A 72089-nucleotide genomic window follows, 5' to 3' on the forward strand; every position below is an offset into this window, starting at 1 on the left:
CTCTGTCCGGAGTTCGACAGTACTACCCAGCTCATTCGGGTAGGGGGACGACTTCGCCATAGTGAACTTTTGGACCCAGACGCGATACATCCCATCGTACTTGACCCCAAGCATGCGATTACCAAGTGGATTATCAAGGACTACGACGAGAAACTGTGTCATGCAGGACCAGAGCGAGTGTTTGCTGAAATCAGACGAAAGTATTGGATACTGAGAGGAAGAGAGGCCGTTAAACGATATCAGCGAGGTTGTACTGGGTGTCGCACTTGGCGAGGGACTCCAAACATCCCCAGGATGGCTGATTTACCTCCTGCAAGATTACGTATCCACAAACCAGCATTTTACTCTACAGGAGTAGATTGTTTCGGGCCATACTTCGTTAAAGTAGGACGCAGGAGGGAACGACGCTGGGGGATCATCTTCAAATGCATGACGACTCGTGCAGTCCACATTGATCTTCTCTGCAGTCTGGACACGGATTCTTATCTGATGGCATTAAGACGTTTCATTGCGCGTCGAGGAAAACCATTCGAAATATTGTCCGATCAAGGAACGAACTTTAAAGGAGGGGTGCGTGAGCTGGAGGAAACATTTATGACCCTTCAACCTGAAATTAAGGCACAGTTGGCCAAGCAGCAAATTAAATTTGTATTCAATCCGCCCAGCGCACCTCATTTCGGAGGTTGTTGGGAGAGGGAAATCCGATCTCTCAAGCAGGCCTTGCAAGTAACATTGGGTGCTCAAACAGTGTCAGAAGAGGTTCTGCGTACAGTTCTGGTTGAGGTGGAAGGGATTCTGAACTCCAAACCTTTAGGTTATACCTCATCGGATGTAGCTGATCCCGACCCTGTGACACCCAACATCCTCCTCATGGGGAGGCGAGATGTGTCATTACCGCAAGTTCAATATGATGAGTCAGACATGTTGGGAAGGAAAAGATGGAGACATAGTCAAATACTGGCGGATCACTTCTGGAAACATTTCTTGAGGTATTACCTACCTAACCTTCAGGTACGGCAGAAGTGGCAAAAGGAGACGACGAATATTCAGATTGGAGTTCCGGTGATGATCGTGGATCCACAGCTACCTCGGGCCCTTTGGCCTATTGGAAGGATTTCCCAGACTATTTCTGGTGCGGACGATAGAATTCGAACGGTAGAAGTGAAGGTTGGAGATCGGACCTACCTGCGACCAGTGGCTCGAGTAATCAGTCTTGCTGCCTTCAACTAACTAAATTGAATGGCTTGGGCCCACATCACCGGTGTAGCTGCTGGGGATAGCATAGCGACTGGGGCTACATCTATCTTCCGAGGTATCTCCTGCCGTACAGCCAAACCAAGTCAATAATATTGAGGGAGCATTGATCGCCAAATAGCTTGGATTGTGAGCATACACAGATCGTCAGCAGACTAATGGAGAGAGATTAACATCTTTGAGAGCCTCCCTTGCTGGATAACTACCAGGCCTGGCCTGTTAGAACCTAGCCGAAAGAAAGGACAATTGTCTGAGTCTTCTGGATGCGGTATAGATTTCAACGTGAAATCTGGGGTGGCTGTAACGAAGACTCTGACTAGGACGTTGGGCTATATGATATATGACATGTTTAGTATGACAATCCCTATATTTGGGCCCGAGCCGACCTAGTGCTGATATCGATAGATATGGTAGAACCATATATGGATAGAACCATATATGGATAGATCTAACTGGCTTAGTCATCGTGACAAGCCTGGTCGGAGAATATATACAGGGTCGGCTTCAGGGAGAAGGCAGAAGTCAAAGCATCCTGGTTTAAGTTCTAACCGGACACCACTGCGGGGGTCCTAACCTAAGTAATCAGCAATACAGCCTTGAGCTATTTTATAAGCAGTATTGGAAATTGTACTCCAGTAAAGTACAACTGAAGTCACTTTACTTTCCACCACTGCATACCATCCAGCTCTGGTTATTTACAAAAGGAGTAATAGTGGTTAATAGGCTACAGGCAAAAGCAGGATGTCAGTTGTACAGTAGTTGATCACTGGCTTATAGTGCCCTCTAGTGGTCTCTGGCACGTCACACTGTGACCATGCTCACTTATTTTTCTTGAGTCTCATGCATTTTGAGAAACATTTTTAATTGACTTCCATTTTTGTCATTAGCAGGACAGTGAGAGAACAGTGAAGAAGCATTTATTCGTAACTATTCTGTCGGCAGTTTGAAACAGGCACGCAATTAATTATGTAAACGAGAAATATAAAACAAAAGTTTGAACCACTTTATTTCTTCATGTGTAAATTGAGTTTCAATGGACAGATATGCACTGCCACTGAGACATATACTTCATCACAAGTTAATGTACATTATCGTAAACTCTTAACATGTTTAATATGTTGTATACTATCATGTTTCGAAATAGCCTGCAGTATGTACAGGCTAAGTATAAGCAAATATTAATTTCAGGAATCTGTTCTCTAAAACATTACTTTCGCACGTCAGTCATGCAGATTATCGATATGTTCAGAGAGTGTCCTTTTGCCAACTTGATCGAAGTTCAGCAGCTATTGCAGCAGTAGACGTACATTAAAACCGGGAGGGAAAGCATCCGTGTCATTTTAGATTTTAACCACTTTAACCTTCATTTTATACTTGAATATATAATTGTTTACACTACAGCAATGTTTTTTTTTTTTTACTAAAATCTTTGCTTCTGGGGGTCCCTGGAGCAAAACAAGACAGTGTTTGTTGAGCTTAAGGCTGCACTGTAATGAGCTGAGACTGAGCGTACCATAATTATAGAGCCTTCTTTACAAACAGAATAGTGTAGTGTAGACTCAGTGAAGGAAAATCCACTCTACCAAAGTCCCTCACAATGGCATTGATGGCCGGGGGAAGAAAAAAAAAGAGAAACAATGAGTAAACACGATACTAACTGACAATAATAAAATGTCAGAACATGGTGGAAGTATACTGCCGATAAGGTATCTCGACAACTCTAATCTGTTTACAAAAAAGTACAATGTGTCAAAGTCCTTGACATATAGTAAGTTAAACATAGTTTGCGTGATTAGATGTTGTGACTGTATTGTACAGAGAAAGCATTGACGTATAGGCTGTGTGGAAATGGCTGAGTACCCATACAGACTTCCATAACATGTTTTCTTTTTCCTTTCTTGTGTCTTAGCACCCATTGTTCGCACAAGTCTTTCCCATCATTTCCATTGACAAGAAACAACACGTCACACTGCTGGAGAATGTGTTTGCAGGAGCTCTAAGTGCCGTCGGTGCACTTGGCACCATGCAGCCAGTAATCTGTGGCCTTGTGACACAGAAATCTTCCTACAGTGATCCAGATTACTAGAAGAGGTTTTTAGTGCCAACCAACCAGGAACACACAACATGTTCTGTCCCCGTCAGTTACCAGTGACCACATTCACTGCACAAAGAATGTTGCTATTATAATCCCAACATTACGCAAGGCTTGTTTTTGGAAAACTGGTTTTTGGCAAAACAAACTTATGTTGCCTTCTGCTTTAACTCTGGAATGTTGGGCATGTCATTAGGCTGATAGTTCAGAAACATAAAAAAGGCAATCTACAAGCTTAGTCAGCTTGCCCCCCCCCCCCCCCTGTTACTTTGCAGATTTAGATGATTATTACAAAACGCACATTAACTGCTGAGCTTGTAGATCTGTCATTTTCCATTGCCATTGTTAGATTGTTAGTATCTTGATGCCAATACTTTTGAACCTTTACTCAAGTACATTTTGAATAGCCAGACTTTTACTTGTAACAGAGTATTTCTACATTCTAGTATTGATACCTTTAATTAAGTACAAAACAATTGTACTTCATTGTACTTCCTTCACTGCACTACACTAACAATCTGCACTACACTACACTTCTAATCTAGAGGACATGATCACATCTACGCTTTGCACCGTCATGCCTACATTTTAGGTTATGGTCTAACGAGACACCGGTGGCTCCCACTTGTGACTGACACTAGGAGGCATTCATTGTTTGGGACTGGATAGTTTTGACTTGAGTAAGCTTAACCGTGAAGAGCAATGTTGATGTTTTCGACAACAGACATCACTTGTGCCATGCATGCCATAACACTTGACCTCAAATCTCATCCACCATGTAATGCTAGTAGTGCATCAACACCCCCAAACCTTTTAAAAGTATTGGCTAGATGTGATTTTGCATAGGTTAGTGGTTCCTCATCATTTCAGGCCCCCGGCCCCCCAAAAATAATAATTTTTGTACACCCTGACAAGCACTTGGAATTGTAGGAGTTGAGATGTTAAATAATAGTTTGACTCGGTTCCACAGATACATATTGTGAAAATCTATAATCGACCTACAAGCGATGCGAGGCGTTGTGAGCTTGTAGATCGGCTATTTTCACAATTATTCTTATATTATTTGACAATTTGGCCAATGTCTCACCAGTTTTTATAGTATAGTACTTATTAGATTGCTTTTGATGCAGTAATGGTCTTTTTGCTATTTTTAGTAGTATTAAAAAGGACTTAAAAGTCCTTGAATTGTCACTTCACAGTCATCTGGGAACCCCTCTCCCCCCAAAACAAATCATGTGGGGACCCCACTCTGTGGTCTCGACCCACAGGTTAAGAACCACTGCGTGCATACAGGTAACTTGACGGTTCCGCTGAGCAGCCTCCGTGACGTCGTTTACGGCTCTTACCCGAAAAAGTTTGACTTGGGCCTACTAGATTTCAACGAGCCCCTACGGGTCGCCCTGAAGTCCTCCGCGTCGTGGAACGACACGCTGTGGACGATCTTCGACGTGCGGTCCCTGAGCCTCTGCAGCTTGGGTCTCATCTTGTCGCTCAGAGACGATTTCCTCCGGACGGGTTTGCTGCGCCTCTGTCCGTCCGTCTCCCCGTTTTCTGTGCCGTCGTGGCCGTCGTGGCCATCGCCGTCGTTGCGGTGGTTGTGGTGGTGCAGGAGTCTCAGGGGGTTCAGGTGTGGGTGGAGAACGTTGGAGAGCCTCCGGCGGGCCCCGGCGGCGGGCGCTCCGTTGGCCGCGTCGCGTTCCCCGCCGGTGGCAGACGCTCCGGCGATGTCTTGTAGGTCTATCGTGGCGTTGTTGTCGGTGAGATACTGACAGGCTTTCTTCCCACTGTAGGCAAGGCAAGGCAAGGCCATTTTATTTGTACAGCACATTTCAACAACACAGCAATTCAATGTGCTTTACACGGAACACATCAGGCACACGGAAACAATTATAAAATGGCTGTAGGATGTATAAGACAAAATAAGTAAAAATGAATAGATACAGTTACAGTGCAGAAGAGAAAAGAGAAGAAACATAACCTGATCAAAGACAGCAGCAAACGGAAAGCTCTTTAGTTGTGTTCTGTTTTAAAAGAAATAAGAGTGGAAGCAGACCTGCAGTTTTTTCCAGATATGCGGTGCATAAAAACGAAATGCTGCTTCCGCATAGCTTTTTTTGTTTGTTTTAGGGACAGAGAGAGCAGACCTTTCCCAGATGACCCGAGAGGTCTGGATGGTTCATGATATTGTACAAGATCAGAAGTGTATTTTGGCCTTAAACCATTCAAAGCGTATGCTGCGTTCACACGGGCAGATGCAAAGATACACAGTCTACCATTCATTGTCAATGGAAGCCAGCGACATGACGATGCAAAGACGCAATGATGCATATACAGTAGCTGCTCCAAAAGCTACAAAGCTACAAATTGAAGCTGAGCTGGTGGGTTCAACTTCCAGATTCAAAGCTGGAATGCTGCAATGAGTGCAGCCGTGTGAGCAGATTTTACAAAAGCGACAACACCGCAAATTATGCTGTGATCTTTGCGTCTGCCCATGTGAACACAGCATTAGTTGAAATAATTTATTTGACACACAGGGAGCCAGAAACCACACCAAAGGTTCGAGACGGGACGAGGCGGTTTTAGCGTTCGTCCCAGCGGTGTGACATGTCCTGTTGCACGTCGACCCAAGTGATTCAACTGGTTCAATTCAATGGCCCAAACCACACAGATGGGTCACCATGCATCTACTCGCACCCGTTTGGTTGCAAGGAGTTGCATGGCGACCCTTTTGGTGTGATTTGGGCTTTAGGATGAAGGGACCCTGACCTGTAGTCCCTGACCTCCACGTCGGCGCCGTAGGCTCCCACCAGCAGCTTGAGCACGTCCGCGTGGCCGTGCATGGCGGCCAGGTGCAGCGGCGTGTACCCGCCGGCGCCCGAGCGCACGTCCACGTCGATGGGCACCGCGTGCTGCCTGGCGAAGTTGACGACGAGCGCCAGCAGCTCGGCACGGCCGTGCTTCGCAGCCCAGTGGAGGCACGTGAAGCCCGTCACAAAGTCCCTCCTCAGCAGCAGGCCGGGCTCGTCGGCCAGCAGGTCCTGCAGGCCGGCCCACTCCCCGTCGGACGCACACATCATCCAGGCGTGCTCCAAGGGGTCCAGGGCCACGGGCGCCCGGTCCTCGTCCCCGGCCATGGAGGAGGACGCCAGGGATGAGGAGTCCCCGTCGCTCCTCCACGAGTCCTTATTGCACCTTAATTAGACATAGTAAGCAGTGGTGTAAAGTAAGTATACTCCAATTTCCAATACTTTTGCTTCTACTCCACTACATCTCAGAGGCAAACATTTATTTGAAAACTTTAGTTACTGATTATTATTACAAAGCATACATTACCCACTTCAGCCCTATATTTCAGCCAAAATATAGCCGATCTACAAGCTCACAATGCGTCGCATCTGATATTTTGTAAAGATTTGTATACACTTTGAACTTGTGGGACATTCTGCATAATGAGTACTTTTATTCTTTTGGTACTTTAAGTACATTTTGAAACCAATACTTAGGTATAAGTAATTTTTTATTACCATACTTTTACTTGTAATGGAGTAGTTCTACAGTACATTGCAGTATTGATACTTTTACTTAAGTAACAAATGTGAGTATTTTTTCCACAGCTGCAGGACTACAGAACTAAATACCTCAATATTGATATTGCGATATAATATATAATATATTATTATAGAAGATAATGCACAGAGATCATATCTCTGTAACTTTAGTTTAGATAATGTATTTAAACAATATTATCAATTATTATTTATATTTGGCTATTTTTTACATTTTGGACAACTTTTGCTTGCAGTATAAGTGTATAAAAGACCCAGACCATTGAGACCGTATCAAGTCTCACTCACAATAAATAATTGATACCCAGCCCTATACCTTGACCATGCAGGGGTCATAATGTGTCTGTAGCAAAGACTTGGTCTTGTCTGTGGCAAATTCTTAGATTTTTCTTTTTTACACACCATTATGATCTTATTTTGATCATAAGGCCCAATTACTGAATGAGTCTCCATGGCTTTCTTCAGAATATGTACGACACTAATTGACTGTGACATCACACTGACATATTAGGAGTCCAACTAGTAGGCTTACTAGTGGTTCTTAAAGCAAGAACGCCAGCACGACTCCAATGTCTTAAGTTCTCTGAACAGTCTTACCGGGTGCGCGGTCGAGGAAAGTTAACTTTACAAGAAATTCTCTAAGGAGAGAATACCAGCACTCACGGACATGTCATTTGGTTTAAGGCACTTTTTATTATTTTATATTCGCACAGTATGCTGCAGAGCAGACAGCACAACGTACGCGTTTCGGTGTTTACTAGTGGTTCTAAAATGTTCTATTTGCAATTAGGACCCCCTTAACTCTTATGGTTCCATGTGAACACTGTAAAGACATGTTATGGTTATGGTTCTTTGTGTTTCTGGTAATATTATTGTCCACTCATTTGGCAAAAATGGAAAATTCGACAAAAATGTCCACCACAAGCCAACCATGGCGATGACCCCTGACCTTGACAGGTGAGAGGAGTTCCTGTGCGCCATGCTACGGCGCACCTGCGGCGAGTTGTTCATCATGAGCTCGATGAAGTTCTGGCGGCTGCCTCTGGGCGTGGTGGCGTTGTCGTCGCTGCCCGACAGACTGCCACGACGGGAGTGGGACTCATCGTCATCGTCCGATGGGTGACCGGACTGCAGGCTGTGCTGTGATCCCGTGGAGTTCCGGCGACGGGACGAGCCCTGTGGTACACCGTGTAGTGATTAATATAGGTCAATTAGTGATTAATTAACATTAAATTAATATTAATGAAATTAGATATATCACCAGTTGATACAGATCAGTTTCATAAACTCTGAAGGATTTTGAATTCTTGACTGAGGCAGGGTCATAGATCATCCAGCAATATACAAAAGACAAGATTCATTTCAAATCAAGGAAGTTTATTTACTAAAATACATATGCCATAATACAGCCGTACAAGATGTAATTTCTGCTGTGGTCCCTGATTAGAACTTTAGGTGCTAAATAAGGTATACTAATTTGTTGTGAGCTCATACACAGAAAGAGATAGAAAGAGATGAAGAGGTGCAAGGAAAGAAAAGACAGAGGCAGTATAGTTCAAACTAAGAGCCCTGTCAATACGTTGATGAAGACCGGTCTAATACCGTTCTATTGCCGTTACACATCATATAATAAGAACAGACCAGTTTGGACAGGGGTCAAACTTCTCTAGTAGCGTTCTGGGCTGTTCTTTGTCTTTCTCGTCTTTGTCGTCTGTTGAAACAACTTTTCTTCACACTACACTCCTTGAATGCGACATACTAGCGTCATGTCCAGGGGGTGTACTTGTACATCAAGCTGCCTCACGCTACAGAAACAGGAGATAGGCTCCTGCCCTATGGGCCTCATGGCTCGGCAAGGCTACTTACTTACACTCCTTGAATATGTAAATAGATCTGTTTGGGGCATTTGACCTCTGGGGTCTGGGCCCCGGGGTCAACTTCTCCTCTATTCTTGGCAATTGCTTGTAGAGTTGTTTTCATGCATCAGAAAAATAGTCAAAATAGTTTGGATCAGAGAATGGGTTGATCATAATATTCAATTTATAATAAGTTAACATTTACTCGAGTAGGCCTACTGTCACACCATATCACACCAAACAGGTATGCTCAGGGTATTAGGAAGTAGGAACGTTCCAAATTTAAAAAAAGCTGTAGCCTATTTTGTCCAAAATGTAAAAAAATATATTTGAAAGATGGTCTTAAAGGACAACTTTAGTTTTTTTCAACCAAGGTTCATGTTTTAGGTTGTTATGAGAGAAAGTTAAAGATGAGTGTTATTTTTTTTTCATTTGCTGCTTTCTTTCGTTTTAGGGATTTTAGCTGTTTTTGACAGGGGGGCGGGGGCATTCGAGCATGGGGCTAATTATGCATTTTTTTACAAAATATTATGGCCATTTATTTTTTTATTATTTACTATAGTCCTAATAAACCCCAGGAAATTACATCTGGCCACAAAAAAATCACAGGATCTACTGAATGAGAAGGTAGCCTACTGGGGGGAAGCCACACTGTGTGTCATAGGCTCAATGTCAGTTTGACACATTCAGTAGATCTCGTGATCTTTTGTGGCCAGATGAAATTTCCTGAGGTTTATTAGGACTATAGTAAATAATTAAAAAAGAAATCGCTATAAAATGTTGTAAAAAAATACATATTTAGCCCCATGCTCGAATGCCCCCGCCCCCCTGTCAAAAACAGCTAAAATCCCTAAAACGAAAGAAAGCAGCAAATGAAAAATAAATAACACTCATCTTTTACTTTCTCTAAACAACCTAAAACATGAACCTTGGTTGAAAAAAACTAAACTTGTCCTTTAAGTAAAGTACAGTATACATGATTAGAACATGTATAAACATTTGACAATGAAGGTCTAATATTTCTAATTACTACAAACTGATCTAAAATCCATTTTGGGACATATAAACAATAAGTTGAAGGACAAATACATATAATACATTTTGGACAAAAAAGCCAATTTTACATAAGGTGGCCATGCAGACTAGTTGTCCCTATAGTGCCCACATATCCTTTATCCAATCAATCAATCAATCAATCAATCAATCATTGTATTGTATTGTTTGTGATATGGATCTTCTTGTGTCTGAAATAAAGATTGATTGATTCAATCTGCACCTGGCTTGCTGATAACAAACTATCTTTACACCTGGGAAAAACTGAATCCATTCTCTTTGGCTCTAATAGTAATCTCAGCAAGGCAAATGGCTTCTTGGTTAGAGTGGGTGACAATGTTATCACACGTAAAGATGAAATTACCTACCTAGGTTCCATCCTGGAGGCTAATCTTTCCGGTGATAAAATGGCCACCAACGTAATCAAAAAGGTCAACCATAGAACAAGATTCCTTTACAGGATCTCCTCACTGGTCAACAAAAACACCTTGAAGACCTTAACAGGAGCCCTTGTACAGGGTTTATTTGACTATGCATGCACCTCCTGGTACCACAGCACCTCAAAGGCCCTTAAAACCAGGCTCCAGACTTCCCAAAACAAACTGGTCAGGCTCCTACTTGACCTAGCCCCCCGAACCCACCTCACCCCTGCCCACTTCGACAGGCTGGAATGGCTTAGGGTCGACGACAGAGTACAGCATCTTGAAATGGGTCTGGTCCACAAGATTCGATACACCACCAAGATACCCATGTACCTGTCTAGATACTTCCTTAATGTTAACGAAGTCCACACCCACAACACCAGAGGGAGTGCAACGAACCATGTACAACCCAGATTCGGCACAAACAAGGGACTAAATTCTTTTCGCTCCTATGCCACCAAAATGTGGAACGCCCTACCAACTGTCATTAAGACATGCGAATCCCTTGACTCTTTCAAAACCGCTCTCAAAGGGCACCTACGGACGGCTGCAATTCGAAACTGGTCCCTGTAAAATCGGAATCCCTCAAACACGAACGCAAGGACAACACGAGAGACGGTCGCGGCCACACAGCCAACTCAAGGTATGGCCACTGAGCCGACTTGGGGACCCAACGCAAGGACAACACAAGAGACGGTCACGGCCACACAGCCAACTCAAGGTACGGCCACGGAGCCGACTTGGGGACCCAACGCAGCTCCTCCAAGGAAAACAAACAAATTAACGGAGCTGAACGTGAATCCCCCCCACCGCCCACCCCTTTTTTCCCCCTCACTGTATATGTTTCTTTTCCCTTTTTACCTCCTTTATGATGAATTCCTGTTCTGTCTATAGAAGTGTCTATTTGTACGTCTCTAAATGTTTTGATGATTTGAACATGGTGGACCCTATTGGAAACAAGTGTAATGCTTAATTGGGTCGTCCACTCACAGTTAACAGCCTTTGTATTGAGTTTGTGCTTGAAATGTACTGTAATTCTGCAAACTGTTAATAAATTCTTAAATCAATCAATCAATCAAATCAATCAAAAGCGTCTACCTGTTTCGACGTGGTGCCGTCACTCTGGACATCATGCCCGGTCCCACTGTGGTGATAAAGTCCGGGCAAGTCGAACATGGATCCATCTGCAGCGGCGGGGAGAGGCGAGGCTTCGGTGATGGCAATCTGCGGAATGTCAGACGCGGGTTCCCGGTCCGCCTGAACTGACTCGCCGCTGCTCTTCTCACTTTTACACCCCAGCAAGTTCCCCATGTCGTCGACGACGACGGATTCCCTCGCGCTATTCGCGACCCCCTCCTCAGCCGTAATGACAGGCGCTTGTTGCTGACAGTCTACTTTCTCCTCGTTCCTATTGTCAACCAAAATCGTTCCACGAGAAATCTGTGTCTCGCCTCTTCTCGCCTGTTTTTCATTTCCGTAACCTGAGCCTGCAGGTGATACTTCTGCATGGTGTTGGTGGTGGTGGTGCGTCTCGCCGCTTGTGGCGCTTTCCTCCCCGGTGCGCTCCTTCGTGCGCTCCGTGCGCGCCTCTGTGGCGCACGGCTGCTGCTGCTGCGGTGTCCCCGTGATCTCCACCTCGTTTTCGCACCTAGATAGATGCAGTGGTGGATGAAAAAAACTAAAAAGTAGCCTATTTGTAGCCTATAAGTACATAGGTGAGTGCAATGTAGAGATATGCTCTGTTACAGCCAGGCTTACAGCAAGTGAAAAGTCCGGTATGGCGGTAGTAGTGGCCTACTTGAATAAAAGTAACCTGTAGCCTACAAAAGTATTGGCATCAATATACGGTAGGCCACAAGTAAAAGTGCTCAATATGCCAGAATGTCCTCATTTCACAAGTTCAAAGGCCTACAAATCATGATTTGAAGATTTAAAATGGCTGAAATAAATGTTTTGTGATAATAATCTAAATCTGCAAACAAACTATAGTCTGGAAGCTGTCAAATAATGGTATAGTGGCATAAAAAGGTATACTATAGGCAAATAGCTATAGGGCAGGCCTAGTGGCTATTTGTCTCTGAGAAAAAAGTATATTGAAAATTGGACATACATAAAAGAATAATAAATAAAAAAGATCAACATTGTAGATGATTGTACTCAAGTAGGCTACAGTAGCCTATAGCCTACTTGGCTACATGACATGCACTTTGTTTGTACTTGCCTAGATACGTCCTTCTGGACAGCAGGACCCGTACCCTCCTGTGACTGTCCCAGCACTGGCACTGCCCCCTCCGTCCCGGCAGCACCTGCCCCGGCTGTCCCGATGCTGGCCTCGTCGACTTTGACTATTAAACGGCGGTACTTTTTCTTCAGACAGACCCATTTGACCGCGTTCTCGTCGCTTTTGACGAACGCGACGGTGTCCACGTAGCCCTTAAACGTCTCCCGGACGGCGGCCCTCTGGTCGGGGTTAGAATCTGGGGGGAACACGGCTTTAAAGTGCTCCAGTAAGTCCTTATTCCTCACCCGGCCGCCGCGGACCGTTAGAAAGCGGAGGATCGCGTCCTGCGTGCACTCTGTCGCCATCTCGATCGGACCTCCGGTCATTTGCCAAATTATAATATGAAACGTTTGTTGTTTGTAGCCTTTCAATCACTTCCCTCCCCGAACGATATTTTAGTTTGATACTGTCCCAGGCTGTCACTGTCCCATTCCATCACCATCACACTGACTGCATCCCCGCAGCTCTGCATTCAGAAGGTTATTCACACTGAGCTGCACATAGAGCTGCGATGCATAGATCCGTTCTGATTCAGCCTACTTCTTAACCCCTGCAGTCGCTTGCTTCAAATAGATTTTCAAATAAACCATCAGAGATCAGACAGGCAGGAATCAGGGTGCTTAGGATCCCAATAGCCTAAATAATAATAATGCAAATTATGAATTATTAGTTCAAATTGTGAAATTTAATGGACGAGTAATAAAGTTGTATTTATCTTTATTATCTTTATAAAGAGTGATTCTTTTCAGCTGAGCGACGACAGAGACATGGCCTATCTATGCGTATCATCTCTATATTGTCCACCAGGCGGCGTTCTCCGCCTCCTAGCAACCGATCCGACGACGTTGTATACGTCCGCGAAACTGCGACACGCGGACCGCCATTTTGGATCCGGGTCGGTCAATACGTGGACGAAGGAAAGGCGCGCGGGAGCCACAATGGCGTCCTGTTTCACGCAAACCCTAGAATTAGACCGTACCACTATCGTAAGGTAATAATGAACGCTCTGCTCCATTTTATTTTACAAAGGGTTTGAAACGGAAACACGAATCAATACACTAATATCGGAAGCATTCATCATCAAAAGTAAACGGCAAAAATGTAGAACCTTTTCGTTTATAAGTTATTAAGTTAATATAACACAGTTGTTAACCAGTTAAAACTGTACAAACATCCCCTGCATGCTGTGGAAGTGAACTGTTCTGCATAAGTGGTGGGTGAAAAAAAAGTTGTTTCATTCTTGTATGTTGGGTAGAAGTTTTAAGACGATTCTCCACTTTACGACACTTTAATACATAAATAAAAGGATGATTTCAACGGACAACGCGCTAGGCCAGGGGGTAAACTAACAACACTGTATTACTTTATTCTGTTTATTGATTATTGGGCTATTGTTGTTTGTTTATTTTAACGCCGGGTTGTTTGTTGATTAGTGTCAGAGTTTTGTTGTTAGCCACATTACATGCCTGGCTGCTAGACATAAGCAGTGATGGGAACAAGTACTCACATTTCTCACTAAGTTAATTAGTAAAAGTATGTAATGCAATGTAGAAATACTCAAGTTACAAGCAAATGTCCGGAATTAAAAATGTACTTTAGTAAAAGTACAACAGTATTGGTATCAATTAATGTAAAGTACCTGTTTGTAATGTTTACATTGGGCTCTATGCTCTCTTACAATTTTGTTTGGCAAACGTTTTTTTTAGCTGGAGACCCTGGCACCCAAAATAGATCAGATCTACATTACCCCTAAAAATGGGCCCGTGACCCAAAACACCTCAATGTAGGACAAGTTCAAATAAGCAACTACAGTATACACTTTAGACACACATTTTCAAGATTTTTGAATAGCCAAAGAAATGTAAAACAATCGTGGCATTCCACAATTCGGTGACAAGGAAAATGTCAACACTGATATAATAGTGCTGCACGATTCTTGCTCAAATGTGAATCTCGATTTTCCTCCACAAGAATTGAGATCACGATTCTCACACGATTCCATTACAAATATGTATTGTCTTTAGTCTGTAGTTGCTGAACATTACTACATTCAAAATGTGGCACCTGGCTCAGCCAACTACTGTGGCTTTAGACAACATCAAATAAAGTCAAGTGCTTGACTTATCTCTCTTAAAGTGTCTATTGTAGTCTATTGTAGTGCTCAGATTTTGAAATGATATATGTTAATTTCCCTGTGTACAGAGTGCCCGCCCCCTGTCCTTGTCGGGCCATGTGGGCTTTGACGGCCTGCCCCATCAGCTGGTCAACAAGTCCACGTGTCAGGGATTCTGTTTCAACATCCTCTGCATTGGTGAGTAGTAGTGAGTACCGCGTCGCTGTCAGCGTTTCCTGAGTGTGTGAGAGAAATAGGCAGCCAGGTCTTAGGAAAACAAACCCAAAAAGAAGCGACTACTTGGCTACATGAGCATGTTAAACCTGTATGCTGCTGTAACAGTACATTTATTTGAAAACAGCAGATCTACAAGCTCACAATGCATCGCAATGTGTCACCTTGTGAGCTTGTAGATCTGCCATTTTCAGCAAATCTTCAACACAAATTTGTTACGGGAGACGGGAGTCCCTTGCCCAAAACATTTTCAGATGGGGGAATATAGGGACAAGCACATATTAATCTTGGGGTCCATGTGGCATGACACTATTTGAGAACCACTGGTTTAAATGATAATAATTAAAACATTTGGAAGCAAGCCCAAATAAGAAACTACACTTTCTGGGGGGTAGGGGGGTAGGGGGTTTCCCTGGTAGGACGTAGCGCAAGGAAGGAACACGTTACCAACCAGTTCCTAGGTTTTGTGAGGGTAGGTACCCTCACAAAAACAAGTAGTAATCCTGGTCCTAGGGCCTAGGGGACACAGGAAGATAATGCAAACTCCACATAGAAAGGCCCTTTTGACAACCCCACCTAGGGTATGGACGCTGATGCTCAGCTCAGGAGGAGAGAACACGCCCACAGTGTCCCCGGCGAGAATTGAAGCCGGGACCTTCTAGCTGTGAGGCGGCAGTGACTACCCCCTTTGTTATCTATCTCATCTCATGATGCCTCCTCTACTCCGTAACCCCCTCAGGTGAAACCGGCATCGGCAAGTCCACCCTGATGGACACGCTGTTCAGCACCAACTTTGAGAACTTTGAGTCGTCCCACTTCGAGCCCACGGTGAAGCTGTCGGACCAAACCTACGACTTGCAGGAGGGCAACGTGCGCCTCAAGCTCACCATCGTCAACACCGTGGGCTTCGGAGACCAGATGAACAAGCAGGAGAGGTGTGTGCGTGTGCATGCGCGTGCGCATCCTCCTGCATGATTACTTATCAGGGGGTCTTCAACGTTCTTCGGCCCAAGGAACCCCTAGCTCAGAGAGAGAGATGAAGCAGGGACCCCACCACTACATATTGTATAAATGTCTTTTCTCGTAGATTTCATAGATGGCTTCCCATGCAGTTACCAGCACATCGTGGACTACATCATTCATTCATTCATTCATTCATTCATTCATTCATAATGGGTACAGTTTAAGAAAAGTACAGGTCAATACAAAAATCTGCTAAGAGGATAAAACCAGAAAAAGACTTGTTTACAGAAGAGTCCTCTATTTTCAATTCAGGGGTTGGGGACTTTTGCTTTTTTACAGGGGCCAGTTTCGAATTGCAGATTCACATTTCGGCTGTTTGTAGGGCTTTAAATCAATTTTACCCCTTGTTTGAGCTGAATCTGGGTTGAACGTGGTCTGCTTCCCATGCAGTTACCAGCACATTGTGGACTACATCGACACGCAGTTCGAGTCCTACCTGCAGGAGGAGCTGAAGATCAAGCGGTCGCTGCACAACTACCACGACTCACGCATCCACGCCTGCCTGTACTTCATCGCCCCGTCGGGACACTCCCTCAAGTCCCTGGACCTGGTGACCATGAAAAAACTGGACAGCAAGGTGAGATGCACGCACACACACACACACACACACACACACACACACACACACACACACACACACACGTTTGCCTGTCAAACCGCACATTCTTTTGTACCCCTGTGTTGTAAACCTCAGTTTATTTTAAAACAATTTTGTGAGTTATGAGTTTGTAGAATATCTGTTCACGAGTTTGGACTATTTGTGTCGGATCTACCGTCATTTGTAGTTTTCAGCAAAGGTAAAGAAAACAAGGAAAAAGTTCAGAAGTATCAAAGTCCTAATATGAATAAAGAGTAAAGTAGAAAAGTAAGGTGCAAAAGAAAGGTGGCAGGGGTCAAATGAAATGGGATTGAGGCAGTTAAAATAGCAGCATATATAGATGTTACATAAGGTGCATTATTTCATAAGGTGCTACTTGGTGGGATAGTGGCACTGCTTGCTGGAGAAATCACTTTAATACTACAGCAGTGTGAGCAGAAAGGCGGGCAGATGAAGAAGGTAATTCCATGTTTCGCTTTTAATTAATGCTCCGTACAGCTTCAGCAGTCAGTGGTGAACTATTTGGGCATCGTTCAGTGGCTCGTTGAAACCATGGCACTTGCTTGTTGCTTTGTAATTACGGGTGTCGCAGGAAGAAAACAGGACTCAGCATGCCTGACATAGAGGCGGGGCTGAGTAAGTGCGCGCTTCTCACAGCTGGAGACGTTCATGCAGAGTTTCTAGACTGACGCTTCTCACTGACATTCCGTGGGAAGACAAAAAAGGGTGCGTGGTGAGAGATTATGTCACCGGGGTTCGCAGAGGGGATCGTGGACGCGCTTGGTTCCTGTATAGGTGCTGCGTGTCGTCACTCCTGCCTCCGAGGAGTGGCAGGCGGTTATGCTGAAACTTGACATGTGAAATTCTGGTTCCTCAGAAACTGTCTTGTGTTCTGTTTTTATGCAGTGGTGTTTGTGGTTCCCTTAACAACACCACATCTACTTGACATTGACTTGATTTGTCACTCTCCACACCTTGACATTTTGTCTAACTTGGGTTCAAACCTACACTGTATGTAATGTATATATATATTTATACGGGTGTGGCTCATATATTAAAATCATCTCTTCTGGAGTGGAATGGGAAAGACAAATCACTGTGTTAGTAATTAATGTGTTCCGTGTCCATGTGCCATGGGATTTAGTTTTTATTTTATTTCAAAAGGCTGTATACAACTATATACGGAAAGTTAGGTGTGCTGTGATGGCCTGCCTGTCATGTCATGTGACTCATGTCAAACCTGCTCCTCCTCATTTCATTCACAAAACACACTCATCTCCCAATACAGAGGCACAGTCTACTCTATACCCTAAGGAAAAATACTTTACTACCACTTTCAATCTGGTGACCGCTACGTCATTTTAAATCTTCAGCAATTCTGGCTGTGAACACAGTTGTGCTTTGAGACTGTGATGACTTGCTCACTGTTGTGCCTTGGGCACCAGTGAGCTTGATAAAACAGTACTGCCGTAGTGTTCGCTCCAAAATGAATAAGCACTCGGCTGTTTTCACTCTGGAGTGGAGGGAAACAACGTGAATGTTGGGAAGTGAATGTCTGGTTATTGTTAATCTCTCAAGACAATGAAGACAGACTGTTGACTGACGTCAAATTCAAGGAAAAGAGGGCGCTGTTTTTCCTTTATTTTTGACGATGGGTTCTCAGATTGGGTTATTGTTGCTTTACTTGTATTGACTCAAAAAGAAAGACTCTAGACTGGTGATAGATCAATGATAGTTGATTGTGCCAGATTTGTGTGTCTGTGTCCGGTGCAGGCTTGCAGCATTAATACTTGTGACTAATGTCTTCTTTCTCTGTGCACCCCAATGCCACAGAAGCCTTTAAGTGTGTACTATTCCTTTTAGGGGGTCAAGCACAATTTATCTGACCTCAAACCTCCGTATATGGAGCTGACATGTTTTACATTCCATATGTTGACCTGTCCATTCAAACTCTAGACGGGCCCGCCCCAAAGTTATTAGTGCAGCCGGCGAAAACTAGAGTTCTCAACAGTTCGGAAAATTCAGACCCGGCCCTACCTGGGCACTCATCAAACCCTGTACACCCAAGACACTGCCCCCGCTGTCACCCTTAGATCTCCATATATGGAGCTGACCTGTTCTGACATTCAATATGTTGATCTGATCTGTACACTCAACCTTGTACACTCAAGACACGCTCCATATATGGCCAGTACATCATTCATCCCATATGTTGATCTGACCCCCCCCATGCCAAAGCACCAGCACTCGCCCCGCAGTCTGCCGTCACTCAGGCGGATGCGTGCAAAAGGCGAGGTCGCTTCCCGTCCTCAGGGCGTCTTACTGGTTGTAGAAAAGGGTAGAATGTCTCCACTAATAACCTCTGTAGGATATTCTGAAAAGCTGATCGGCCTTTCGGTGGCACTATAATTGAACTTTGCTGAATGGTGTGGTGTCAAGGAAGTTAAGCAACACATCTTAATCCTATTGACTAAGGGGAGACCCTTAAACTCTGCATACTTAGATTGTCCGCCATACTGAATTGAAAGAAAGCCTCTGAGCAATGTGCTCAAAACACAGTTCTATGCACGATCTATGGACCAATATAAAAAGGCACAAGAAATGTGCTTTTTGAGGGGCGCTAGCCACTTATGACGTAAAGCGTTTGCCAGCCAAGTCTATGGACTTTAATGTTTGTTTAAGACAATAAATGACGTAAGACATCATGTGGCCGATATAAATACAGGGGGCGCCCCTCACTTCACACAAGTCTCCTTTTTAATAGATTTTGTTTCTATGAAAAGTAAATCAAAAGAGGTGATTTCTCCTGGCAGGTCAACATCATACCGGTCATCGCCAAAGCAGACACCATCTCCAAGAGCGAGCTGCACAAGTTCAAGCTGAAGATCATGAGCGAGCTGGTCAGCAACGGCGTCCAGATCTATCAGTTCCCCACAGACGACGAGACCGTGTCCAGTATCAACTCCACCATGAACGTGAGTGTCGGGCTGCGGTGGGCATCATGTGGGGTCCACGGACCCCCAGCTATATTAGTTTTAACCACTTTATCCATTTATACGCTGGCCATTCAAAAATAGCAGATCTACAAGTTCACAGCATTTCAAAATATTTGAAAGAAATATTGAAAATGTTTGGAAAATGTTTCTTGTTTTTTTCGAGTCCCCTGGCATGAAACCCCCAGGTGGGAGTCAAATACATTGGGGTTCTTGGCTTGAAACAGTTTAAGAGCCACTGTACTAGACCTTCATGCAGTTCAGGGAAATCAATCGTTTAAATGCATTTTCATGTGCTGTTAGTAGTGAAGGGAAAACACATTAATTTGATGAAGGTCTATTTGTGTATTCGCTGTGACAGCCCAAACTGTATTTGGTTATTTAATTAAATTAATTAAGATTTATTACAAACCATGCTGTAACCATCGATTTTCAAAGCCTAAATCCTCATCTATATACTAGGCTAAACCAGTAGAAAAGTGGGGGGGACAATATTGGAGATCGAGACTTGAGACTAGGGTAGGCTATATAGCCAGAATGGTCATTGCTGCGAGAGGCAAGCATGCAGCGGCAGCCAATACACAAGGACGATTGCGCAACAAAATGGGAACGGTGCTAGAGAGACCACCAGTGCCGGTTGGGAAAAATAAATAAATAGACCAGTCATTACCCAATAGTGCGGGGACATTCAGACCCAAATGATCCCCTCTCCGGCACCTATGAGTGGATGTAGGACTTTTAATTAATACCTCAAAAAAAGAAAGAAAAGAAAAAGACCATTGCTGCATCAAATGTAATCAACAAGCTATACTATAAAAACTGGTCAGATATTAGCCAAATTGTCAAATAATATAAGAAAGAGAGACATTTTTTGAAAAATAGCCGATCTACAAGCTCACAACACCTCACGTTGTGCGCCGTTGTGAGCTTGTAGACCGGCTATTTTCACTATTTATATCTGGAAATAACTCAAACTAAATGTAATGCCTCATAGATAGTAGATAGTTGGGCTAAACACTAAGCCCCTCTGCCCAGAACCCCTGACCCTTTCCATCAACTCGGCTCCCAACGGGACGTCGGAGAGACCACTGGAACAATTTGTTCAGATAGAAAAACATAAGCCTGTATTTGGGAAAAAAGCCATTATGACCATTTGAATTACTGGCATGCCCCTCTAGAATGTGAAACAAACAAATGGACCAATTCTATTACATGTTACACCCACCGTTTATTTTTAATTATTATTATTCCACAATAATTGATACGGGTTGAAAATGGAGTGTGTGTTGAACTTGTTCCAGGGGATCCTGCCCTTTGCTGTGGTTGGCAGCACAGAGGAGGTGAAGATCGGGAACAAGATGGTGAAAGCTCGCCAGTATCCCTGGGGCGTGGTGCAAGGTAACCTGACCTGCTGATCTCCTTCATCCAAGGTTAATTAGATAAGGTTAGGAAGCGAAGACCGTATGGTGGACTCCATATTGCTCCCTGGAAGGAAAGAAACATGCGCAATGGGCTATATGCAGCCAACACTTCCGTGTTCAGCTTCCTTGGTCTCAATTGCGCATGCTTCTTTCCTTCCAGGGAGCAACATGGAGTCCACCGTACGGTCTTTGCTTCCTAACCTTATTTAATTAACCTTGCCTTCATCCAGGAAGCACTGAGACACTGATTCATCCCCAAAGCTGCATTCCAACACAGTGGTTCTCAAGCTTTTCAGGCTGAGACTCTCCAAATAATCATAATAACTGGGGGCCCCCAAAAAGAATCATATTTGAACCGGGGACCCTCCAAAATAATCATATGTGAACTGGGGACCCCCCAAAATAAATAAGAATAAAATATTGTGAAACTTCAGAAGCTCACACCGTGTTCAGAAGCTCACACTGCGTTGCAACTTACAAGTAATTAAAACAGAGCATTTCTATATCCCCCCCCCCCCCCCCCCCCCCCAGTGGAGAACGAGAACCACTGTGACTTTGTGAAGCTGAGAGAGATGCTGATCTGCGTGAACATGGAGGACCTGCGGGAGCAGACGCACACGCAGCACTACGAGCTGTACCGCCGCTGCAAGCTGGAGGAGATGGGCTTCCGGGACACGGACCCCGAGAGCAAACCAGTCAGGTAAGATGGAGGAGATGGGCTTCCGGGACACGGACCCCGAGAGAGAACCAGGTCAGGTAAGATGGAGGAGATGGGCTTCCGGGACACGGACCCCGAGAGCAAACCAGTCAGGTAAGATGGAGGAGATGGGCTTCCGGGACACGGACCCCGAGAGCAAACCAGTCAGGTAAGATGGAGGAGATGGGCTTCCGGGACACGGACCCCGAGAGAGAACCAGGTCAGGTAAGATGGAGGAGATGGGCTTCCGGGACACGGACCCAGAGAGCAAACCAGTCAGGTAAGATGGAGGAGATGGGCTTCCGGGACACGGACCCCGAGAGCAAACCAGTCAGGTAAGATGGAGGAGATGGGCTTCCGGGACACGGACCCCGAGAGCAAACCAGTCAGGTAAGATGGAGGAGATGGGCTTCTGGGACACGGACCCCGAGAGCAAACCAGTCAGGTAAGATGGAGGAGATGGGCTTCCGGGACACGGACCCTGAGAGAGAACCAGTCAGGTAAGATGGAGGAGATGGGCTTCCGGGACACGGACCCCGAGAGAGAACCAGGTCAGGTACGCTGGAGCAGTGGTTCCCAAACTTTTTCATGTCAAGGACCCCCAAATTGACACTAATTAGCCTGCAGACCCCCATTTTAAGAGATATGCCACTATGCCAGGGACCCCCATAAGAGAAGATTTTTACAGCTCTAGCAGTGATTCTCAAACTGTTTAATTTCAAGGACCCCCAGTTTGACATGCATTAGTCTATGGACCCCTATTTAATGGCATTTCTACCTCTGGGACCCCCAATTTATAATGTAAACTCAATGTGAATCATAGTTAGGAACCAAATGGAACCTCAATGTGAATTTAACTCTCAGAGTTACAGACCCATAAGGGTCCATTTGGTTCCTAACTATCATTTAGTTGGGGACCCCCTGGAACTCCCTCAAGGACCCCTAGGGGATCCCAGGACCCCACTTTGAGAACCACTGAGCTGGAGGAGAGAAGTGTAGATATGAGTTAAAAACGTTTAGCTGGGAAATAATATTATATTAAAAGATTTGCACACGTTTTCACAATATCCCCAAAAATAGCAGATCTTCAATTCCCATAATGCTTTGGTGTACTGCTCCTCCTATGTCAGTGCTTCTCAAACTATTTAATTTCAAGGACCCCAAAGATTATATGTAATTGGCCGCCGACCCCCATCTGAAAATATGTTGTTCCAGGGACCCCCCAGAAGTAAAGATATGAGTTAAGAAATAGCAGATCTACAAGCTCGTAGCTGGCTCATATTTTTCAACAGCTAAAGTATAAAATAATGGATAATAAAAGTGGCTAAAAGCTATTGTCACACAGATGCGTTCCAGTATCTTATAATGGGTCAATCCATGATGATGATCCCTCCATGCATCACCCCAGCCTGCAGGAGACCTACGAGTCCAAGCGGCTGGAGTTCCAGGGAGAGCTGCAGCGCCGAGAGGAGGAGATGAGGCAGTCGTTCGTCCAGCGCGTGAAGGAGAAGGAGACGGAGCTCAAGGAGAAGGAGAGGGAGGTAAAGAGAAGACATACACCTCAGCAGTGTTGCTTTCATTACCTGGAGAGGGCGGTTGTTTTATAGATGGGTAAAAGGGCAGGGGCTCAAGCCCCCTTTGATGTCTGTGTGCACGGGCGTACCCCTTTTGATGTCTGTGTGCACGTGCCTGCCTCAGCTCACAGACACCATGCGAGCATTGGTGTAAAGTAACTCAAGTACTGTACTGTAAAAACATACATGTACATTAGCCACTTCAGCCCTACACACACTTCAGCGATCTGAAAATAGCGAATTCTACCAAGCTCACAGTGCGGACATCACAACGCATCGACTTATTTGTTTATCCCAAAAGGTCAAACTACAAAGATGCAATCCTGTGGAATTGCAAGTGTGGCTGGTTGCCTATCCCTATAGGAATATTGTTCAATTAGAAGAGTTGAGTTGGGTATGTCACCAGCATATACTGTCCAAAAGCGCACAAATGCCTTGGTAAGAGTTCTGAATCCCCGGCCAATAGGAGGGCAAAATAGAGAGTTGTTGCATGATTTAAACATTTTCAACGATTTAAGCGCTGGAGTGCAATAACCATAGTTTGCTTGCCTATAGCAAGAATTACCTCACACTTATGTGCTGATATCTCACTTGGCTGACCAGTTGAAACACTTTTAAACCCATTTATCCGTGATTTTGTTTTTTCTCGTAGTTACTATTTAATTGGCTTTGTAGGGCACTTTGTAGAAGAGAAGAAAATACTGTATTTGTTTAAAAGAAATAATAAGAAATAATGTATGTCTGTCTGCCTCTCTCTGTCCGTCTGTCTGTCTCTAACCAATCAGCTGCAGAGTAAGTTTGAGCAGCTGAAGCGCATGCACCAGGAGGAGAGAGCCAAGCTGGACGAGAAGAGGCGGAGCCTGGAGGAGGAGCTCAACATCTTCAGCAACAGGAAGGAGGCGGAGCTTCTCCTGCAGGGCCAGTCCTTTAACAACCTGAAGAAAGACAAGGACCGCAAGAAGTAAGGCACTCACGCACGCACAGGGCCAGTCCTTTAACAACCTGAAGAAAGACAAGGACCGCAAGAAGTAAGGCACACGCACGCACGCACACACGCACGCACGCACGCACAGGGCCAGTCCTTTAACAACCTGAAGAAAGACAAGGACCGCAAGAAGTAAGGCACACGCACGCACGCACAGGGCCAGTCCTTTAACAACCTGAAGAAAGACAAGGACCGCAAGAACTAAGGCACGCGCACGCACACACATGCGCACACACACACACACACACACACAGTCTGTCTTTGGGTAGTCTCTCCTGAAGTGCCCAGCTGGTATATTACATCTTTTCTGATGTAAGCTGTCCCTGTTAAGCACTGACGAGCCATTGTGCTGGCTGAAGTGTGCATGACATCTCTTTAGTGTACACACTGCCTCACATAAAGAAGCATATATAGTATTATATAATCACAATAAATACATAAAGTTTTGATAGTGTTGTAGACTTAGTGCGAGTCTCTTTCATCTCACCATATCAAGCTAACGTTATTCTTGACCCATTAAAACCAGGGAAAGCATCTAAAATGTAACCACATTACACCTGGCATATTTTATACTCTGACTATTCAACAATTGCAGATGTACAAGCTCATCGTCAGTGGATCTGCTGTTTTTGAAGAATCAGGAAAATGTGTCCAAATCTCTGAATATTTATATCTTTTAAAGGGAACATTTTCTGTGGGTCAGAACAAAACATTTTCAGGTGGGGGTCCGCAGCCAAATACATATCCTTTTGGGGGTCCTTGACATGAAAATGTTTGAGGACCACTGATATATAGAAACACAAACTGTTAGGATTTAGAAGGAATTTGTAGAATCGGCCTCATGTCTTAAAGCAGTGGTTTTCAACCCTTTTCATATCAAGGCCCATTATTTTATTCAGCATTTGAGCCACGGACCACCATTTGATGACATTTACCTCTCAGACCCAAAATGTAGAATATTTTGTTGTCGTTGAATAAGATTGTGTCTACAATTCCATGCTTTTGGCAAATTTTGATCAAAATAACAATTCTTCTACATTCTCTAATTGTGTAGACTTCTTTTAAATTAAGTAATGCAGATGTTTAACAATAATTTAACTCTTGAGAGCGTAAAATGAAACCAATTGGACCCATACGGGCTCATTTGGTCAAAAAAGAATTCTCCATTAATCTCTTATGTCATTAGTAATGACTCATTAGTCATTACACACGCACCCATGCCTTGGTTGGCCGTCCCACACGAGCCACCATGGTCTGCTAAACGGATGTTATGCTGTTATGTGTTTTGCCAAGTTATTTTTGCTGCCAATAGACCAAAGACGCACTGTGATTGGCCAGTACAGTCACTTTGATTGGCAGTTATACATGCAAATATTTCCTTTTAATGATTTTACTTGTCTCTTTGTTCCTCTTCTTAGCTCTGGGTTCATGTGAAGAAATGAAGATGACAGAAGATCCCTGCTGCCACACGACAATCCAACATTGCACAATCATCGCCACCATTACGGTTTTATTTACTAGTAATGTAAAAGTGTCAAATCAAATGTATTGAACTATTAGCCTTGTGTACTATTGTGTTTTGCTGCTACAGCTAGAGGGTGCCAAAGGCTTAGAATTATAAGCCCAGAATCCAAGCGCCTCAAAGGAGCAAATGGTGTATGATATAATTGACTCAGTCGTGCTTTTGAGTTCATTCTATAGGTAAATTTATATAGATGACTTGAAATCAGTGTTGATTTTGAAAGCTAATTTTGTTTTAGTTTTAGTCTTTGAATACATTTTCATTTCGTTTTAGTGATATTTTAGTCATCTGAAAAGTTGTAGTTTTAGTCTAGTTTTATGAAATGCAGTATTTGCCACATCAAACATAGCCCTACACAACATTCTGTCTTTTTGCCCGAGAAAATATCTTCCCTAAAAGGTCATTTAAGTCTTTAATAATCATCCAGCCAGAAAAGGTAAGCACAAATAGATGACATTTTCCCAAATAATAAATATCTTAATTCATCATATAATGGACAGTAAAACAAACAACCAAAAACATCTTTAGTACCAATGAGTACCACTGAATCTACCTATTTCTAAAGCCAATGGTAAGGTCCCAGAATGTAACTCAAAAAGATCTTTGACTTTTCAATACATTTTGTGTGACATAAGGTTCAGGACCATGATGATTTAACACTACTAAACACGGTTGATTTTCACCCAGACAATTATATTTTTGTAATTTTCATAATGTCTGAGGTGGGTGGACTTTCAGTACCGTCATGATGCTCAGTGACATAGAAGGTAGGATTTGTTTCCCTGCCCACATCCATGTTTTTTTTTTCTACAGGCATGCGTTCGGGTGAATTTCACCCGTGTTTAGTGACCGTGATAGCGAAGAATCCCGTACACCCACACTTTATTTTTATTGTTTTCTTCACTGAACCATTCTCACATGTCCCAGGAATGGGAGGACCAAAGGAGAAGTTCCCCAGCTCCATTATTGTTGTTTAGGTTCTTTTTTTTAATAATTCCCATGTTTTTCACCGATTTTACCCATATCTTTTTTTCTTTTTTTTTTGTGTGAAAGGTCACAATGAAATATTAAAGAATAAAGAAGAGTAAGTTGCTATGTATTGCTGTACTTCAATATATTTTGATAAACTATTTTTTATGGAATATTTTACTTTGGCTAAAATATACCTGTGTTTAGTGATGATGTGACAAAATGTATGTTTAGTGTTCTAGGGTTAATACGACGCTGTGTTCAATTTTTGGTTTCAACAGCCCATGTCTCTTTATATTTCAGGAACATAATAACAAGTTACAAGTATAAGTGGAATTCTAAATTCACTTGAGTACAAAAGTATCGGTATCAAAATGTAGTAATACTGTATGTAGTGGAGTAAAAGTACAATATGTCTGAGATGTAGTGAAGTGGAAGTAAAAGTATTGGAAATTGGAAATACTCAAGTGAAGTACAAATACCTCAAAATGTTACTTAAGTTCAGTACTTAATTAAATGTACGTAGTTACTTTCCACCAGTGTATTTCATGAATATTACACTCGGAGAACTTTCACATGAACTGCTTCCATGGACCTCCATATGGAAATTTGTATAACAATCGAGCATACATTTTTCCCCCATATTACCAGCCCTACGTGGAATAGGAATTAAACTTTTTTTTTTAGCTCTGCCTGGACCACTAGCATATTTCAAGCAATTTTCACCCCACCCTGCATTTTATTTTCCAGCTTTATTTAAAGATACAATGTATTTCTATTTTAAAATATTATCCCATCAACCACCTGTAATTATGCCATGGAACACTAGTCCATTGGTTGAGAAACAGTATAGCAGTGATTCTCAAACTTTCTTGTCTCAGGTAGGCTCCCATCTGAAAGTTTTAGTTAATTTTTCTTTAAATACCGGTACTAATATTTCATCGTTTTTCTTGTCGAAAACCATGAAAAACGACCTACTATAGTATGTTGTTTTTCATGATATTATTTTTATCGGCAAACCATGAGAAACTACCTATAGTATGTCGGAGACGAGGGAACCACGAAACAACATGCTATAGTTTTTCATGGTTGTCGACGATTAAAACAATGATGAAAATCATGCTTTTAAATCTATGTTACGCTGTTAGTTTAAGTTAGTAAGTCAGTCAGTCAGTTAGTTGACCATGACACTGACAAGATAACAGAGTTATAAATGATATTGGTTTTAACCTGCTTTTTTGTATTGTGGTTGAAAATCAGAATGTCTTGTCCACATAAGGCTATAAACTAGTCTTATTCTGGGTGTGTTTACATTAGCAATGCTATGAGTGCCTGACCAGAGTAAAGACATGTACAATACCAAGGGCCCTATATTGCACGCCACCTTACCCCTCATGCCTAAACTGTTTAGGCATGTTTTACCATTTTGAAAAAACATTTTAAGATAGTTCAAATAGCCGATCTACTCAGAATGTGTCGATGTAGATAGTCTATTTTCACTACTTTAAAACATGAAATGTTTACACCTGTAAACCATGTGATGTGACAATAAATGGGATTGTGATTCTTCCATTAACTGAAGTCACTGGAATGCAGTGACACAGCCAGCACAGAAACATGGATAGTTGTACTGTATAGCATATGTGAGGAGGTGACATTCCATTACAAATCTAAATTATTCCCTTGTGATCTCCTCAAGGACCCCCCCTCCCAAAATATACAGTATTTAGTAAATTAGAAGGCACAAGAGTCATTTCAAAATGCTACAAAATGTTCTATTTATTAATAATTCACATTACAAAATCACATTACAAAATCTTGAACCAGAATACAATATACATTTAACAAAAGTAAAAATGTAAAACATAATAGCAGATGTACAGACTAAAGTGACATATTATATACATTTAACAAAGGTTTAAGGTTTATGATGTGAACAAACACATAAAACACTATAATAGTGTTTTTAATGATACAAAATGTTCTATTTATGAATAATTCACATTACAAAATTACAAAATCACATTACAAAATCTTGAACCAGTGTTTGAGTGTCGCAATATACCCAGTACATTTAACAAAAGTAAAAATGTAAAACAGAAATAGCAGATGTATAGACTAAAGTGACATAATATACATTTAACAAAGGTACATTTATAATGTGAACAAACACATAAAACATTTTATTAGAATGCCGGTTATGCAACAGTAGGGTTGCAATGATCGACATAATGAAGTCTACATTACACGCAAAACAATAACTCCGACATGATGACACACACACACACACGATCTCCATCAGTGTGTGTTAAATAGCTGAAGTTTTCCATTCATGCAACATTTTGACGCCACCTTGTGGCTCATTAGGTTCAGTAGGGTTGCACTGATCGACATAATGCAAAGTCTACATTACACGCAAAACAATAACACCAACATGATGCCTCCAACGGCTCCACCGACCGCCAGAGTTGTCCCAAGCAGATACACGAGTATTATTAGAAGCAGCCCGAGGCTTACCGCCGAGGTGGCCCCCAGCGAGTCCAGAAAACTCCGAATCTTCTTCATTCTGCTCCGTCGTGGCTTCTTCTTTCCATCGAGGTTTAGGTCACGGCCTGCCGGGCCTGGCGCCGGTGACCAGCGGAACCTCGCGCCGCAGACGCCGCAGCAGGTCACGCCATGACGACGGCGCCTAGCGCCCTTCTCTACACGTACGATGTGGGATAATATACCGTCCAACACGTCGGTGATACTGCCCCCGGTGACGTAGGCTCTGGCGTCCTCCGTCTCCGTGATGTCCGTGTGGACTCTGATGTCGTTGATGATGTCCTCGATGATGACGGCTGCACAGCGAGGACACGACCTGACATCATAACGGCTCTCCTGCTGCTCCGACTCCGCAGTACTAGCAGTAGTACTAACGCTGGTGGTGTCATACCAGAGAGTCGTTGTAGAGACGCCGTCGCCGTCGTCATCACCCACCCCAGCGGCGGTCTGGAGGGGAGTCCGTGGTTCCTCCTCCTCGCCCTTTGGGTCCTCCTGGTGGAGGTCACAGGGTCGGGGGTGACTCCTCGTCCTCCTCCCAAACAGGCGGAGGAAAGTCTGTAGGCGTGATTTCTTCTCCCGGGTCTCTGGGACCGAGGGGAGGTCGGGCTCTGATGACCTCTGCTGCTGCTGCGTCATCATATTATCCATGGCCATGTACTCGAGAAGGTAACGGCTGCAGCCGAGAACTCGGTTAATGACACTCTACCTCTCTTTCGCTCTCTCAAATGATGTTGCTCTGTCTCAGTGGAGCTAATCAACTGAAATAAAAAGCTTTAATATTGCTAAGTTCAAATTATCTCTGAACTGTAGTAGAAAGCCTCTCTCTCTAGTGTGGTGTGTTGAACTGTTGTCTACAGACAGTAGAAGCGTCTACCTCCTCCTTCAGATAACGTTCAACAGGTGTAAAGAGACGGTCTGTTGTTTCTAACGGTGAACCGAAGATTTAAAGAGCGAGGTGCTCTGACGTCACAGGGACGCAATCGATTGTGATTGGTCAACGAATCGAGGCACGCGAGTGACGTTGCACGTCAACAAGACGGCCGCAGCGTGCGTGCGTATGGACGTTGCGTCGTTGCTATGGTTACAACAGCGTGCCGCGCTGTTTAAATTGCGTTAAGGCAACGAATTTTGATGATGATTATTTTGTTTACATTCAGAGGTGAGTCAAAACCATAGAACGTAAACTCAAGGTGAAAACCCGGAGATTTTGGTTGTTGTCGTTGTTAGCCTCCGTTAGCATCGCTAGCGCTGCAATGCTAACGTCACAATGGCATTTCTCATATACTTCTGTTAGTTATGCTAGCCTAGCGCTAAAATGCTAACGTTACAATGGCATTTCTCATAGTCTTCTGTATTAGCAATGCTAGCTGGAGCTAGCTAGCTTGCAGTCAGATCTTGTTTTGGGATTCACTGAATATATGATTATGAATGATTAATGAATTAATCTGCGATTTTGACTTCATACTAGACTAAATAGTTTGAATAGTTGATTGTATTTTCAGTGAGATTCATTAGTGTTGTTCAATTATATGTTATGATTTGTTGATATTAATGTTGTACAAGAAAGATTGTTCAATAATAATAATTGTTGAATGAATGAAACTCTTTATTGCATATGCCATATAAAAACACAATTACATAAAACATACATACATACAGTAAAAAAAACAACTAAAGAAAAGCAAACAGTCCAAACAAATGTACATAGACGGTACATTTGTGACAGTTATAAATACAGGCTTTTAAGTATCTAGTTATTATTATTATTATTATTTTATTATTATTAATATTATTATTATTATTATTATAATATTATTACACAAAAACGTGGTGGCCCCACTCTAGTAACTCAGAGGACCCCCTGTTGAAGACCCCTACTCTATATCTTGTCGAGCTAAAGAGACAACAAAGGGGTAAATTAATACTCATACTCATACTTTTGACTTTATTGTCGGACAAGAGTGTCAAAAGTAGCAAGTAGATCTACAAGTGCATGCTTGTAGATCCCAGGTTTGTCATTTTTTCATTTGGATAAAAGCGCTATACAAATGCACCATTTAAGCAGTTGGCCCACTAAGGAGCAGACATGCAGCTACTTGGTCAGATATATACTGTATGTTACATTTATAACAAGCTCATGGAAGCAATGCCATTGGACATCCAGGTGTCAATCAACTCTCGTCAACCTATAGCAGGTACGAGATGGGGTGGGGCTAAAAAGAAGGAAGGAAGGAAGAACTAGAAAGACAGTCTGAGAGTGAGAGAAAAAGGTGAAAACAGAGATGTTTATAAATAATCTGGTAAATGTCACCAAATGAAGAGCCAGGGATTAATATCAGTGTGGATATGTCAGCATGTTTGTGTATTTTGAGCTGTTTTTCACCTTTATATTTCTAGCCTAACCAGCTGACATGAATAACAACAAGATGGACTGTGGCTGGTCAACTAACACACTAGCCTGGAGGAGAAGAGAGTGTGAGATACATTTCTACAAGTTTCTGAGTGAGTATGGATGCTATCTGAGAAGTGTAATGACATGGACATGGAGCTAAAGTATTGGACAGTGGTAGGCAACAAGCGGCCTGTGGGCCAGAACTGGCCCGCCAGCGATAAATGACAATTCCCAATAGCTGACTGACAGTCCAGGGAGGATATGGACAGCAATAGCGTTGAATTTATGAAACTGAGTAGGATGAACAAATAGTTTATGTTTTCACTGTCAACTTTCCTCTTGAGAAAACTTCTCTCAGCTTTTTAAGGTTTTTCTTTTATAGTTTGACTCGGTTCAACAGATACGTATTGTGACCCTGACCCACATGTTGAGAACCACTGAGTTAGACACGACCATGGACTGCTACCATATTATATTACACCACTACACTATATCTACATACATTTAACATGACATACATTGTTGTATTATATTATCTTACAATATTACCGGTACATTCATTATTATTGTTATTTACTATGAAATCGTGCATTTCCCGTCAGTTAGTTGGTTGGTTGGTCACCCCAGGAAAGAAAGAAAGAAGAAAAAAGGGCAGGTTACAACACTTTTTTTGTTGTTATTATTATTATTATTATTTGTTCGGCCAAAATATTGTTTTGTTGTCATGATTTGTCACGATCCGAGTTGGCTTTGTTCGAGGCTTACAGATCTTTAAATTAATACTTTTTGAAATGTCTATGGGAAAAATGCATGCGACGCTCTATATGGGAATGCCATAATAGAGATGCCTGATGTCATCAATATTGGCCAGCAACTCTACATCTGACCTCAAACCCTTAGATCTCCATATATGGAGATGCCCTGTTCTGACATTCCATATGTTGATCCTTCCCCATCCATCCTTCCTCTTTGATGTCTCCCTTTTGACTGATACCTGTCCATTTCAACTCTAGACGGGCCTGCCCCAATGTTATTAGTGCAGCCGTGCCCGGCAGCCGGCGAAAACTGGAGTTCTCAACAAATTAAGGTCCGGCCCTACCTGGGCCCTCATCAAACCCTGTACACTCAAGACACTGCCCCCGCTGCCACCCTTAGATCTCCATATAAAAGCGCCAGCACTCGCCCAGCAGTCTGCTGTCACCTGTGTGCATATACTGTAATCACCATCATAATCGTTTCCAGGTTGCAAAAAGGTTCATATATCTTTCAAAAAATAGAGGAAATGGTTGATCTACAGGCTCACAATGCATCGCAAGTGACGTGTTGTTGATCGGCTATTTCCACTACTTTTTTAATTCTTAATTTTGAATATAAAATGATAAAATATGGCCTATTTTGACCATAATAACTTTCTTCATGATCTTCATGATTCATCTAAGATCTGATTCTTATACTCCTTCCTAGTGGTTGATTGTAATAGTTGTAAACACACTGTTTTTCTCTCTCCACTCCTCTGCCACTCAGGATGAGCGGCGCATCGCTGCATGTCTGGCTGACATCTCACAGTGGATGTCTTGTCTTCTAACCACCAAAAGCTCAACCAAGACAAGACTTCTATTCTTCCCATGTAAGTCCTCCCCCACGCAGGATATCACTCTTGGCAAACGATGTAAGTCCTAAATGCTCTAAACGAGCATTAAAGTCCACAGACTTGGCTGGCAAATGATTTACATCATAAGTGCTCTAAACAAACACTTGACATGATCTTAGATAGATAGATAGATAGATAGATAGATAGATAGATAGATACTTTATTGATCCTGAAGGAAATTTGTTTTGTCCAACAGCTCCAGTGTAAAACATACATACAGAATAAAAAGAGCATGATGAACATATACAAATACATTACATCATAGAAAGCAGTAGAAAAAGGCAATAGCTATAAGTTAAAAAGACACGAGTTAAAAAGTACAACAGAAAAAAGCAAAGCTAAAACGTCAACTGAAGCCATGCATTGGGGGGGCTAGCCACATAATGAATGGATTATGTTAAAAGTGTAATTTACATATCATGCTACTTGGACTCATTGGTTACCTGGTATTTCAATGTACTGACAATTGTGTTGCAGATCAAACTTCTGCATAGATTTCATAGATTGCCCCACAGACTTGTTTGACAGTTGTGTTGGATTCATGTTAATGTGGACAAATGTGTCCAGGATTTCTTTCTTCAGAATATGTTTGACACTGATTTACTACGACACTATGTATGGCACATTATGAGTCCACTAGGACAGTGGACAAGGATTTGCACACATTTTCATGATTTTTCAAAAATAGGAGATCTACAAGCTTGTAGAGCTAAAGTTTAAAATAATGGTTAAAGTGGTTAAAGGCTAAGGTGACACAGATGCGTCCTCAGGTCTAAATGGGTTAAGGTACAACAGGTAGTTCTGAGCATGGCTATGTGTGCTTTTCATGCTCTGCCTATTTCCACTAATCAAATGAAAAATGATCATATCAAAACATTTTACTTTAATTAAATATATAGCTGACTCAGCCTTGACATTACAGTTACACCGTAAGCTCCTCAATAGATTTTACTGGGCAAGTTCCTCCAACTTTTTTACAATTTGAATGTACAATTTGGGCGTTTAGCTCTTAATCCAGAGCGATTTACAGTAAGCAAGAACGACACATGGTAAGGTATTATCCATCAAATACATAGTCAAATAGTCATCAAGGATCATAAGCAAGCTAGGAGCCCAACATCCGTCTAACAGTAGAATATCTGTACAATGAAACTATGAGTATACACTATAGAGTGCTATGTCTCATTACATAACTGTCGTGCCATTAATGGCAGTAAAGTACACCCTCTCATGTAAAAAAACGGTGATCTGAGAAATCAACACAACGAGAAATCAGTATCAAGTAGCTGTTGTGGTACCAAAACAATTACAGAGCATACCTATTTACACGCACCTCGACAGTGGGTGCAGGGCCAATAAGGCAATTATGGAAGGAGGTAGGGCCCGCACACCATTCTTTTGGTAAAGAATTACTTTATTGAATAAATAAACGACAACGTTTCGATCTTGACAGATCTTCGTCAGGTCAGTACGTTTATTTATTCAATAAAGTAATTCTTTACCAAAACAATTACACAGAAGTTAGGCCTGGCTCCATTCACAGGATTAATGCCATACTGGAAATTGTCAGTAGAGGGCAGCATAGTTGCCTTCTTCCTAATGGACCGTACTGATCAGGGCTCAGGGGTTGTTTTCCATTAAAGCTTAATATTTGACTGAATACAAATCAATGTAACTGATCTATATGGCACAGTGGATACTGTAATACCAGTGGTGGAAAGTACCCAAGTACATTTACCTAAGTACTGTACAGTATGTACTTAAGTACAATTTTTAGGTATTTGTTTGTTATTGTGTATTTGTTATTATCAATACTTTCACTTCTACTCCACTACATCTCGGTTCCAAATATTGTACTTTTACTCCACTACATACATACTAAAAGTTGAGTTACTAGTTACTTTGTAGATTTTGATTATTATTACATAATACATTAACTACTTCAGCCCTATATTTCGCCCATTTGAAAATAGCAGATCTACAAGCTCGATCTACAAGTCTGCACGCATTGTGAGCTTGTAGATCTGCTATTTTCAAAATATTGTTATATATTTCAAAACTTGAAATGGGACATACTGAGTGCATACTGAGTACTTTCTACTTTTGGTACTTTAAGTACATTTTGATGCCAATACCTTTGTACTTTTACTCAAGTGCATTTTGGAATTCTGGACTTTTACTTAAGGGAGTAGTTCTACATTGCAGTACTGATACTTTTACTTAAGTAAAACAATTGAGTACTTTTTCCACCTGGCATTTGGAGATTAGTTGCCTGGCTACTTGTCACACATTGTGAACACTTTTCTCCTTCCCTCTCTGTCTCTCTCTCTCTGTCTCTCTCTCTCTCTCTCTCGCCCGTCCAGGGTGGTGCAGCATGCCAAGGACAACCTGCTATTTTTCAGCATGCGACAAATTGTAAAATCTGCCATTACAACACCATCAAGGCCCGCCAAAATACATTTTAATCGACTAAAATCGTATATTTAGTCGACTAAAACTAGACTAAAAGTAAAACATTTCAGATAGTTTTGTGTAGTGATGTACCTGTGTCCAAAATCAGGGCACTGAAGTTGATGAGTAAAATGTTATAACTTATAGCCATGATGGCAAAGGCTGGGAATGGGAAGATTTTTTTTTTTTAAAGAAGAAAAAAGCATGGATCGATGGATGTTACTTTGAACTCATGTTTTGCTTCTTGCTACTGTTTACTGTGCTCGGTTACTTGCAAAATCCCTGTCCCTGATTCCTTTTTTTTTTTTAATTTTCTTTCCTTTCTCCCATTTTATCTATTTAATCTGCTGCTTCTGTACATAGTGCACACCGGTATTTGTTATATGTAATAAATTAGTATTATTCTTGTTTGAACATGTCGTAAAATTAATTGTCCCAATTAATATTTAAATATATGGTATACTACATTTAATACATATGTATCCTGCTTAGCCGCTGAGCTTTTAAGTTTAAGTTAGGTCCAACTGTTATTCAGCCATATCTTCAGAGAGGACTTAAAAGTAGTAGTAGTTTTAAGTTTTCTTGCGTACCATTAAGTATAAAAAGGAGTTTTCCCCCATACAGCTACTAAAATTGACCGAATGGTCGCCTAAGGTTCACATATTTACATTGAATGTTCACATATTTTTGCCCAATGTTGCCTAGCTCTGCTGTATATTGACATGTTAATTAAGACAAAAGAAACAGCTGGAGCAGTGAGCTCCAGCTGAGTGGCAGCGGTGGCCGAACGGTTTGCGGAGCGGTCTTGATACCGGAAGGTCGCCAGTTCGTATCCCCGGCCCGGAATGTTACAATTACCACCGCTGAAGTGCCCTTGAGCAAGGCATTGAACCACTACCATGAAATGTTCTATGAGCAGGGCCTGGCTGTAAACAAGTATCTGATGCTTAGTCCAGTTACCCTGGGTAAATATAGTAACTTTGCTTTGCTTTGCTTTGCTTTAGCTGACTGACCCAAGTTCACAATCCGGTGCTGAACACAACACAACACTGGCACCTGCTGGACACAACATTTATTACGTTTGGTGCAGATGGTTCCCAGGTATACAGTACAGGTGTCTGTACTGTACCTCTAGTCAAGATATTGCAGGTTCTGACGGGGTGGGACTAAAAATATATATTACAGGAAGGAAGACAGTCAGAGTGAGAGAAACAGATGCTTATAAATTAAATCTGGTAAATGTTGCAACGTCATCAAACAGCAACACACCTATGGTAAGTGTAATTCTACAGGACACAGGTTACACTTAGTCCGTCAGTTGACACTGACATGATTATGCATGATAATGGCCACACCTGCTTTTTTGTATTACTATAGCGTGTGTGGCCTTTCTACAACCTCCTCCCAACACATTGCATTGCAAGCTTGTTCCACTGCCTAAACTGTTTAGGCTTACCATTTTGAATAAATCCAAAATGAATCAAATATCCGATCTACATCGACACATTCTGAACTTGTTCTTGTTCCTGAGCAATTTTCACTATTTTAAAACACGTAATGTTTACATCTGTAAACCATGTGATGTGACAATAAATGTGATTGTGATTCTTCCATTAACTGAAGTCACTGGAATGCACTGACAGCCAGCACAGTCATTTAAAAATGTTCTATTTATTAATATTTCACATTACAAGATCTTGAACCAGTGCAAAATATACAGTCGCAATATACATAATTTAACAAAAGTAAAAATGTAAAACATAAAATAACAGATCTACAGGCTAACGTGTCATATTAACAAAAGTACATTTAAGTGTATATGTTCACATTTTAGGCCATCAATGGGAACAATGTCCATTAAAGAATGCCGGTTATGCAATATATTGCAGCTACAGTACATGATGCAAAGCAATAACACCGACTGTAAACAGGATGACTCCACCGACCACCATAGGTATCCCGACCACAGACACCACTGGAAGAAGAAGAGAACAAGAGAACAAGAGCCCGAGGCTTATCGCCGAGGCGGCCCCCAGCGACCACAGAAAACTCTGAATCTCCTTCTTTCTGCTCCGTCGTGGCTTCTTCTTCATGCCATCGAGGGTTGGGGCACGGCCTGGCGCAGGTGACCAGCGGAACCTCGCGCCGCAGACGCCGCAGCAGGTACGGCCACCATGACGTCTAGCGAACTCTACACGTACGATGTGGGATAATATACCGCCCAACACGTCGGTGATACTGCCCGCGGTGACGTAGGCTCTGGCGTCCTCCGTCTCCGTGATGTCCGTGTGGACTCTGATGTCGTTGATGATGTCCTCGATGATGACGGCTGCACAGCGAGGACACGACCTGACATCATAACGGCTCTCCTGCTGCTCCGACTCCGCAGTACTAGCAGTAGTACTAACGCTGGTGGTGTCATACCAGAGAGTCGTTGTAAAGACGCCGTCGTCGTCGTCATCACCCACCCCAGCGGCGGTCTGGAGGGGAGTCCGTGGTTCCTCCTCCTCGCCCTTTGGGTCCTCCTGGTGGAGGTCACAGGGTCGGGGGTGACTCCTCGTCCTCCTCCCAAACAGGCGGAGGAAAGTCTGTAGGCGTGATTTCTTCTCCCGGGTCTCTGGGACCGAGGGGAGGTCGGGCTCTGATGACCTCTGCTGCTGCTGCGTCATCATATTATCCATGGCCATGTACTCGAGAAGGTAACGGCTGCAGCCGAGAACTCGGTTAATGACACTCTACCTCTCTTTCGCTCTCTCAAATGATGTTGCTTCTGTCTCAGTGGAGCTAATCAACTGAAATAAAAAGCTTTAATATTGCTAAGTTCAAATGATCTCAGAACTGTAGTAGAAAGCCTCTCTCTCTAGTGTGGTGTGTTGAACTGTTGTCTACAGACAGTAGAAGCGTCTACCTCCTCCTTCAGATAACGTTCAACAGGTGTAAAGAGACTGTCTGTTTGTAACGTTGAACCGAAGATTTAAAGAGCGAGGGGCTCTGACGTCACAGGGGCGCAATCGATTCTGATTGGTCAACGAATCGAGGCACGCAGAGTGACGTTGCACGTCAACAAGACTGCTACAGCGTGCGTGTGGACGTTGCCATAGTTACAACAGCGTGCCGCGCTATTTAAATTGCGTTACCCAAGGCAACCCATTTGATGATGATTATTTTTGTTTACATTCAGTGGTGAGTAAAAACCTTAGAGTATATAAAAACCATAGAACGTAAACTCAAGGTGAAAACCCGGAGATATTGGTTGTTGTTGTTGTTAGCATCGCTAGCGCTGCAATGCTAACGTCACAAAAAATGCTAACGTTACAATGGCGTTTCCCATAGTCTTCTGAGCTAGCTAGCTTGCAGTCAGATCTTGTTTTGGGATTCACTGAATATATGATTATGAATGATTAATGAATGAATCTTGCGATTTTGACTTCATACTAGACTGAATAGTTTGAATAGTTAATTGTATTTTCACATCGGTGAGATACTGACATTCATTAGTGATGTTCAATGATATGTTATGATTTGATTTGTATATTAATGTTGCACAAGAAAGTTTGTTCAATAATAATAATTGTTGAATGAATGAAACTCTTTATTGCATATGCCATATAAAACACAATTATATAAAACATGTATACTTACAGTAAAAAAAAAAAGAAAGAAGAAAAACAAACCTACATAGACAGGCATTTGTGACAGTTATAAATACAGGCTTTTAAGCCAATGTCTCCTAAGGCTAGAGGAGTATCTAGTTATTATTATTATTATTATTATTGCAAAAACGTGGTGGCCCCACTCTAGTAACCCAGAGGAATCCCTGTTGAAGACCCCTACTCTATATCTTGTCAAGCTAAAGAGACAACAAAGGAGTCAATTAATGTCATATTGTCGGACAAGAGTGTCGCACAAAAGTAGCAAGTAGATCAGCAACTCTACATCTGACCTCAAACCTCAAACCCTTAGATCTCCATATATGGGGATGACCTGTTCTGACATTCCATATGTTGATTCTTCCCCATCCATCCTTCCTCTTCGATGTCTCCCTTTTGACTGATACCTGTCCATTTAAACTCTAGACGGGCCTGCCCCAATGTTATTAGTGCAGCCACACCCAGCAGCCAGCGAAAACTGGAGTTCTCAACAGGCCCGGAAATTAAGGTCCGGCCCTACCTGGGCCATCATCAAACCCTGTACACTCAAGACACTGCCCCGCTGCCACCCTTAGATCTCCATATAAAAGCGCCAGCACTTGCCCAGCAGTCTGCTGTCACCTAGGCAGATGCGTGCCGTGCATATACTGTAATCGCCATCATAATTGTTTCCAGGTTGCAAAAATGTTCATATATTTTCAAAAAATAGAGGAAAAGGTTGATCTACACTACAGGCTCACAATGCATCGCAAGTGACGTGTTGTTGATCGGCTATTTCCATTACTTTTTTAATTCTTAATTTTGAATATAAAATGATTAAATATGGCCTATTTTGACCATAATAACTTATTTATTTTGATTATTTCTTCATGATTAATTTCTTTTAAGTAATTTGCCATGTTTGTTTACAAAGCTTAAAAGCTAAACAGAGATGTAATTTATGTATTCCAATTTCCAATGTCACAAAGGAAAAAGACAATTACATTGTTAATCACAATAATTGTTAATCGCAATAAATTTACATGATGGTGACATTGATCTAAGATCTGATTCTTATACTCCTTCCTATTGGTTGATTGTAATAGTTGTAAACACTCAACTGTTTTTCTCTCTCCACTCCTCTGCCACTCAGGTTGAGCGGCGCATGTCTGGCTGACATCTCACAGTCACCGTCTCCACACCATAGCGCAAAACTTTCTTAAGCTGCGCACTTCTTAAGCTGCGTGCAGCTTAAATTCTGAGTTTTTAGACAGCTGGTGGATGGAAAAGAAGCTCCACCTCCGCCGAAGACTTGAGCGGAGGAGAGCGTTTCCGGGAATCTGGCCGTCGCGCAAGTCTTCGGCGGAGGTGGAGCTTAATTTCCATCCACCAGCTGTCTAAAAACTCAAGCTTTAAGCTACGCGCAGCCGAGAACGTGCGCAGCTCTTTCGACCGTCTGGCAGCACCTAGTGGATGTCTTGTCTTCTCACCACCTCAAGCTGAACCAAGTCAAGACTTCTCCTCTTCCCATGTAAGTCCTCCCCCACGCAGGATATCACTGTTGGCAAACGATGTAAGTCCTAAATGCTCTAAACGAGCATTAAAGTCTACAGACTTGGCTGGCAAATGATTTATGTCATAAGTGCTCTAAACAAACACTTGGCTGCCACATGACATGATCTTCGATAGATAGATAGATAGATAGATAGATAGATAGATAGATAGATAGATAAATACTTTATTGATCCCGAAGGAAATTTGTTTTGTCCAACAGCTCCAGTGTAAAAACATACATACAGAATAAAAAGAGCATGATGAACATATACAAATACATTACATAGAAAGCAGTAGAAAAAGGCAATAGCTATAAGTTAAAAAGTACAACACCAGAAAAAAGCAAAGCAAAAACATCAACTGAAGCCATGCATTGGGGGGGCTAGCCACATAATGAATGGATTATGTTAAAAGTGTAATTTACATATCATGCTACTTGGACAGGTTCATTCATTGGTTACCTGGTATTTCAATTTACTGACAATTGTGTTGCAGATCAAACTTCTGCATAGATCTCATAGATCGCTCCTCAGACTTGTTTGACAGTTGTGTTGGATTCATGTTAATGTGGACAAATGTGTCCAGGATTTCTTTCTTCAGAATATGTTTGACACTGATTTACTACGACACTATGTATGGCACATTATGAGTCCACTAGGACTACAGTGGTGTATATATATTAAAGGATTTGCACACATTTTCATGATTTTTCAAAAATAGGAGATCTACAAGCTTGTAGAGCTAAAGTTTAAAATAATGGTTAAAGTGGTTAAAGGCTAAGGTGACACAGATGCGTCCTCAGGTCTAAATGGGTTAAGGTACAACAGGTAGTTCTGACCAAGCAATCTGAGCATGGCTATGTGTGCTTTTCATGCTCTGCATGGCTATGTGTGCTTTTCATGCTCTGCATGGCTATGTGTGCTTTTCATGCTCTGCCTATTTCTACTAATCAAATGAAAAATGATCATATCAAAACATTTGACTTTAATTAAATATATAGCTGATTCAGCCTTGACATTACAGTTACACCGTAAGCTCCTCGATAGATTTTACTGGGCTAGAAGTTCCTCCAACTTTTTTACAATTTGGGCGTTTAGCACACGCTCTTAATCCAGAGCGATTTACAGTAAGCAAGAACGACACATGGTAAGGTTAGGTAATCCATCAAATACATAGTCAAATAGTCAATCAGGATCATAAGCAAGCTAGGAGCCCAACATCCATCTAACAGTAGAATATCTGTACAATGAAACTATGAGTATACACTATAGAGTGCTATGTCTAATTACATAACTGTCGTGCCATTAATGGCAGTAAAGTACACCCTCTCATGTCATATTTAAAACGGTGATCTGAGAAATCAACACAACGAAAAGTCAGTATCAAGTAGCTGTTGTGGTACCAAAACAATTACACAGAAGTTAGGCCTGGCTCCATTCACAGGATTAATGCCATACTGGAAATTGTCAGTAGAGGGCAGCATAGTTGCCTTCTTCCTAATGGACCGTACTGATCAGGGCTCAGGGGTTGTTTTCCATTAAAGCTTAATATTTGACTGAATACAAATCAATGTAACTGATCTATATGGCACAGTGTATACTGTAATACCAGTGGTGGAAAGTACCCAAGTACATTTACTTAAGTACTGTACAGTATGTACTTAAGTACAATTTTTAGGTATTTGTTTGTTATTGAGTATTTCTTATTATCAATACTTTCACTTCTACTCCACTACATCTCGGTTCCAAATATTGTACTTTTACTCCACTACATACATACTAAAAGTTGAGTTACTAGTTACTTTGTAGATTTTGATTATTATTACAAAACATACATTAACCACTTCAGCCCTATATACATTTCGGCCATTTGAAAATAGCAGATCTACAAGCTCGATCTACAAGTCTGCACGCATTGTGAGCTTGTAGATCTGCTATTTTCAAAATATTGTTATATATTTCAAAACTTGAAATGGGACATACTGAGTGCATACTGAGTACTTTCTACTTTTGGTACTTTAAGTACATTTTGATGTACCTTTTGTACTTTTACTCAAGTGCATTTTGGAATTCTGGACTTTTACTTGTAAGGGAGTAGTTCTACATTGCAGTACTGATACTTTTACTTAAGTAAAACAATTGAGTACCTTTTCCACCTGGCATTTGGAGATTAGTTGCCTGGCTACTGTCACACATTATGAACACTTTTCTCCTTCCCTCTCTCTCTCTCTCTCTCTCTCTCTCTCTCTCTCTCTCTCTCTCTCTCTCTCTCCAGGGTGGTGCAGCATGCCAAGGACAACCTGATGGCCAGCGAGAACCTGGGCATCGTGTTCGGCCCCACAGTGATGACAGCCCTCAACTACGTCCGATACCAGCGGATGGTGGTGGAGGCTCTGATCACCAACGAAGACCTGCTTTTCTGAGGGACGACGAGAGGGGACTCTTTCATCCCGACGAGATAAGGAAGGCAAGGTAGACGGACGGACGGGCGCTTGGAAATTATGTCTTATTCTGGGAGTGCGTGCCGTGGACTGATGAACGGCAAAGCAAGCATGCTTCTTTGGACGTGGAAAAAGTAACAGCAGATGATGCTTAGTGCTCGTATTGCAAGTGCAGACGGTGTGCAGGTCTTTATGCACTTGTGCATGTTTTCTGTTTTTATATCAGCAAAACTATGTGGACATTTTCAAATAGATTTTTATAAGCCACATTATAAGCTTCTAGACTGGCTATATTAAAAAAAGAAATGTGAAAGTTTGTCGCCTTTAATGACGAGAAGAAAGTGTGGGGGGGTTTTACCCCTCAAAATCAGTTATTTTATAATTTATCGGTTAATTCAGTTAACTGTTGCAACCCTAGATATGCTGTCTGCATGTACCCCACACCCAACAAACGTATCCCCCCCCCCACACACACACACACACACACACTACACCACCCCCACCTCGCAAAAAAGACACATCTACATCTACTTTTAAGTAAGTCTGTAAGTCTGCTTACTTACATCTTTTTCTTAACTACTTTAAGTGGTTAAACGGACCTGAGTTACAGCTGCCGCTCCCACCCCCCACACCAAAAATAGCCACGTTGTAGATCTTGTATATTTTCCGAATAGGGATGTTGGGGTTCAAGTGGTTAACTCTGATAAGCCCCCACTTCTGTCGGGGGTCGCTGTCTGGCCATTCCAAGTGTGCTTGATTTGCTGCCATGGACCGGTCGTCATTGCTTTGCTATTGTGAATAGTTGGTGAAAAAGGCCCAGTGTGAAATTAAATTGCACACGGTTATCTATTCACCTCAATGTAACATATTATAATATCAGCATTTCTTAACAAGTTTTTCTTCTTTCCTTTGATGTCTTCATTGTCCATGGGTTGAAGATTTGATGTATTGATTTGTGTACTCAACTCTACGACCCATTGGCCTATTTAGTCATCGTTTGACACTTTGACACAATGGTGTTCTTGTTTTTGTTTTTAATTGTCATTGCTGTAAAGTAATTTCTACATGATTTATACATGGTGATATTAAATGATCAAAATATGGATTTTCAATGACCCTGGGTGAATTTATTTTATGGAGGACATACTGCAAATTGAGAGCGTATTCTGTGAGCCTACTTGTGGTCAGGGAGAAACCTTCACTCAACATAAACTCTACATTCTACATTTTCTGCCACATGTAAACGATCCAGTGGTCCACAACAATCCCAACATGAATGCTCATAATGTAACTGAATAGTTAGTGTCTCGGGTCTGTTTTTTGTTTTTTGCATGGTGCATACAGCAAGATTTCAATTGAAATGAATAGGTGGTGGCAGGGCTGTCTGTTCTCTAGATATATTATAACTATTTAGGTTTAGGTTTATGACAACTCCAGAAAGCGGGATGTAATTAGGTGTAATGCTTTATATGGTGTCGTCCACAGTTGACAGTTTTTGTATTGAGTTGTGCTTGAAATGTACCTATTCTGCATACTGTTAATAAATACTTCATCGATCAATCAATAGGTTGATAGAGAACATGCAGGCTCAAATGTTTAGTATAATCATAATACCTGATGAACATATTTTACGGCACGTCATCTTTAAACAGAGATTACAGAGATTGTGCATTACATTCACCCATTCACACACACCGGGGTCAGCGGAAACCATGCAAGGCACTAACCAGCACATCAGGAGCAATTAGGGGTTAGGGGTTCAGTGTCAAATACAGCAAGGATGTCTTTCTACTTTTACCTGACTCTTGAACCTTTATCTGATCTTTCAATGAAGTGTGCACAATAGTATCAATTCTATATGAGCCAATTGGTGCAGTGGTGAAGATATGGGCCTTCCTAACAGAAGGTTGTGTGTTCAAGTCCAGCAAGGGTGTTTTTTCAAACTTGCATCTTTATCCAATATTTCACTGTAGAGCATGCGATAGCATGAGTTCTGTATGAGAAGTGGTGGTGCAGTGGTGAAGATACAGGGCTAGCAACCAGAAGGTTCCTGGTTCAAATACAGCAAGGATGTCTTTCTACTTTTACCTGACTCTTGCACCTTTATCTGATCTTTCACTGAATTGTACACAAAAGAACAGTTCAGATATGAACTATGGTGGTGCTACTACTGGTTAAGATACTGGCCCTGCTATTTCTGCTGCAAATGGGACTTGTTTGATTAGGATACTTACACCTGACAGGGAGACCAGGCCACACCCCAATTACTCAAGTGTCAGTAGGTACTGATTAGCCCCTCCCCTATAAAGCCTGGTGCCCATGCCACATTTCCTGTTTGGTCTTTCTTTGTGTGCACTGACTGAGCAAAGTAGGAAACTGCTTGTAATTGCCTTAGCACTTTTTGAGTTTAGGCCATCGATTAATCTTTTGGACTTTGTGGTCCTAATGTATGTTTCTCAGGTGTCCCCTCTCTACGCGTCAGTGTCGATGACCAATGTGCAGGAATGTTGCCTTTGACCTTCCTAATGTGGTTCTTCTAACAAACCTCTGCTTATAGGCTTGTCTACTCTCACCATTGTGGAATGTATAAGCAGTGTGGTTTCCCAAGATGGCATACCATCAAGTTGAATTTAAGACATGGTCACACATACAATTCCACAGTACTTAGTTCTTAGCCCAAATTGTTGTTTGTTTTTGTATTTAAGTGATTGGTGTTTGTTGTAATAAATACATACAATGGAATTTGTTTGATTCAATTAAATAATGTATATCCTTGAGTCACTAGCTCAAAACAGAATGCATATCACAAGTATGGAGCTCAGCCTATACTTGATTTGATTGACATGCTGCATGCCATGAGTGTATAAAGTGTTGTTTTTTCTAAATGAATTGAGCTACTCTAAGATGAGCTGTGGTCATAACAGCACTGTTTGAGAAACTAGTTAAACACTTTAATGACCATTTTATTGTAACAGTCTAAAGTGAGAACAGCAACTGTACTTAACAAAATGTAAGTGTAAAAAAAAAAATACACTAATCACAAAACACTTTTGTACTAGAGTGTCTTCTAGGTGAAAGAGCATGCCACTGATTGAGAACATTATTTCCACCTGTGCTGATTAGCAAGATCCCCTGCAGCCTGTTTGTAGGGTTTTTGATAAACAGACTACAGTACATTTGTTGTTCTCACTTTAAAGTAAAAGTCTTAAGTGAGAACAAAATGTACTTAACTTTTGATCATCGGAAACTAATATGATACAATGGGTATGAATTTTAATGACAGTACTTAGGCTGATATGAAACTTCTCTATTTTGATTCAATGAAAGTGTAAATCCATGTGCAGTCTCTAACAATGTTCTAACATATGGTTTTAAGCAATAATCTAAATCTCAGTTGAACCCTGATCATCAGAGGGTGTATCTAGCAGATTCTTAGATTTTCAGCCATTCTGTCAGGGGTAGAGGTGTTTTCTATGGATTTTCATCTTTTGACATGTCACCTCTCCCTTCAACCTTAAATACAACCTCCAAAATCTTATTAGTGTGAAAAGCCCAGTGGCGCAAGAGAAAAGCATAGGTCTCACAAGCTGAAGGTGGTGGGTTTGAATCTTGCTCAGGGTAAACCTTCATTTTCGGGCTTTTTAAGGTGTAGAGAGCCGAGGCAGCCCGCCTCCCTCCTCCCGCTCTCTTTTAGCTCCGGTTGAAGAGGGAGGAGCATGGAGGGTACACCTCCAGGAGGAGGATTTTTTTAGAAGCCCGCCTCCATGGGGAGGCACTCCCCCTGGAGGCGGGCTGGAATTTGCATATTAAATTAAATTGTTTTTTTTATTAGAAACTGTTTTTTTTTTCACTTTATTAACTTGCTTGGCAGTTGTCGTTTGATGCATTGGTGCTACTTTTGAGGCATGTTAGTTGTTTGGAGGATTTTTTGTTTTTATATTGAGTTTTGAACCTACAACCTTTAGTTTGTGAACCATTGACTATTAGACTGCACCACGCTGGCACATGAAAGATATTGCGGGAATGTTATACTTGACCTTTAGGAATTTAGGTGAGCAGCGAAAGCCAGTTGACAGAAAATATGTTTTACTGGGCTTGAACCACCAACCTTCTGTTTGCAAGGCAAGGTCATATCCTCTGTGCTACAGAGACATGAAAGAAGTTGCGGGAAGGTAATACTTGAACTTTTGGAAATTAGGTGAGCAGCGAAAGACAGTTGAAGAAAATGTGTTTCACTGGGCATGAACCGCCGACGTTCAGCTTGCAAGACATGGTCATATCCTCTGTGCTACAGAGACTTGAAAGATGTTGCGGGAATGTAATACTTGACCTTTTGGAATTTAGGTGGGCAACAAAAGACACTTGAAAGAAGTGCTTTATTTTATTATTACTAATTGTTGTTTGACACTGAGGCATTTGATGTTTAAGGTTGTTTATTTTTCATTTGTTTGATTGGCAGTGAGTGGAGTCACTTTTGAGGCTTTTTGTTTGTTTTTTTAGTGTTTATATTGAGTTTTTGTGAGTTTTGAACCTACAACCTTTAGTTTGTGAACCATTGACTATTAGACTGCACCACGCTGGCACATGAAAGATATTGCGGGAATGTTATACTTGACCTTTTGGAATTTAGGTGAGCAGCGAAAGACGACAGAAAAAAAGTTTTACTGGGCTTGAACCACTGATCTTCAGTTTGCAAGACATAGTCATATCCTCTGTGCTACCTAGACATGAAAGATTTTGCGGGAATGTAATACTTGACCTTTTGGAATTTAGGTGGGCAACAAAAGACACTTGACAGAAGTGCTTTATTTTAGTATTAGTAATTGTTGTTTGACACTGAGGCATTTGATGTTTAAGGTTGTTTATTTTTCATTTGTTTGATTGGCAGTGAGTGGAGTCACTTTTGAGGCATTTTGTTTGTTTTTTTAGTGTTTATATTGAGTTTTTGTGAGTTTTGAACCTACAACCTTTAGTTTGTGAACCATTGACTATTAGACTGCACCACGCTGGCACATGAAAGATATTGCGGGAATGTTATACTTGACCTTTTGGAATTTAGGTGGGCAACAAAAGACACTTGACAGAAGTGCTTTATTTTATTATTAGTAATTGTTGTTTGACACTGAGGCATTTGATGTTTAAGGTTGTTTATTTTTCATTTGTTTGATTGGCAGTGAGTGGAGTCACTTTTGAGGCATTTTGTTTGTTTTTTTAGTGTTTATATTGAGTTTTGAACATACAACCTTGGCTTTAGTTTGCAAACCCCTAGCTTTTTGGCTGCGCCACGCTGGCACAGCAAATGATACCGGGAATGTTAATGTTAATGATAATTGACCTTTTGGGATTTAAACAGTCATATGCTCTTTGTGTTACAGATACATGAAAGATATTGGGGACAACACATTTCTTAAGATGCTGGGGACAACAAAGTTCTTCACCTTATGGGGTTTAGACGCACACTTGTGCATTTCCAGAAGTTTTTCCTTTCAAATGACTGTTTAATCACATGCGCAACGTCGGGGAAAATACATCTTAAAGCTTTAAGATGCTTTATCGTTGGGCAACGAAAGACACTAGGCAGAAATTGTCTTTGACTGGTCTTGAACCACTGACCTTTGGTTTACAAGGCATGGTCATATTATCTCTGCCACAGAAACCTGGAAGATGTTGTGGACAACAAAGTTCTTAACCTTATGGGAATTAGAAGCACACATGCATGAGTGACAATATACCTTATTCAATAGACAATATATATATTAGACAATATACCAATATACCTCATTCTGTGAGCCTACTTGTAGAAGAGCCTATTCTGTGAGCCTACTTGTAGAAGAGCCTACTTGTACGGAAGGCCAAAGACTAACCTACATTTCAGTGAGAAAAGCTTCACTCTACAAAGGAGGAGCTGCCAATTGCACATCTTCAATATTTGCATATTAAGTAAAGTTCTTTATTTTATTGTTTGACATTGAGGCATTTGATTTTTAAGGTTGTTTATTTTTCATCTGTTTTATTGGCAGTTGCCATTTGATGCATTGGAGTCACTTTTGAGGCATTTTGTTTGTTTTGGTGTTTATATTGAGTTTTTGAGTTTTGAACCTACAACCTTGGCTTTAGTTTGCTAACCCCTGACTTTTAAGCTTACTTTTAAGCTGCGGTCTTTATTGACACAAATGCATAACAATTTCCTGTGTGTCAGTGTTTCCACACCTAAGCGCAAAACGGTCGACAGCCGCGCACGTCTTAAGCTGTGCGCACCTTATTTTCCGAGTTTTTAGACAGCTGGTGGATGGAAATTAAGATCCACCTCCGCGGACGACTTGCGCGGAGGAGAGCGTTTCCGGGAATCTGGCCGTCGCGCAAGTCGTCCGCGGAGGTGGAGCTTCTTTTCCATCCACCAGCTGTCTAAAAACTCGGAAAATAAGGTGCGCACAGCTTAAGACGTGCGCGGCTCTTTTATAAGTGTGGCAGCACCTAGAGTGTATGTGTATGTGTATGTGTATGTATGTATGTGCGTGCGTGCGTGCGTGCAGCTGCAGTGCATAACTAATCAGAAGAGAGAGAGGATGAGAGCACAGCACCGTGGCATGGACACTCTGACAGACAGAAGAAACGAGAAATGTTTTATGTCTGAAGAGAATTCAACACACTGTTTGTTAAAAGTCTTTACCAGATTTTAGTGTGGTAACTGTGCTTGTCTCTGTGTGTGTGTGTGTGTGTGTGTGTGTGTGTGTGTGTGTGTGTGTGTGTGTGTGTGTGTGTGTGTGTGTGTGTGTGTGTGTGTGTGTGTGTGTGTGTGTGTGTGTGTGTGTGTGGGGGGAGATTTTCACATCGGAAAATTAATCTAACAGCACGTGAGCCCGGCTCGTTGGTCACGGACAGAAACGGCCGGGGTCGGGTCCCAATGGGCTTGCAGGGCTCTAATTAAGATACAGGCCTTGTAAGAAGAACACTTTTGGTACAAAACCAGCAAGGTATTTTTTTTTCCAAACTTTTATCTGGCTCTGTTACCTTTATTTAATCTTTCACTAAACAGCACTCAAGAGAAGAGGTGATGTATGGACTGTGGTGGTGCAGTCGTGAAGATACAGGCCCAAGGTTCCTGGTTCAAATCAAATCCAGCAAGGGCTATTTTCCAAGTTTGTACCTGCATTTCCACAAGCAGAACCTTTTGTTGTTTTTTGCATCTTTCCAAATTTGTACCCTTGTAGGCCTACCTGTCTCTAACGTTTCAATGAAGAGGTCACAAGAGAACAAACAATCCTTGAACCAAGATGGTGCAGTGGTGAAGATATGTGCCTTCCAAACAGAAGGTTCTGTGTTCAAGTCCAGCAAGGGTATTTTTTCAAACTTGCATCTTTATCCAATATTTCACTGTAGAGCATGCAATAGCATGAATTCTGTATGAGAAGTGGTGGTGCAGTGGTGAAGATGCAGGGCTTGTAACCAGAAGGTTCCTGGTTCAAATACAGCAAGGATGTCTTTCTACTTTTACCTGACTCTTGAACCTTTATCTGATCTTTCAATGAAGTGTGCACAATAGTATCAATTCTATATGAGCCAATTGGTGCAGTGGTGAAGATATGGGCCTTCCTAACAGAAGGTTGTGTGTTCAAGTCCAGCAAGGGTGTTTTTTCAAACTTGCATCTTTATCCAATATTTCACTGTAGAGCATGCAATAGCATGAGTTCTGTATGAGAAGTGGTGGTGCAGTGGTGAAGATACAGGGCTAGCAACCAGAAGGTTCCTGGTTCAAATACAGCAAGGATGTCTTTCTACTTTTACCTGACTCTTGCACCTTTATCTGATCTTTCACTGAATTGTACACAAAAGAACAGTTCAGATATGAACTATGGTGGTGCTACTACTGGTTAAGATACTGGCCCTGCTATTTCTGCTGCAAATGGGACTTGTTTGATTAGGCTACTTACACCTGACAGGGAGACCAGGCCACACCCCAATTACTCAAGTGTCAGTAGGTACTGATTAGCCCCTCCCCTATAAAGCCTGGTGCCCATGCCACATTTCCTGTTTGGTCTTTCTTTGTGTGCACTGACTGAGCAAAGTAGGAAACTGCTTGTAATTGCCTTAGCACTTTTTGAGTTTAGGCCATCGATTAATCTTTTGGACTTTGTGGTCCTAATGTATGTTTCTCAGGTGTCCCCTCTCTACGCGTCAGTGTCGATGACCAATGTGCAGGAATGTTGCCTTTGACCTTCCTAATGTGGTTCTTCTAACAAACCTCTGCTTATAGGCTTGTCTACTCTCACCATTGTGGAATGTATAAGCAGTGTGGTTTCCCAAGATGGCATACCATCAAGTTGAATTTAAGACATGGTCACACATACAATTCCACAGTACTTAGTTCTTAGCCCAAATTGTTGTTTGTTTTTGTATTTAAGTGATTGGTGTTTGTTGTAATAAATACATACAATGGAATTTGTTTGATTCAATTAAATAATGTATATCCTTGAGTCACTAGCTCAAAACAGAATGCATATCACAAGTATGGAGCTCAGCCTATACTTGATTTGATTGACATGCTGCATGCCATGAGTGTATAAAGTGTTGTTTTTTCTAAATGAATTGAGCTACTCTAAGATGAGCTGTGGTCATAACAGCACTGTTTGAGAAACTAGTTAAACACTTTAATGACCATTTTATTGTAACAGTCTAAAGTGAGAACAGCAACTGTACTTAACAAAATGTAAGTGTAAAAAAAAAAATACACTAATCACAAAACACTTTTGTACTAGAGTGTCTTCTAGGTGAAAGAGCATGCCACTGATTGAGAACATTATTTCCACCTGTGCTGATTAGCAAGATCCCCTGCAGCCTGTTTGTAGGGTTTTTGATAAACAGACTACAGTACATTTGTTGTTCTCACTTTAAAGTAAAAGTCTTAAGTGAGAACAAAATGTACTTAACTTTTGATCATCGGAAACTAATATGATACAATGGGTATGAATTTTAATGACAGTACTTAGGCTGATATGAAACTTCTCTATTTTGATTCAATGAAAGTGTAAATCCATGTGCAGTCTCTAACAATGTTCTAACATATGGTTTTAAGCAATAATCTAAATCTCAGTTGAACCCTGATCATCAGAGGGTGTATCTAGCAGATTCTTAGATTTTCAGCCATTCTGTCAGGGGTAGAGGTGTTTTCTATGGATTTTCATCTTTTGACATGTCACCTCTCCCTTCAACCTTAAATACAACCTCCAAAATCTTATTAGTGTGAAAAGCCCAGTGGCGCAAGAGAAAAGCATAGGTCTCACAAGCTGAAGGTGGTGGGTTTGAATCTTGCTCAGGGTAAACCTTCATTTTCGGGCTTTTTAAGGTGTAGAGAGCCGAGGCAGCCCGCCTCCCTCCTCCCGCTCTCTTTTAGCTCCGGTTGAAGAGGGAGGAGCATGGAGGGTACACCTCCAGGAGGAGGATTTTTTTAGAAGCCCGCCTCCATGGGGAGGCACTCCCCCTGGAGGCGGGCTGGAATTTGCATATTAAATTAAATTGTTTTTTTTATTAGAAACTGTTTTTTTTTTCACTTTATTAACTTGCTTGGCAGTTGTCGTTTGATGCATTGGTGCTACTTTTGAGGCATGTTAGTTGTTTGGAGGATTTTTTGTTTTTATATTGAGTTTTGAACCTACAACCTTTAGTTTGTGAACCATTGACTATTAGACTGCACCACGCTGGCACATGAAAGATATTGCGGGAATGTTATACTTGACCTTTAGGAATTTAGGTGAGCAGCGAAAGCCAGTTGACAGAAAATATGTTTTACTGGGCTTGAACCACCAACCTTCTGTTTGCAAGGCAAGGTCATATCCTCTGTGCTACAGAGACATGAAAGAAGTTGCGGGAAGGTAATACTTGAACTTTTGGAAATTAGGTGAGCAGCGAAAGACAGTTGAAGAAAATGTGTTTCACTGGGCATGAACCGCCGACGTTCAGCTTGCAAGACATGGTCATATCCTCTGTGCTACAGAGACTTGAAAGATGTTGCGGGAATGTAATACTTGACCTTTTGGAATTTAGGTGGGCAACAAAAGACACTTGAAAGAAGTGCTTTATTTTATTATTACTAATTGTTGTTTGACACTGAGGCATTTGATGTTTAAGGTTGTTTATTTTTCATTTGTTTGATTGGCAGTGAGTGGAGTCACTTTTGAGGCTTTTTGTTTGTTTTTTTAGTGTTTATATTGAGTTTTTGTGAGTTTTGAACCTACAACCTTTAGTTTGTGAACCATTGACTATTAGACTGCACCACGCTGGCACATGAAAGATATTGCGGGAATGTTATACTTGACCTTTTGGAATTTAGGTGAGCAGCGAAAGACGACAGAAAAAAAGTTTTACTGGGCTTGAACCACTGATCTTCAGTTTGCAAGACATAGTCATATCCTCTGTGCTACCTAGACATGAAAGATTTTGCGGGAATGTAATACTTGACCTTTTGGAATTTAGGTGGGCAACAAAAGACACTTGACAGAAGTGCTTTATTTTAGTATTAGTAATTGTTGTTTGACACTGAGGCATTTGATGTTTAAGGTTGTTTATTTTTCATTTGTTTGATTGGCAGTGAGTGGAGTCACTTTTGAGGCATTTTGTTTGTTTTTTTAGTGTTTATATTGAGTTTTTGTGAGTTTTGAACCTACAACCTTTAGTTTGTGAACCATTGACTATTAGACTGCACCACGCTGGCACATGAAAGATATTGCGGGAATGTTATACTTGACCTTTTGGAATTTAGGTGGGCAACAAAAGACACTTGACAGAAGTGCTTTATTTTATTATTAGTAATTGTTGTTTGACACTGAGGCATTTGATGTTTAAGGTTGTTTATTTTTCATTTGTTTGATTGGCAGTGAGTGGAGTCACTTTTGAGGCATTTTGTTTGTTTTTTTAGTGTTTATATTGAGTTTTGAACATACAACCTTGGCTTTAGTTTGCAAACCCCTAGCTTTTTGGCTGCGCCACGCTGGCACAGCAAATGATACCGGGAATGTTAATGTTAATGATAATTGACCTTTTGGGATTTAAACAGTCATATGCTCTTTGTGTTACAGATACATGAAAGATATTGGGGACAACACATTTCTTAAGATGCTGGGGACAACAAAGTTCTTCACCTTATGGGGTTTAGACGCACACTTGTGCATTTCCAGAAGTTTTTCCTTTCAAATGACTGTTTAATCACATGCGCAACGTCGGGGAAAATACATCTTAAAGCTTTAAGATGCTTTATCGTTGGGCAACGAAAGACACTAGGCAGAAATTGTCTTTGACTGGTCTTGAACCACTGACCTTTGGTTTACAAGGCATGGTCATATTATCTCTGCCACAGAAACCTGGAAGATGTTGTGGACAACAAAGTTCTTAACCTTATGGGAATTAGAAGCACACATGCATGAGTGACAATATACCTTATTCAATAGACAATATATATATTAGACAATATACCAATATACCTCATTCTGTGAGCCTACTTGTAGAAGAGCCTATTCTGTGAGCCTACTTGTAGAAGAGCCTACTTGTACGGAAGGCCAAAGACTAACCTACATTTCAGTGAGAAAAGCTTCACTCTACAAAGGAGGAGCTGCCAATTGCACATCTTCAATATTTGCATATTAAGTAAAGTTCTTTATTTTATTGTTTGACATTGAGGCATTTGATTTTTAAGGTTGTTTATTTTTCATCTGTTTTATTGGCAGTTGCCATTTGATGCATTGGAGTCACTTTTGAGGCATTTTGTTTGTTTTGGTGTTTATATTGAGTTTTTGAGTTTTGAACCTACAACCTTGGCTTTAGTTTGCTAACCCCTGACTTTTAAGCTTACTTTTAAGCTGCGGTCTTTATTGACACAAATGCATAACAATTTCCTGTGTGTCAGTGTTTCCACACCTAAGCGCAAAACGGTCGACAGCCGCGCACGTCTTAAGCTGTGCGCACCTTATTTTCCGAGTTTTTAGACAGCTGGTGGATGGAAATTAAGATCCACCTCCGCGGACGACTTGCGCGGAGGAGAGCGTTTCCGGGAATCTGGCCGTCGCGCAAGTCGTCCGCGGAGGTGGAGCTTCTTTTCCATCCACCAGCTGTCTAAAAACTCGGAAAATAAGGTGCGCACAGCTTAAGACGTGCGCGGCTCTTTTATAAGTGTGGCAGCACCTAGAGTGTATGTGTATGTGTATGTGTATGTATGTATGTGCGTGCGTGCGTGCGTGCAGCTGCAGTGCATAACTAATCAGAAGAGAGAGAGGATGAGAGCACAGCACCGTGGCATGGACACTCTGACAGACAGAAGAAACGAGAAATGTTTTATGTCTGAAGAGAATTCAACACACTGTTTGTTAAAAGTCTTTACCAGATTTTAGTGTGGTAACTGTGCTTGTCTCTGTGTGTGTGTGTGTGTGTGTGTGTGTGTGTGTGTGTGTGTGTGTGTGTGTGTGTGTGTGTGTGTGTGTGTGTGTGTGTGTGTGTGTGTGTGTGTGTGTGTGTGTGTGTGTGTGTGTGTGTGTGTGTGGGGGGAGATTTTCACATCGGAAAATTAATCTAACAGCACGTGAGCCCGGCTCGTTGGTCACGGACAGAAACGGCCGGGGTCGGGTCCCAATGGGCTTGCAGGGCTCTAATTAAGATACAGGCCTTGTAAGAAGAACACTTTTGGTACAAAACCAGCAAGGTATTTTTTTTTCCAAACTTTTATCTGGCTCTGTTACCTTTATTTAATCTTTCACTAAACAGCACTCAAGAGAAGAGGTGATGTATGGACTGTGGTGGTGCAGTCGTGAAGATACAGGCCCAAGGTTCCTGGTTCAAATCAAATCCAGCAAGGGCTATTTTCCAAGTTTGTACCTGCATTTCCACAAGCAGAACCTTTTGTTGTTTTTTGCATCTTTCCAAATTTGTACCCTTGTAGGCCTACCTGTCTCTAACGTTTCAATGAAGAGGTCACAAGAGAACAAACAATCCTTGAACCAAGATGGTGCAGTGGTGAAGATATGTGCCTTCCAAACAGAAGGTTCTGTGTTCAAGTCCAGCAAGGGTATTTTTTCAAACTTGCATCTTTATCCAATATTTCACTGTAGAGCATGCAATAGCATGAATTCTGTATGAGAAGTGGTGGTGCAGTGGTGAAGATGCAGGGCTTGTAACCAGAAGGTTCCTGGTTCAAATACAGCAAGGATGTCTTTCTACTTTTACCTGACTCTTGAACCTTTATCTGATCTTTCAATGAAGTGTGCACAATAGTATCAATTCTATATGAGCCAATTGGTGCAGTGGTGAAGATATGGGCCTTCCTAACAGAAGGTTGTGTGTTCAAGTCCAGCAAGGGTGTTTTTTCAAACTTGCATCTTTATCCAATATTTCACTGTAGAGCATGCAATAGCATGAGTTCTGTATGAGAAGTGGTGGTGCAGTGGTGAAGATACAGGGCTAGCAACCAGAAGGTTCCTGGTTCAAATACAGCAAGGATGTCTTTCTACTTTTACCTGACTCTTGCACCTTTATCTGATCTTTCACTGAATTGTACACAAAAGAACAGTTCAGATATGAACTATGGTGGTGCTACTACTGGTTAAGATACTGGCCCTGCTATTTCTGCTGCAAATGGGACTTGTTTGATTAGGCTACTTACACCTGACAGGGAGACCAGGCCACACCCCAATTACTCAAGTGTCAGTAGGTACTGATTAGCCCCTCCCCTATAAAGCCTGGTGCCCATGCCACATTTCCTGTTTGGTCTTTCTTTGTGTGCACTGACTGAGCAAAGTAGGAAACTGCTTGTAATTGCCTTAGCACTTTTTGAGTTTAGGCCATCGATTAATCTTTTGGACTTTGTGGTCCTAATGTATGTTTCTCAGGTGTCCCCTCTCTACGCGTCAGTGTCGATGACCAATGTGCAGGAATGTTGCCTTTGACCTTCCTAATGTGGTTCTTCTAACAAACCTCTGCTTATAGGCTTGTCTACTCTCACCATTGTGGAATGTATAAGCAGTGTGGTTTCCCAAGATGGCATACCATCAAGTTGAATTTAAGACATGGTCACACATACAATTCCACAGTACTTAGTTCTTAGCCCAAATTGTTGTTTGTTTTTGTATTTAAGTGATTGGTGTTTGTTGTAATAAATACATACAATGGAATTTGTTTGATTCAATTAAATAATGTATATCCTTGAGTCACTAGCTCAAAACAGAATGCATATCACAAGTATGGAGCTCAGCCTATACTTGATTTGATTGACATGCTGCATGCCATGAGTGTATAAAGTGTTGTTTTTTCTAAATGAATTGAGCTACTCTAAGATGAGCTGTGGTCATAACAGCACTGTTTGAGAAACTAGTTAAACACTTTAATGACCATTTTATTGTAACAGTCTAAAGTGAGAACAGCAACTGTACTTAACAAAATGTAAGTGTAAAAAAAAAAATACACTAATCACAAAACACTTTTGTACTAGAGTGTCTTCTAGGTGAAAGAGCATGCCACTGATTGAGAACATTATTTCCACCTGTGCTGATTAGCAAGATCCCCTGCAGCCTGTTTGTAGGGTTTTTGATAAACAGACTACAGTACATTTGTTGTTCTCACTTTAAAGTAAAAGTCTTAAGTGAGAACAAAATGTACTTACTTTTGATCATCGGAAACTAATATGATACAATGGGTATGAATTTTAATGACAGTACTTAGGCTGATATGAAACTTCTCTATTTTGATTCAATGAAAGTGTAAATCCATGTGCAGTCTCTAACAATGTTCTAACATATGGTTTTAAGCAATAATCTAAATCTCAGTTGAACCCTGATCATCAGAGGGTGTATCTAGCAGATTCTTAGATTTTCAGCCATTCTGTCAGGGGTAGAGGTGTTTTCTATGGATTTTCATCTTTTGACATGTCACCTCTCCCTTCAACCTTAAATACAACCTCCAAAATCTTATTAGTGTGAAAAGCCCAGTGGCGCAAGAGAAAAGCATAGGTCTCACAAGCTGAAGGTGGTGGGTTTGAATCTTGCTCAGGGTAAACCTTCATTTTCGGGCTTTTTAAGGTGTAGAGAGCCGAGGCAGCCCGCCTCCCTCCTCCCGCTCTCTTTTAGCTCCGGTTGAAGAGGGAGGAGCATGGAGGGTACACCTCCAGGAGGAGGATTTTTTTAGAAGCCCGCCTCCATGGGGAGGCACTCCCCCTGGAGGCGGGCTGGAATTTGCATATTAAATTAAATTGTTTTTTTTATTAGAAACTGTTTTTTTTTTAACTTTATTAACTTGCTTGGCAGTTGTCGTTTGATGCATTGGTGATACTTTTGAGGCATGTTAGTTGTTTGGAGGATTTTTTGTTTTTATATTGAGTTTTGTGAGTTTTGAACCTACAACCTTTAGTTTGTGAACCATTGACTATTAGACTGCACCACGCTGGCACATGAAAGATATTGCGGGAATGTTATACTTGACCTTTTGGAATTTAGGTGAGCAGCAAAATCCAGTTGACAGAAAATATGTTTCACTGGGCTTGAACCACCAACCTTCTGTTTGCAAGGCAAGGTCATATCCTCTGTGCTACAGAGACATGAAAGAAGTTGCGGGAAGGTAATACTTGAACTTTTGGAAATTAGGTGAGCAGCGAAAGACAGTTGAAGAAAATGTGTTTCACTGGGCATGAACCGCCGACGTTCAGCTTGCAAGACATGGTCATATCCTCTGTGCTACAGAGACTTGAAAGATGTTGCGGGAATGTAATACTTGACCTTTTGGAATTTAGGTGGGCAACAAAAGACACTTGACAGAAGTGCTTTATTTTATTATTACTAATTGTTGTTTGACACTGAGGCATTTGATGTTTAAGGTTGTTTATTTTTCATTTGTTTGATTGGCAGTGAGTGGAGTCACTTTTGAGGCTTTTTGTTTGTTTTTTTAGTGTTTATATTGAGTTTTTGTGAGTTTTGAACCTACAACCTTTAGTTTGTGAACCATTGACTATTAGACTGCACCACGCTGGCACATGAAAGATATTGCGGGAATGTTATACTTGACCTTTTGGAATTTAGGTGAGCAGCGAAAGACGACAGAAAAAAAGTTTTACTGGGCTTGAACCACTGACCTTCAGTTTGCAAGACATGGTCATATCCTCTGTGCTACCTAGACATGAAAGATTTTGCGGGAATGTAATACTTGACCTTTTGGAATTTAGGTGGGCAACAAAAGACACTTGACAGAAGTGCTTTATTTTAGTATTAGTAATTGTTGTTTGACACTGAGGCATTTGATGTTTAAGGTTGTTTATTTTTCATTTGTTTGATTGGCAGTGAGTGGAGTCACTTTTGAGGCATTTTGTTTGTTTTTTTAGTGTTTATATTGAGTTTTTGTGAGTTTTGAACCTACAACCTTTAGTTTGTGAACCATTGACTATTAGACTGCACCACGCTGGCACATGAAAGATATTGCGGGAATGTTATACTTGACCTTTTGGAATTTAGGTGGGCAACAAAAGACACTTGACAGAAGTGCTTTATTTTATTATTAGTAATTGTTGTTTGACACTGAGGCATTTGATGTTTAAGGTTGTTTATTTTTCATTTGTTTGATTGGCAGTGAGTGGAGTCACTTTTGAGGCATTTTGTTTGTTTTTTTAGTGTTTATATTGAGTTTTGAACATACAACCTTGGCTTTAGTTTGCAAACCCCTAGCTTTTTGGCTGCGCCACGCTGGCACAGCAAATGATACCGGGAATGTTAATGTTAATGATAATTGACCTTTTGGGATTTAAACAGTCATATGCTCTTTGTGTTACAGATACATGAAAGATATTGGGGACAACACATTTCTTAAGATGCTGGGGACAACAAAGTTCTTCACCTTATGGGGTTTAGACGCACACTTGTGCATTTCCAGAAGTTTTTCCTTTCAAATGACTGTTTAATCACATGCGCAACGTCGGGGAAAATACATCTTAAAGCTTTAAGATGCTTTATCGTTGGGCAACGAAAGACACTAGGCAGAAATTGTCTTTGACTGGTCTTGAACCACTGACCTTTGGTTTACAAGGCATGGTCATATTATCTCTGCCACAGAAACCTGGAAGATGTTGTGGACAACAAAGTTCTTAACCTTATGGGAATTAGAAGCACACATGCATGAGTGACAATATACCTTATTCAATAGACAATATATATATTAGACAATATACCAATATACCTCATTCTGTGAGCCTACTTGTAGAAGAGCCTATTCTGTGAGCCTACTTGTAGAAGAGCCTACTTGTACGGAAGGCCAAAGACTAACCTACATTTCAGTGAGAAAAGCTTCACTCTACAAAGGAGGAGCTGCCAATTGCACATCTTCAATATTTGCATATTAAGTAAAGTTCTTTATTTTATTGTTTGACATTGAGGCATTTGATTTTTAAGGTTGTTTATTTTTCATCTGTTTTATTGGCAGTTGCCATTTGATGCATTGGAGTCACTTTTGAGGCATTTTGTTTGTTTTGGTGTTTATATTGAGTTTTTGAGTTTTGAACCTACAACCTTGGCTTTAGTTTGCTAACCCCTGACTTTTAAGCTTACTTTTAAGCTGCGGTCTTTATTGACACAAATGCATAACAATTTCCTGTGTGTCAGTGTTTCCACACCTAAGCGCAAAACGGTCGACAGCCGCGCACGTCTTAAGCTGTGCGCACCTTATTTTCCGAGTTTTTAGACAGCTGGTGGATGGAAATTAAGATCCACCTCCGCGGACGACTTGCGCGGAGGAGAGCGTTTCCGGGAATCTGGCCGTCGCGCAAGTCGTCCGCGGAGGTGGAGCTTCTTTTCCATCCACCAGCTGTCTAAAAACTCGGAAAATAAGGTGCGCACAGCTTAAGACGTGCGCGGCTCTTTTATAAGTGTGGCAGCACCTAGAGTGTATGTGTATGTGTATGTGTATGTATGTATGTGCGTGCGTGCGTGCAGCTGCAGTGCATAACTAATCAGAAGAGAGAGAGGATGAGAGCACAGCACCGTGGCATGGACACTCTGACAGACAGAAGAAACGAGAAATGTTTTATGTCTGAAGAGAATTCAACACACTGTTTGTTAAAAGTCTTTACCAGATTTTAGTGTGGTAACTGTGCTTGTCTCTGTGTGTGTGTGTGTGTGTGTGTGTGTGTGTGTGTGTGTGTGTGTGTGTGTGTGTGTGTGTGTGTGTGTGTGTGTGTGTGTGTGTGTGTGTGTGTGTGTGTGTGGGGGGAGATTTTCACATCGGAAAATTAATCTAACAGCACGTGAGCCCGGCTCGTTGGTCACGGACAGAAACGGCCGGGGTCGGGTCCCAATGGGCTTGCAGGGCTCTAATTAAGATACAGGCCTTGTAAGAAGAACACTTTTGGTACAAAACCAGCAAGGTATTTTTTTTTCCAAACTTTTATCTGGCTCTGTTACCTTTATTTAATCTTTCACTAAACAGCACTCAAGAGAAGAGGTGATGTATGGACTGTGGTGGTGCAGTCGTGAAGATACAGGCCCAAGGTTCCTGGTTCAAATCAAATCCAGCAAGGGCTATTTTCCAAGTTTGTACCTGCATTTCCACAAGCAGAACCTTTTGTTGTTTTTTGCATCTTTCCAAATTTGTACCCTTGTAGGCCTACCTGTCTCTAACGTTTCAATGAAGAGGTCACAAGAGAACAAACAATCCTTGAACCAAGATGGTGCAGTGGTGAAGATATGTGCCTTCCAAACAGAAGGTTCTGTGTTCAAGTCCAGCAAGGGTATTTTTTCAAACTTGCATCTTTATCCAATATTTCACTGTAGAGCATGCAATAGCATGAATTCTGTATGAGAAGTGGTGGTGCAGTGGTGAAGATGCAGGGCTTGTAACCAGAAGGTTCCTGGTTCAAATACAGCAAGGATGTCTTTCTACTTTTACCTGACTCTTGAACCTTTATCTGATCTTTCAATGAAGTGTGCACAATAGTATCAATTCTATATGAGCCAATTGGTGCAGTGGTGAAGATATGGGCCTTCCTAACAGAAGGTTGTGTGTTCAAGTCCAGCAAGGGTGTTTTTTCAAACTTGCATCTTTATCCAATATTTCACTGTAGAGCATGCAATAGCATGAGTTCTGTATGAGAAGTGGTGGTGCAGTGGTGAAGATACAGGGCTAGCAACCAGACGGTTCCTGGTTCAAATACAGCAAGGATGTCTTTCTACTTTTACCTGACTCTTGCACCTTTATCTGATCTTTCACTGAATTGTACACAAAAGAACAGTTCAGATATGAACTATGGTGGTGCTACTACTGGTTAAGATACTGGCCCTGCTATTTCTGCTGCAAATGGGACTTGTTTGATTAGGCTACTTACACCTGACAGGGAGACCAGGCCACACCCCAATTACTCAAGTGTCAGTAGGTACTGATTAGCCCCTCCCCTATAAAGCCTGGTGCCCATGCCACATTTCCTGTTTGGTCTTTCTTTGTGTGCACTGACTGAGCAAAGTAGGAAACTGCTTGTAATTGCCTTAGCACTTTTTGAGTTTAGGCCATCGATTAATCTTTTGGACTTTGTGGTCCTAATGTATGTTTCTCAGGTGTCCCCTCTCTACGCGTCAGTGTCGATGACCAATGTGCAGGAATGTTGCCTTTGACCTTCCTAATGTGGTTCTTCTAACAAACCTCTGCTTATAGGCTTGTCTACTCTCACCATTGTGGAATGTATAAGCAGTGTGGTTTCCCAAGATGGCATACCATCAAGTTGAATTTAAGACATGGTCACACATACAATTCCACAGTACTTAGTTCTTAGCCCAAATTGTTGTTTGTTTTTGTATTTAAGTGATTGGTGTTTGTTGTAATAAATACATACAATGGAATTTGTTTGATTCAATTAAATAATGTATATCCTTGAGTCACTAGCTCAAAACAGAATGCATATCACAAGTATGGAGCTCAGCCTATACTTGATTTGATTGACATGCTGCATGCCATGAGTGTATAAAGTGTTGTTTTTTCTAAATGAATTGAGCTACTCTAAGATGAGCTGTGGTCATAACAGCACTGTTTGAGAAACTAGTTAAACACTTTAATGACCATTTTATTGTAACAGTCTAAAGTGAGAACAGCAACTGTACTTAACAAAATGTAAGTGTAAAAAAAAATACACTAATCACAAAACACTTTTGTACTAGAGTGTCTTCTAGGTGAAAGAGCATGCCACTGATTGAGAACATTATTTCCACCTGTGCTGATTAGCAAGATCCCCTGCAGCCTGTTTGTAGGGTTTTTGATAAACAGACTACAGTACATTTGTTGTTCTCACTTTAAAGTAAAAGTCTTAAGTGAGAACAAAATGTACTTACTTTTGATCATCGGAAACTAATATGATACAATGGGTATGAATTTTAATGACAGTACTTAGGCTGATATGAAACTTCTCTATTTTGATTCAATGAAAGTGTAAATCCATGTGCAGTCTCTAACAATGTTCTAACATATGGTTTTAAGCAATAATCTAAATCTCAGTTGAACCCTGATCATCAGAGGGTGTATCTAGCAGATTCTTAGATTTTCAGCCATTCTGTCAGGGGTAGAGGTGTTTTCTATGGATTTTCATCTTTTGACATGTCACCTCTCCCTTCAACCTTAAATACAACCTCCAAAATCTTATTAGTGTGAAAAGCCCAGTGGCGCAAGAGAAAAGCATAGGTCTCACAAGCTGAAGGTGGTGGGTTTGAATCTTGCTCAGGGTAAACCTTCATTTTCGGGCTTTTTAAGGTGTAGAGAGCCGAGGCAGCCCGCCTCCCTCCTCCCGCTCTCTTTTAGCTCCGGTTGAAGAGGGAGGAGCATGGAGGGTACACCTCCAGGAGGAGGATTTTTTTAGAAGCCCGCCTCCATGGGGAGGCACTCCCCCTGGAGGCGGGCTGGAATTTGCATATTAAATTAAATTGTTTTTTTTATTAGAAACTGTTTTTTTTTTAACTTTATTAACTTGCTTGGCAGTTGTCGTTTGATGCATTGGTGATACTTTTGAGGCATGTTAGTTGTTTGGAGGATTTTTTGTTTTTATATTGAGTTTTGTGAGTTTTGAACCTACAACCTTTAGTTTGTGAACCATTGACTATTAGACTGCACCACGCTGGCACATGAAAGATATTGCGGGAATGTTATACTTGACCTTTTGGAATTTAGGTGAGCAGCAAAATCCAGTTGACAGAAAATATGTTTCACTGGGCTTGAACCACCAACCTTCTGTTTGCAAGGCAAGGTCATATCCTCTGTGCTACAGAGACATGAAAGAAGTTGCGGGAAGGTAATACTTGAACTTTTGGAAATTAGGTGAGCAGCGAAAGACAGTTGAAGAAAATGTGTTTCACTGGGCATGAACCGCCGACGTTCAGCTTGCAAGACATGGTCATATCCTCTGTGCTACAGAGACTTGAAAGATGTTGCGGGAATGTAATACTTGACCTTTTGGAATTTAGGTGGGCAACAAAAGACACTTGACAGAAGTGCTTTATTTTATTATTACTAATTGTTGTTTGACACTGAGGCATTTGATGTTTAAGGTTGTTTATTTTTCATTTGTTTGATTGGCAGTGAGTGGAGTCACTTTTGAGGCTTTTTGTTTGTTTTTTTAGTGTTTATATTGAGTTTTTGTGAGTTTTGAACCTACAACCTTTAGTTTGTGAACCATTGACTATTAGACTGCACCACGCTGGCACATGAAAGATATTGCGGGAATGTTATACTTGACCTTTTGGAATTTAGGTGAGCAGCGAAAGACGACAGAAAAAAAGTTTTACTGGGCTTGAACCACTGACCTTCAGTTTGCAAGACATGGTCATATCCTCTGTGCTACCTAGACATGAAAGATTTTGCGGGAATGTAATACTTGACCTTTTGGAATTTAGGTGGGCAACAAAAGACACTTGACAGAAGTGCTTTATTTTAGTATTAGTAATTGTTGTTTGACACTGAGGCATTTGATGTTTAAGGTTGTTTATTTTTCATTTGTTTGATTGGCAGTGAGTGGAGTCACTTTTGAGGCATTTTGTTTGTTTTTTTAGTGTTTATATTGAGTTTTTGTGAGTTTTGAACCTACAACCTTTAGTTTGTGAACCATTGACTATTAGACTGCACCACGCTGGCACATGAAAGATATTGCGGGAATGTTATACTTGACCTTTTGGAATTTAGGTGGGCAACAAAAGACACTTGACAGAAGTGCTTTATTTTATTATTAGTAATTGTTGTTTGACACTGAGGCATTTGATGTTTAAGGTTGTTTATTTTTCATTTGTTTGATTGGCAGTGAGTGGAGTCACTTTTGAGGCATTTTGTTTGTTTTTTTAGTGTTTATATTGAGTTTTGAACATACAACCTTGGCTTTAGTTTGCAAACCCCTAGCTTTTTGGCTGCGCCACGCTGGCACAGCAAATGATACCGGGAATGTTAATGTTAATGATAATTGACCTTTTGGGATTTAAACAGTCATATGCTCTTTGTGTTACAGATACATGAAAGATATTGGGGACAACACATTTCTTAAGATGCTGGGGACAACAAAGTTCTTCACCTTATGGGGTTTAGACGCACACTTGTGCATTTCCAGAAGTTTTTCCTTTCAAATGACTGTTTAATCACATGCGCAACGTCGGGGAAAATACATCTTAAAGCTTTAAGATGCTTTATCGTTGGGCAACGAAAGACACTAGGCAGAAATTGTCTTTGACTGGTCTTGAACCACTGACCTTTGGTTTACAAGGCATGGTCATATTATCTCTGCCACAGAAACCTGGAAGATGTTGTGGACAACAAAGTTCTTAACCTTATGGGAATTAGAAGCACACATGCATGAGTGACAATATACCTTATTCAATAGACAATATATATATTAGACAATATACCAATATACCTCATTCTGTGAGCCTACTTGTAGAAGAGCCTATTCTGTGAGCCTACTTGTAGAAGAGCCTACTTGTACGGAAGGCCAAAGACTAACCTACATTTCAGTGAGAAAAGCTTCACTCTACAAAGGAGGAGCTGCCAATTGCACATCTTCAATATTTGCATATTAAGTAAAGTTCTTTATTTTATTGTTTGACATTGAGGCATTTGATTTTTAAGGTTGTTTATTTTTCATCTGTTTTATTGGCAGTTGCCATTTGATGCATTGGAGTCACTTTTGAGGCATTTTGTTTGTTTTGGTGTTTATATTGAGTTTTTGAGTTTTGAACCTACAACCTTGGCTTTAGTTTGCTAACCCCTGACTTTTAAGCTTACTTTTAAGCTGCGGTCTTTATTGACACAAATGCATAACAATTTCCTGTGTGTCAGTGTTTCCACACCTAAGCGCAAAACGGTCGACAGCCGCGCACGTCTTAAGCTGTGCGCACCTTATTTTCCGAGTTTTTAGACAGCTGGTGGATGGAAATTAAGATCCACCTCCGCGGACGACTTGCGCGGAGGAGAGCGTTTCCGGGAATCTGGCCGTCGCGCAAGTCGTCCGCGGAGGTGGAGCTTCTTTTCCATCCACCAGCTGTCTAAAAACTCAGAAAATAAGGTGCGCACAGCTTAAGACGTGCGCGGCTCTTTTATAAGTGTGGCAGCACCTAGAGTGTATGTGTATGTGTATGTGTGTGTATGTATGTATGTATGTGCGTGCGTGCGTGTGTGCGTGCAGCTGCAGTGCATAACTAATCAGAAGAGAGAGAGGATGAGAGCACAGCACCGTGGCATGGACACTCTGACAGACAGAAGAAACGAGAAATGTTTTATGTCTGAAGAGAATTCAACACACTGTTTGTTAAAAGTCTTTACCAGATTTTAGTGTGGTAACTGTGCTTGTCTCTGTGTGTGTGTGTGTGTGTGTGTGTGTGTGTGTGTGTGTGTGTGTGTGTGTGTGTGTGTGTGTGTGTGTGTGTGTGTGTGTGTGTGTGTGTGTGTGTGTGTGGGGGGGGGAGATTTTCACATCGGAAAATTAATCTAACAGCACGTGAGCCCGGCTCGTTGGTCACGGACAGAAACGGCCGGGGTCGGGTCCCAATGGGCTTGCAGGGCTCTAATTAAGATACAGGCCTTGTAAGAAGAACACTTTTGGTACAAAACCAGCAAGGTATTTTTTTTTCCAAACTTTTATCTGGCTCTGTTACCTTTATTTAATCTTTCACTAAACAGCACTCAAGAGAAGAGGTGATGTATGGACTGTGGTGGTGCAGTCGTGAAGATACAGGCCCAAGGTTCCTGGTTCAAATCAAATCCAGCAAGGGCTATTTTCCAAGTTTGTACCTGCATTTCCACAAGCAGAACCTTTTGTTGTTTTTTGCATCTTTCCAAATTTGTACCCTTGTAGGCCTACCTGTCTCTAACGTTTCAATGAAGAGGTCACAAGAGAACAAACAATCCTTGAACCAAGATGGTGCAGTGGTGAAGATATGTGCCTTCCAAACAGAAGGTTCTGTGTTCAAGTCCAGCAAGGGTATTTTTTCAAACTTGCATCTTTATCCAATATTTCACTGTAGAGCATGCAATAGCATGAATTCTGTATGAGAAGTGGTGGTGCAGTGGTGAAGATGCAGGGCTTGTAACCAGAAGGTTCCTGGTTCAAATACAGCAAGGATGTCTTTCTACTTTTACCTGACTCTTGAACCTTTATCTGATCTTTCAATGAAGTGTGCACAATAGTATCAATTCTATATGAGCCAATTGGTGCAGTGGTGAAGATATGGGCCTTCCTAACAGAAGGTTGTGTGTTCAAGTCCAGCAAGGGTGTTTTTTCAAACTTGCATCTTTATCCAATATTTCACTGTAGAGCATGCAATAGCATGAGTTCTGTATGAGAAGTGGTGGTGCAGTGGTGAAAATACAGGGCTAGCAACCAGAAGGTTCCTGGTTCAAATACAGCAAGGATGTCTTTCTACTTTTACCTGACTCTTGAACCTTTATCTGATCTTTCAATGAAGTGTGCACAATAGTATCAATTCTATATGAGCCAATTGGTGCAGTGGTGAAGATATGGGCCTTCCTAACAGAAGGTTGTGTGTTCAAGTCCAGCAAGGGTGTTTTTTCAAACTTGCATCTTTATCCAATATTTCACTGTAGAGCATGCAATAGCATGAGTTCTGTATGAGAAGTGGTGGTGCAGTGGTGAAGATACAGGGCTAGCAACCAGAAGGTTCCTGGTTCAAATACAGCAAGGATGTCTTTCTACTTTTACCTGACTCTTGCACCTTTATCTGATCTTTCACTGAATTGTACACAAAAGAACAGTTCAGATATGAACTATGGTGGTGCTACTACTGGTTAAGATACTGGCCCTGCTATTTCTGCTGCAAATGGGACTTGTTTGATTAGGCTACTTACACCTGACAGGGAGACCAGGCCACACCCCAATTACTCAAGTGTCAGTAGGTACTGATTAGCCCCTCCCCTATAAAGCCTGGTGCCCATGCCACATTTCCTGTTTGGTCTTTCTTTGTGTGCACTGACTGAGCAAAGTAGGAAACTGCTTGTAATTGCCTTAGCACTTTTTGAGTTTAGGCCATCGATTAATCTTTTGGACTTTGTGGTCCTAATGTATGTTTCTCAGGTGTCCCCTCTCTACGCGTCAGTGTCGATGACCAATGTGCAGGAATGTTGCCTTTGACCTTCCTAATGTGGTTCTTCTAACAAACCTCTGCTTATAGGCTTGTCTACTCTCACCATTGTGGAATGTATAAGCAGTGTGGTTTCCCAAGATGGCGTACCATCAAGTTGAATTTAAGACATGGTCACACATACAATTCCACAGTACTTAGTTCTTAGCCCAAATTGTTGTTTGTTTTTGTATTTAAGTGATTGGTGTTTGTTGTAATAAATACATACAATGGAATTTGTTTGATTCAATTAAATAATGTATATCCTTGAGTCACTAGCTCAAAACAGAATGCATATCACAAGTATGGAGCTCAGCCTATACTTGATTTGATTGACATGCTGCATGCCATGAGTGTATAAAGTGTTGTTTTTTCTAAATGAATTGAGCTACTCTAAGATGAGCTGTGGTCATAACAGCACTGTTTGAGAAACTAGTTAAACACTTTAATGACCATTTTATTGTAACAGTCTAAAGTGAGAACAGCAACTGTACTTAACAAAATGTAAGTGTAAAAAAAAATACACTAATCACAAAACACTTTTGTACTAGAATGTCTTCTAGGTGAAAGAGCATGCCACTGATTGAGAACATTATTTCCACCTGTGCTGATTAGCAAGATCCCCTGCAGCCTGTTTGTAGGGTTTTTGATAAACAGACTACAGTACATTTGTTGTTCTCACTTTAAAGTAAAAGTCTTAAGTGAGAACAAAATGTACTTAACTTTTGATCATCGGAAACTAATATGATACAATGGGTATGAATTTTAATGACAGTACTTAGGCTGATATGAAACTTCTCTATTTTGTTTCAATGAAAGTGTAAATCCATGTGCAGTCTCTAACAATGTTCTAACATATGGTTTTAAGCAATAATCTAAATCTCAGTTGAACCCTGATCATCAGAGGGTGTATCTAGCAGATTCTTAGATTTTCAGCCATTCTGTCAGGGGTAGAGGTGTTTTCTATGGATTTTCATCTTTTGACATGTCACCTCTCCCTTCAACCTTAAATACAACCTCCAAAATCTTATTAGTGTGAAAAGCCCAGTGGCGCAAGAGAAAAGCATAGGTCTCACAAGCTGAAGGTGGTGGGTTTGAATCTTGCTCAGGGTAAACCTTCATTTTCGGGCTTTTTAAGGTGTAGAGAGCCGAGGCAGCCCGCCTCCCTCCTCCCGCTCTCTTTTAGCTCCGGTTGAAGAGGGAGGAGCATGGAGGGTACACCTCCAGGAGGAGGATTTTTTTAGAAGACCGCCTCCATGGGGAGGCACTCCCCCTGGAGGCGGGCTGGAATTTGCATATTAAATTAAATTGTTTTTTTTATTAGAAACTGTTTTTTTTTTAACTTTATTAACTTGCTTGGCAGTTGTCGTTTGATGCATTGGTGATACTTTTGAGGCATGTTAGTTGTTTGGAGGATTTTTTGTTTTTATATTGAGTTTTGTGAGTTTTGAACCTACAACCTTTAGTTTGTGAACCATTGACTATTAGACTGCACCACGCTGGCACATGAAAGATATTGCGGGAATGTTATACTTGACCTTTTGGAATTTAGGTGAGCAGCAAAATCCAGTTGACAGAAAATATGTTTCACTGGGCTTGAACCACCAACCTTCTGTTTGCAAGGCAAGGTCATATCCTCTGTGCTACAGAGACATGAAAGAAGTTGCGGGAAGGTAATACTTGAACTTTTGGAAATTAGGTGAGCAGCGAAAGACAGTTGAAGAAAATGTGTTTCACTGGGCATGAACCGCCGACGTTCAGCTTGCAAGACATGGTCATATCCTCTGTGCTACAGAGACTTGAAAGATGTTGCGGGAATGTAATACTTGACCTTTTGGAATTTAGGTGGGCAACAAAAGACACTTGACAGAAGTGCTTTATTTTATTATTACTAATTGTTGTTTGACACTGAGGCATTTGATGTTTAAGGTTGTTTATTTTTCATTTGTTTGATTGGCAGTGAGTGGAGTCACTTTTGAGGCTTTTTGTTTGTTTTTTTAGTGTTTATATTGAGTTTTTGTGAGTTTTGAACCTACAACCTTTAGTTTGTGAACCATTGACTATTAGACTGCACCACGCTGGCACATGAAAGATATTGCGGGAATGTTATACTTGACCTTTTGGAATTTAGGTGAGCAGCGAAAGACGACAGAAAAAAAGTTTTACTGGGCTTGAACCACTGACCTTCAGTTTGCAAGACATGGTCATATCCTCTGTGCTACCTAGACATGAAAGATTTTGCGGGAATGTAATACTTGACCTTTTGGAATTTAGGTGGGCAACAAAAGACACTTGACAGAAGTGCTTTATTTTAGTATTAGTAATTGTTGTTTGACACTGAGGCATTTGATGTTTAAGGTTGTTTATTTTTCATTTGTTTGATTGGCAGTGAGTGGAGTCACTTTTGAGGCATTTTGTTTGTTTTTTTAGTGTTTATATTGAGTTTTTGTGAGTTTTGAACCTACAACCTTTAGTTTGTGAACCATTGACTATTAGACTGCACCACGCTGGCACATGAAAGATATTGCGGGAATGTTATACTTGACCTTTTGGAATTTAGGTGGGCAACAAAAGACACTTGACAGAAGTGCTTTATTTTATTATTAGTAATTGTTGTTTGACACTGAGGCATTTGATGTTTAAGGTTGTTTATTTTTCATTTGTTTGATTGGCAGTGAGTGGAGTCACTTTTGAGGCATTTTGTTTGTTTTTTTAGTGTTTATATTGAGTTTTGAACATACAACCTTGGCTTTAGTTTGCAAACCCCTAGCTTTTTGGCTGCGCCACGCTGGCACAGCAAATGATACCGGGAATGTTAATGTTAATGATAATTGACCTTTTGGGATTTAAACAGTCATATGCTCTTTGTGTTACAGATACATGAAAGATATTGGGGACAACACATTTCTTAAGATGCTGGGGACAACAAAGTTCTTCACCTTATGGGGTTTAGACGCACACTTGTGCATTTCCAGAAGTTTTTCCTTTCAAATGACTGTTTAATCACATGCGCAACGTCGGGGAAAATACATCTTAAAGCTTTAAGATGCTTTATCGTTGGGCAACGAAAGACACTAGGCAGAAATTGTCTTTGACTGGTCTTGAACCACTGACCTTTGGTTTACAAGGCATGGTCATATTATCTCTGCCACAGAAACCTGGAAGATGTTGTGG

The 72089-nt window shown here is 41.4% G+C and overlaps 2 protein-coding genes and 2 long non-coding RNA genes across 7 annotated transcripts; 3 read left to right on the forward strand and 1 right to left on the reverse strand.

Moving 5' to 3' along the window:
- Positions 1 to 4371: 4371 nt before the first annotated feature.
- LOC306917225 (uncharacterized protein) lies at positions 4372 to 12891 on the reverse strand. Its single transcript, XM_079495358.1, has 5 exons — positions 12465 to 12891; positions 11342 to 11891; positions 7862 to 8088; positions 6113 to 6538; positions 4372 to 5130 (listed from the first exon to the last, which is right to left on the reverse strand). Exons 1-5 carry the CDS (start codon positions 12848 to 12850, stop codon positions 4689 to 4691), a joined length of 2031 nt encoding a protein of 676 aa, XP_079351484.1. The 5' UTR covers positions 12851 to 12891; the 3' UTR covers positions 4372 to 4688.
- A 728-nt stretch (positions 12892 to 13619) lies between these two features.
- LOC306916919 (septin-10-like) lies at positions 13620 to 26783 on the forward strand. Of its 2 annotated transcripts, none has more exons than XM_079495013.1 (10): positions 13620 to 13737; positions 14727 to 14835; positions 15611 to 15806; positions 16285 to 16471; positions 19306 to 19467; positions 20787 to 20883; positions 21438 to 21606; positions 23012 to 23144; positions 23963 to 24138; positions 25581 to 26783. In XM_079495013.1, the coding sequence occupies exons 3-10, from the start codon at positions 15640 to 15642 to the stop codon at positions 25594 to 25596; spliced, it is 1107 nt and encodes a 368-aa protein (XP_079351139.1). In that variant the 5' UTR covers positions 13620 to 13737; positions 14727 to 14835; positions 15611 to 15639; the 3' UTR covers positions 25597 to 26783. The 2 variants fall into 2 exon arrangements, with proteins under 2 accessions (XP_079351139.1, XP_079351138.1); XM_079495012.1 differs by lacking the exon at positions 13620 to 13737 and adding an exon at positions 13746 to 13864.
- Positions 26784 to 30234: 3451 nt separating this feature from the next.
- Positions 30235 to 40511, forward strand: LOC306917359. Of its 3 annotated transcripts, none has more exons than XR_013789151.1 (4): positions 30235 to 30356; positions 31595 to 31699; positions 33114 to 33216; positions 40474 to 40511. It is a non-coding gene; the product is annotated as an uncharacterized lncRNA (long non-coding RNA). The 3 variants fall into 3 exon arrangements; XR_013789152.1 differs by lacking the exon at positions 40474 to 40511 and adding an exon at positions 35604 to 36097; XR_013789153.1 differs by lacking the exons at positions 30235 to 30356; positions 40474 to 40511 and adding exons at positions 31398 to 31467; positions 35604 to 36097.
- A 26-nt stretch (positions 40512 to 40537) lies between these two features.
- On the forward strand, positions 40538 to 44426 carry LOC306917361. The gene is made up of 2 exons (XR_013789155.1): positions 40538 to 40851; positions 43149 to 44426. It is a non-coding gene; the product is annotated as an uncharacterized lncRNA (long non-coding RNA).
- Positions 44427 to 72089: the final 27663 nt, after the last annotated feature.

This window comes from Electrona antarctica (assembly GCF_951216825.1).
Source record: "Electrona antarctica genome assembly, chromosome: 24".
Lineage (NCBI taxonomy): Eukaryota > Metazoa > Chordata > Actinopteri > Myctophiformes > Myctophidae > Electrona > Electrona antarctica.

Coding starts and splice junctions, on each gene's coding strand:
- LOC306917225 (XM_079495358.1), bottom strand. CDS start 12,850: ATGACCGGAGGTCCGATCGAGATGGCGACAGAGTGCACGCAGGACGCG. Junction 11,892..12,464: donor GTCCAGAAGGACGTATCTAG/GCAAGTACAAAC, acceptor GCATCTATCTAG/GTGCGAAAACGAGGTGGAGA. Junction 6,539..7,861: donor AACTCCTCTCACCTGTCAAG/GTCAGGGGTCAT, acceptor TGTCTAATTAAG/GTGCAATAAGGACTCGTGGA.
- LOC306916919 (XM_079495012.1), top strand. CDS start 13,832: ATGATTTCAACGGACAACGCGCTAGGCCAGGGG. Junction 14,836..15,610: donor TTTCAACATCCTCTGCATTG/GTGAGTAGTAGT, acceptor TAACCCCCTCAG/GTGAAACCGGCATCGGCAAG. Junction 15,807..16,284: donor CAGATGAACAAGCAGGAGAG/GTGTGTGCGTGT, acceptor CTTCCCATGCAG/TTACCAGCACATTGTGGACT.